This window comes from Ptychodera flava, chromosome 2, assembly GCF_041260155.1.
Source record: "Ptychodera flava strain L36383 chromosome 2, AS_Pfla_20210202, whole genome shotgun sequence".
In the NCBI taxonomy this organism is placed as follows: Eukaryota; Metazoa; Hemichordata; class Enteropneusta; family Ptychoderidae; genus Ptychodera; species Ptychodera flava.
The window spans coordinates 18349559-18421647 of NC_091929.1; the positions used below are offsets into that span (position 1 = coordinate 18349559).

Genomic DNA, 72089 nt, shown 5'->3' on the forward strand with positions numbered 1-72089 from the left:
ATCAGTTCCTATCACAGCAGACATCACTATACATTGATAAAGGTTCTTTGTATGTTACAATAATTTAACGATAAGATGCTCGGTAGTTACATTAAAGACACAGCTGTTAAGATTTAAAAAGTCGACATTATCGGAATAATATTTAAAGTTTACGATTGAAGTATCAAAAAAGGCACCTCATATTGAAATCACGTTGAAAATATTCCGCCAATGAGCATGCAAAGGCTGTGTCATTATAGGGATACCCTTAAGTGATATGTTGAAAACTATGAGTTAACGGTTAGAATAAACATACCAAGTAAATTATGCTATTTATTGTCGCGACTAACAGGTTTGGAATATTGCAAATTAAATCTTTTGTACAACCTTAGTGTCATAGTGTCATAGCTTATTGTGAGAGACTTTTGGTGCAATCAGGATTTGTAAAACAACCGCGATTTTGCAAGGTTATATAATCTGGTTCTACCCTCTTAAACATGATGAACGTGTCAAGTATTCAGCTATCAATCCTGTCTGTTTACTGTGTATTTGTATCATTTACAAATGACTTTCACTTTAAAATCCCCCTCCCCTGATATCCCCTAGGCCTCCACTAGTATTGTGATGCAGCCTTACGTATTCGCTTTGTCTTTGTGATAAATCAGGATATATACCTGTTGAAACTAATCTACTACATCAGGTCTACGACAACAACTGCAATAATGAGAAAAATGTAAAATCAAGTTTCCATGGTGAAGGAATTTGGTATTTTTATATCGTTAACCTTCTAATGGCCGTCTTTCTGATGAGAAAGATTAAGCAACGACCACCTTGACTGCATTATAACTAAAATGTATGTACTGCTTTCATGTAATCAGTGTCACCTTGTCTTCAATACTGTTCAATTGAAACTCAAGGAAAATGCAAAATATTAAAGCAAATAAGGACATGGAATGGAAATTTGATATCCTTGACACTCTAGGGCAAAATTTGTACCATACTATCCATGTGTTTTTTAAAAATCACAGAAAAGCGATAATTTTTGTGTTTATCTTCAAGGTCACTGAAACACAGAAAACGGAGTATTTTTTTACTTAATACTCCTCGGAAACCTGGTAAATAATATTCTTAGATGTACAGCCATACCAGGGCTGAATGAAAAATGAATTGTTTCACATAATTATGTCGATATGGACATTTTTCCGATTTTTTTCATGTTGCTTGTAAAATATAAGCTAGTACAGATGACTTTATTAGACTACATTGATTGGTAAAAAAGGAAACCCATTGGCTTACACATCACTTACTACGGCTGTCAACGTATTTTACACTATGTTTTTGCATATCTCCGAGATTTTGTAAATTAAATGGGTACTTTTTGGTAGAAATATTCTTCCCTATTTCTCAAAATATGGGTGTCGTTTTCGTTGAAAATTCCCAGATGAGGGGTGTTTTGAAATTTTGCGAAACATGCATTGGTGCCAAACCATCCCGTGACTGCCACGGTCGTGTTTGATGTACAGCGTTGTTTTTAAGTCTTCATCTACTGCAGAGTATCCTTTTCTTATTGTCTACAACACAAACTCAATCCGGAGTATTCGGCTTTTTCAGCAAAATTTTTTTCGTGAAAGGCATTATCAGGGTATAAAAGCAAGGAAATTAAAATACTGAGCTCAAAACTTATACTTAATGTTACGACAGTAACCACATACACATCTGTTGAAGCCTAGGCCTGACCTCAACCGACCAGTGCCAGCATGCCTTCTTTTGGTACCTTACTTTTGGTTTATCATGTTAGATGACGACTCCAATATTTTTTAAATTCTCCTCTTCGACCGGCCGTCGGCTTTACAAAGTAAAATGTGAAGCAGCCCTCCAGTTTAGATCAAAATTGTCAAGTTCTCCTATGTGTCACTGAGCAGAACTTACCTTAAGGCAATCGCGATTTACGTCCCAGTTTAATGTTTAAAAAATTGAACTTGTATTTCATCAAATTTTATTGACTTATTTTATCGGTCTAACTTTGATTGCAATTAAATAATAATATTCAGCAAGGGAAAAGAGGATATGACCATATCAACATCAACAGACAAAGTCATATTTTATGTGTGAACGAAATCGACTATGTTCAAGAATGCAGTCAACATATATTATTGCCTGAAAACATGGGTTTATGTGCCCGACAGCAGGTGGCAATCTGCCCGATGCCAGGAGGGCAAATCGTCTCCTGCTGCGAGGGCACATGAACCCGTGTATTCAGGCGATAATATTTTTATTACATGCCTCTTAACAATTAACGCCATATAACATTTAGTTACATGCAGGTCATTTTCAGATAATTTTACCATTGTCGACCAGCATCAAACAGATTTTAATGAAAATCCAAATCGCAGAGCAATCATAAATATTTTACATCTAGCATTAAGCGACTACTTTGACGTCGAAAACGTCGAGGGGCTTCACTGGACCGAGTAACCACGGAAACCGGTCAGTACATTGTTCACTGGCCCGGATGTTCCTATTCCAATCAATGCACTGATTTGCACTGACATCGAGGCAGTAATATAGGATAAATTACATATTGTCAAAAACACCTGCGAGTGTTCAGTTAACGTAGAACGCCAATTTCCGGTAAACAACATTAATCCATGAAAGTAGAGTAATCATCATTATCCTCTTTCATTAAAAATTCATTAGTCCACCGAAAAAAACCCAAACAAACAAACGGGGAGTTATGTAGCGAAGTCACTGTAATTGTTGATGTTAGGTACAGGAAACTTAAATTTAAAAAAAACAACTTCTAATTGGGAATATTATTGAAGATGTTCTGAAAAAGAGCAACTAAGGGCGATCTTAAGGTAATATGCACCTCGAAAGTGAAAGACTTAAACTTTTGCTCTAACTTTCCTCAAGGAATCTTTCAATCATTCTCTTTCAAAATCAAGAATAAAAATAGGGGGTCACCGTACAAATTTTGGTACTAGAGAAACAAATTACCCAAGATTTACCGATATTAGAAATTCAAAATGGCCGCCATCCCTGTGTTAACTCTATGGCGAAAAATAAAAATTTTCAAATTTCGAAAAACTAAGCCGGTCAAAAGTTTTCTTTCACCAAGAGCTTTAAAATGAACCCCCACATGTGGTATATCAGAAGAGAACTGTAAAAGTTTGAGAGTCCGAATGTCTGTCCCCGAGGTGCGTTCTACCTTAAGACATTGTGGTTTACATCAAAATTACATCAGGAGTTAACGTCCAAAGGAATCATGTAAGTTTTGATATGTTACAGCTAGGCATATGCGAGCATCTTAGCTGCTGTACCTTAGCTCGAGGTTTTGCCTGGGCATGCGGGTCGTACTATATGGCTAAATTGATTGTATTTTATTTATTTTGTTCCGTTTAACTGATACACGTACACAGATTTTTAATTCCCGAATGCACAAGGTCGGTGTCGCTCAACTTTGCATTGCATAGCAAATATCAACGTGTGTTTTGCTGATGAATAGACCCTTTCTTTAATGTCACCGGACTATTCCTTGCGCCTGCGTAATTATATGCACGTCGCCAGTTTGACCTATTTCCGCATGCAGTCAAAGTCCTCCCTCTGGAACGTTCGTCGTCTCTCTACGTAGAGTTAGTGTCCCGCTCTATATTTCCGGGCGATTTTTGCCATTTCAAAGAAAAAGGCCTCTACGTGAAAGTCATCACACTAATTTTGTAATTTTTCTGTTGTATTAGCTTGCAAAAACGTTTCTAAATTCTAACAAAGTCGAAGTGGTCGATCGTGTGATATGCATTGTGTCTGCTTCACTTCGATACCCATATGACGGCCCTGATTGTGTGGAGGGACCGTGCCTGATGTTATACTACTACTAGGGTACTTTGACAAGACCAAATGCTTTAAAGTATGACAAAACTCAGATATTACGTTTACATATCACAAATTTCACTTTGATTGAACTTTTGTAATAAGTTAGGCTATCAAACAGCACAACAACAGTTAGTCTGGCTGGACCTGGCCCCTTGCCGGTAACACAATGACTCATTGACAGTTCTCAATGATATTTCACAGCGGTTTTCTTTCCCTGTCATCAGTTAATATTAAATAAAAAAATGTCCAACGTACAGAAGTTTTGGCTTAACTTTAACGGTCTGAAAATTCTTTTCTCAGGGGTGAGCAAATTATGTTTTGAGTCACAAGCCCCGCAGCGAAAATATTTACTAATAGCCGGCCCGCCAGTGACTCGTTAAATTTTGTGAAGTCAATTTTTTAACTGCCTGCTCTCAAACTGCAAAATGTGAGGGAAAAATTGTGTTTTGCATGAGGATTTTTGCCTAAGTTAAAGAAACTCCTGAACCCAAAAATATGGCAAGACACCAATCAGTTCTTTTTAGCGTAGTGCATGGCCGTTCTTACGTGCATACATGATATGACTGTACTGTGATACTTTTGTGATTCCAACTACTTCCATGTGATATTTCGGTGACCTCAACGACCCTCTGCAATAGAAGCATTTTGTCTCTTGATACCCATGTATTAATTTTGGAAATAGATGAAATTACAACAAAAAATCACACAAAATAGCATCGCATACACGATGTTTCAAATTGGTGTCCATCCCGATGTCATATCCGCCATAGTTGTCAATGCCAGTCCAGCTAACTCAAAGGCCGATCATTTTCTCTCTTGACACGAGCGATTTCATCGCTCACAGCATGGTCCAAATGAATTTTTTTTTATTTCGAAGAGTTATACTGATGACTACAACGAATTTAACAGCAACATTGTCTTTATTTTGATCTTTGAAAGATCAGATTTTTTCATGCTGCAATTTACCCATTCCGGATAATCCATATCATGACAGTTGATTTTTTACGTAGATGCGTGACATTTTCGTGCATAATTTTGTTGTATTTGAGATAAATGTCAAGCTGTAATTTCTGATAACTACGTTTTTATCCCAGAATTGCATGATTTCTTTAATTTTGAACCTTAGAGAAGAATGTTGAGTCAGGCTTGGCATGGAGGTAGACTCCATTTCTCGCTCCATGCACTCGCTTTGCTTCTGTAGTTTGATGCTGATTGAATTTGCTGCTCTCCAAATTTACAAAAGCTTTCAGTTGCTTTACTGTCTGCTTCCAGAGCCAGTACGTTCGGCATGTATTCTCATCGATCGCCATAGCTGCGGGTCCATAGCTAGCTGTGATGTTTTCGAGTGGGATTTCTGCTTTTACGGACTGTTTTTGACTTTTACGTTTTTGACCCCGCGTAAAAGTCAAAACTAGCCCGTAAAAGGCAGAAATCCCGCCCAAAACACCACAGCTATGGACCCACAGCTACGTCACCATAGCGAGGACGTTGGCAGCTGAACTAGGTCAAATTGCCATGCAAACGATATGCTAATTTAACTTCCTGTTAAATGAGGAAAAGGTATATTGTGTGTGGGTGTGTGTGTGTGTGTGAATGTGACGTCATTCCTTTGGAATATGGCGTCGCACATAGAGTGAGTGCACATAGAGTTAAACTGCCCTAATTTGGATAAACAGCGAGACATCTTTGAGCGGGTAGGTAAAAATAGTATTACAAGGTGAACTGGCAAGGGGAAAGGAAGGCTAGGTTTCCTGAAAAACGTTCCAGGTGCCCGAATAGAATCCCGTTCGCCCACCTGTGCGCTTTCTAAACAGTTGAACCTGCAGCTCTCATTTTCCGTCCGACCCACGTATCCAAGCAAAGCCTTATACAGTACTGCAGCTCTACCGTCCGACCTACATACCCTGGCAAATCCTCGATCGACAGCAATGCAGCTAGAGAGCTCGCACCTCTACTCATCTGCTCCAATGGTGATCGCTTTATCCTACCTTGTTTGTTTGGTCGGTTCTTTGTCATCTCTACATTTTTGCGGAAATGCAACGATATTTTAACTTTGCTTGTTTGTTTATTCCACTTCAAAATTCGTTCTTCATTTTCTACAGTCTCCGAGATTCTATCCTAGTATCCTAAATCTGTATTTTTGCCAACTTCAATGATTCTATATATGGAGTGTAGACGGAGACCAAAAGACAAAGTCGTGATATTTGACAGCAAAGATCCTTGCATTCTGGCAAAACGCCAGGCCTCCTTACTCGCTCGGCGTTAGTTTGAACAAACTGCGCATGCACCAGATGTCATTTGTTGTTTGGCAGGTACCGTACTAGGAATTGGTACCAGGTACCTAGCAACTTTGTCGATGCTGAAGTTATTTTCGTTTTCGTATTCGTATTGGAGTCACTGACAGAAAAATAATGCCTGTTTAGTGATAGCCTAGGTTTCGGCTAAAAGAAGACAATTTATTTTAATTATTAGAGATTTAAAGTGTCACTACAATATTTCTTTGTACCTAAATATACGTATAGTTCAATAAGTATTCAAATATCTATGTCAATCCCGCCGTAAGTGTTGAGATAGAAAATACCCTTGCTTTAATTTTAGGAGAGAATTTAAAACGTTCGATGCATATCATGTTAGCTTTTGTGTAAATATTATTCATTTTTGTATACGTACTCATTTTTTTTTGTTAATTTTATATTTTTCTCTTGTGTTTTTAATATTCGTTTCCTTATTATTTGTTCCGTCTAAGGCCCATGTGATTTGATCAATCATTTTGTTGAACACATGGCCAAGTACTCCCTTAAACGATGGAGAAAATATCACTGAAAAGAAGCACGCAATCAAAAATTTCGAACTTCAAAATTCGGTTTAAAATAAAATGTTTTGATAAAACAAGAAAAACACGTACAGTTCATTTAAAAGCTTGCATACTAAAATTTACGCCAATCAAAAGTAATTCGGTAAGTGTAAGTACGCATTTAATATCATCACAAAACTTCGACTTCCATAAAAATAACCGCAATGTCGCTGAAGCACGAATGACGGTGATTGAAAGTGCGTTGGATGGTGTTAGAGTTTAAATTGATTTGCGCTATTTCAAATAAGAGATATGTTTGCGTCAGACCTTTAAAGTCATTAGGGATTTTGGCGCATTGTCATCCGATTTCAATCAGCCGACGTAAAAAATGATTAAGCATATTAGGGTTTTCACTATATTTATCAACTGGTTGTTGGTGTAGTCCTGAATGAAGATCGTCGGCAAAGGTTGTGATGAAAGCTTGCAATAATATCGGGTTTGTGGTCAGCATCTTCCAGTAACGAAATAAGCGACTCGGTTTTTGTATGTACTTTGTGTACTGAGAGGGGCAGGAAGATTGGCTGACATAAAAAGCACAAAATGTCTGTCATTGAAGTCAATATTTGTTTCGTAAGCAAACAACAGAGAAAACTGAAAAATTTTTGGAGATGTTGAGTAGCAAAAAGGAAGTAAAAACCACCTCATATCAATGAATAATGCTGGAAGTAACAAATGCAGAATAAGAAAAAAATCTGTTAGGAAACCTCATAGTTGATAATACAGTTGTGTATGGGTTGTTGAAATTATTTCATCCTTGGATTTGGTGGTTGGTGTGGGTTTACGCTATTGCTTGTTTTGAGTTTGTTGGTGGCAATTGTATGGGTTAGATTGTGGCTCAAAGTTAAAGGCCTGTGTTGGCACCAAATTTACCCACCAGATTATAATTTCAATGGAAAACAAAAGGCTTTCACACCTCCATAATCCTCTTACAGACTAGAACAAAGACGAGATCGCACAAGAGGGATCGCAAAAAGTGCCTTTAAGGCACACAACTTTATACCTTTTTCTTTTCCAAACCTACATAACTCTAAGATAACTAGATAACCAATGCTATGTGCCCTCACGCGCTTCCAAAGGGTTCTATTTCAGGAATCGCTCAGGGTTTTGTTGTCAAGTACATAAAGTCCTACATTTTCGTGTACGTTGCTACGTTACAAATACCCTACATACTAGCGAAGTGACACCTTGAGTTACCCTTATATTACAGTGTTTACGTTACCTCGGCGCGGTGACGACAGTGCTTGTGCTACAAGCACTGCTGCTTAGCTATGAGTGGCAGGTCTGTTTGACACCGGCAAAGGCCGCCCACCCACAGGCATATGTGGACTGGTTACTTTTAGTGTAGAGTTAAGCTACATTCAAACGTTCTTATACGTAGACTATCCACAAAGGTATAAAACGGACTTCTCCTGCCTGCAAATAAAACTGCCCATTCGAGTCGAAACATTTAACAACAATCCTGCATTCAGTTACCTCGTTCGATGCGGAAGGCTCTCTGCTGTCAAAAAAATGCTCATGTCAAGATAAATGAAAACTTTTGAAGAACATTTTTTGTTTGTGTGTTTTAAAAATAGTGATTTGATTGACAACTTTGCGGAATTTTCACCTTCATTCGGTTGCATGTGAAGGTTTTCCTAAAGCACGGGACATTTTCTTTCTCATCGACCCATGTGGTGTTGTATTTCCAGAAGAAACATTGCCCAATGATTAGGGATTTTTTCACGAAAAATTGAACCATTCGGACGGCACATACCCGTACACCTTTTCCATGGAACTATCTCAAGGGAATTATACTCAGTGACTCTAAAATGAATACGATTGCGAATATGAAAATGAATAAGAATACGAGAAAAATTGTAAGCACACATTCGATGGCGTCTGTCTGTCTGTCTGTCTGCCTTTCTGTCTGCATGTATGTATGTATGTACGTATGTATGTATGTATGTATGTATGACCGTGAATATCAAAAACTCGTGAACCGCTGCACTTTTTAGCTTGGTATTTGCTGTGGATGCATCAAGGTCTATAGTCGGGATTTTGCTCAAATGAAGTTTGCATTGCCTAAATTATGCAAATGAGATGGTCAAAAATTACTAACTCAAGAACCGCTGTTTTGATTGCTTTGAAAATTAGTATGCAAGTACCTTAGATGGTCCTTACTCAGTTTTTATAATATCGTGAAGATATCATGAATTTTGTAGTTTTGCTAAATTTTTAGGCATTTTTCCTCATTTTAAGTAACAATTCTTCTTCTCTGAAACCGCTCGTCCAATTTCCCTCAAATTTTGCTTGAATGTTTGCAAGGGTGTTAGTCTTCTAATTTGTTTTAAGTACGACACAATTGGGCATAATTACTGTTTTGAACAATTTTTATCATTTATCGTCAAAAAGTCTTTAAAATATTTTTTCTTTAAAATCGCTGGACAGACAGCTTTTATATTTAGTATGCAGATGACAAGGGATGACAATAGTTGGATATATGTGGAAATTGCCCTGGTATATGCAAATTTGTATTTTAAAGACAATTTTGTCATTTTTGATCAAGAAAACTCGTTCTCAAAAACGACTTTGTCTGATAGCTTTTTATTTTGGTATAAAAGTCACAAGGGACGTAATTAGATAAATATATAGAGATATATATTAGATAAATATTAGATAAATATTCTATTAAAAATATTTGGAAACCCCCTAAATTAGTCTATGACCTTAAATAACCTATACCAAACAAGGATATGTTGTTAGTGAGTTTTGAAGGCTGTAAACACAATGTTGTCATATTCGGTATTAATTTGTAGTAAACGTTGACCAAGAAATCAAAGCTGAGGTTAATTTGCAGACCAATTTTTCCAACTTTTCCATGCACGTCACACAAAAACTGATAAGAAATTTGGATCCAGGATAATTCCTGATGTCATAATCACCCCTATAGTGGAAGGCATTTCACTAAATGTAACTAACGTAAGTGCTGTATACAGTCGAATGATAGCATTGATAGCATGAATTAAAAAAATCCCCAGGGCTGTAAATAGTTGACACGTTTTACATTTCTTGCCATTTGGCGGTTGTAGCTCTTTATGTGAACATGGTCAATACCAAGGGATGGATCTAGAAGATTGAAGAGGTAAAATTAGTTTTTTACCTGATCCCTTTTACATTTTTCCCCACGCTCCCACCTTTTCTTTTTGTCAAGCCTTCTCTGGCTGATTTATTGTTTTATTGACATCTGCCTATGTACAACACGATCGGAAGTAAATTGGGATAATTGGATGAGAGAAATTATAACGAAAGTTTGATGACGTCGAAATTTTTACAGCTTAAATTTTACAAAATGGTAGAAAACTGTAAAAATTAAAATATTATTTTCATCGAACAAAACAACAAAATCACGTCAATTATTGTTTATCCCTTAAATCGTATTCATTTCTATGAAAAGGTGGTATTTTTAAGTAAATGTCATAAAAAAACGAGACAAAATGCATAAAATTTATCTAATTAATGACTTTGAGTCGGGGCACTTTTAAAATGTCCCTTAGTAAACACTAAATGTAGTCAGGGCACTTTGAAATGACCCTGACTAAACAAACCGTAAATCCATCGAAAAACTTCATTTTGGTTGGGGAAAAGTAACAAATCGAGTTTAAAACTAGTATTTCAGTATCAAAGAAAGTATAGACAAGTTCGCATATTTTCATTCAAATATAAATATTGTTCATAAGTATTGAACAAGATTGCATTAGATACAGTCATGCGATGATTCTTACTCATGACATGAGCACAACATCGCAAATTTTGAATAAAATTTTAAAGATGTTAGTAAATATGGTGTAATATTAAACAAATTCCTTAAATTTTTGAGAAATTGTGCCAATCCAATTATCCCAATTTAGTTTCAATCGTGTTGTACGTAGAATCTGCTCGTCCCATTGCTATAGAAATTGACATGCATGTTCCTAAAGTTGACCTCCAGCATCTAAGTTGCTGACGTTATTTGCTTTTATCATTCTTGTTTTTCTGCTTTAAATGTGTATTGAATGGACCAATTCAAGTCGAATGTGAGCACAGTGTCCTTGACGGTTATTTTTTACTTTTCTTGTACGAATTTGACTTTTTTGTGTTTACCAGTTCTTGTGTGTTGTCTATATGTGCTGCACTGTTTGTGTTTGTCATATCGAGGTTATCACTTTGGTACTACTAGGTGCAACTAGAATAACATGTACTTACCACCAGTTCTGTAACACTGTGGGGGTTCTGTTTGCAGTAAAATTTTTCCATTCGTATTCGTAAGGTGAAGGACGAAATGACAAGTTTGAATCCGCTGCGAAAGCTGTATTTCAGCTTGGATTCAAAGTTAAAACCTGCAGAGGTGAAAAAGTTGAAAGACTTACTAGAACCAGACCAGCTTCAGAAGAATGAGGTTGAACAATTGAATGATGCCACGGACATTTTCATAAAACTGGAGGACAAGGGTCTCATATCACTTGGTAATCTCAAACTTCTCAAGGATCTTTTTTCAACAATTCAACGTCTTCCTCTTGTTGAGGAGGTGGACGGCTTTCTGAGGGATAATAGACCAAGCCGTCTAGAGTCACAATCCACAGACACCACATCGAGTGTTCAAACAACAGGTAGGTGTAATGTTAGACAACTGTTAGTTTCTGAAGTGCCTGTGTTATACTTGTATTATACTGAATATGATGTCCGCCATTTTGTTTTTTAATGAGTATTCCCATGTAAGATCAATTACTGCATATCTTCTACCTATTGTAAGACCTGTCAGGAATCTCCGTTTTCCTTATTGATATCTATTCTTTGTTTCATTCACCCCCTAGCTAAGTATTAATAAACCTATCACATCGTGACATAAATAATCGTGACAGCTCATAACTGCGTAGAGTTTCTTCGACGGTACATTCGAGGAAAAAAAACCATTTTTCCTCAATATAAAATGGTTGCAACGAAATCATGACAAATTCGAGAGTTATAGAATTGAATTTTCACTATTATTGCCGGGGAATCCTAGGGGTCATCAGAAAATTTCAAAACTGCAGTTTTTCAATTTCAGATGACCCTTCCCCTGTACTCATACATTACAATGCCGATTTACTCGAGCATTATAAGCGTATCTTACTCCTGAAATGGGCTGCTTGCGTGCTTGGTTAAAGATGCGCAGTTCTTGAAAAATATTGTACAAAATTACCCGTTGTCCTTTGTGGCGCGACCCACACCACTAGGGAATCAATATTCTCACATTCCTTGCCACTGGGAGCTTTAATCGATGGTGTGGGAAAAAATCGATCCCACACTCTCAGAAATCTTCCCACACTCTGCAGTATATATTACACGAGCTCTGATTGGAAAATAATCAGCCTTCGTTGCACGCGCAACATATTTTCCAATGGCATGACACACGGATCAGAACTACAAAGTGAGCATGTCAGAATACGATGGCAGACGACAGCGTTGTCACGATTTTATTTTTACACAATGTTGTACGTTGTTGTTGACAGACTAACAAAAGACGGCCGAATTTACCAAATAACTGATGAAAATAAGGAAGCCTTCAGTAATTACAGGGGGGTTTGCTTGGGGAGTTAGGGGAGGGTCACTTTTTAGAAAACTGTCCAAGGGGAAGTGCACTTTTTATAAACCTATCTTACGGGAGGGTCACTTTGGACAGAAGATGATTTACGACAAAACCTTTGAATGTCAATTTGATAATTCCTGAATAGAAAATTGCCGACAAGATACATCGATTCTCCTTAATTCATACACATTATCGTCAAGCTTCACAAGCAAAGAAGATGCAGTGGTATCCTGCATTAAACACCTTGAACAGTTCAAACCGATGAAAGTCATGAGACAAACAGATATGGTACAGATGGCAAAATGTATATCAGTTATCAAATGTCTATAAATGCACAGATATTGTAAGTTTTATGTTTAATATCGGCAAAAAATTAATCATACTTGTCTCTTTGACTACTTTGTATAGCAAATGAACATTTTGGTGAAATTCCAAAATCCAATTTCTTGCACACACATCAATTTGTAAGCACCCTAGTCTAATTGAGTACATTAATATGGATAACGAAGAGTACATAAATACACAGATTTACCTGTTTTTGTATCAGAAAAAAAAATAGTTTCATCATAACATATAGTGAATCAACATTTCTGTTTAATTCGATAATCTAATTTCTTGCACTCACATCCATTTGTAACTACCATAGTATAATCAAGTGCATTAATATGAATTATCCTGCATACATAAATACACATATTTACCTATTTTTGTATTCGAAAAACAAATCCACAGTTTTGTCATAGACTACCGTATATAGTGAATCATCATTTCGGTGAAATTCCTGAATCCAATTTCTTGCATACACATCCATTCGTAACCACATTAGTATAATCAAGTATATTCATATAAATATTCAAGCGTACATAAATACTCATATTTACCTATTTTTGTATTGGAAAAAAAATATTCATAGTTTTGTCATAGACTACCATATATAGTAAATCAACATTTTCAATGAAATCCAAAAATCCAATTTCTTGTACATACATGCACGTTTTACTTCCCATTTCAAGCAAATTACATTATTTCAGATATCATCAAACAGATAAAGGTTGTTATATGGGGAAAATTGTGAATACTTTTCCTGATAGACTCCCAGCATGTATTATGATTTGATATTTTTGGGTGAAGCACTTTATCAGGCACATCTAACCACCTTATACTTGCGCAAAATGTGGTGACCCTCCCGCAAATGCAAGACCCTTCACAAATGCCTGTGTGATAAAGTGCAACCCTCCCTCTCACAACGCCTTCCCTCCTCCTGTAATTTTGTCTGTATCTTATACTCAATGCATTAAACGAAGGGACTGAACGTAAATTCCTCTTTTATTTCCTATATAATGAACATTCATCACCTACCACTCCACTACATTGCAACTCTCTGAACATATCAGTTCTACTTTCCTATTAATATCTCAACTACAATTGTTCCCCATTTTAATCACATTTCTCTCCATTATCATCATCATTGTCCTAATCATCATCGTTATCCTCATCATATTGTCCTAATCATCATCATTATCCTCATCATCATCATTATCCTCATCATCACCATTGTCCTCATCACAATCATTGTCCTCATCATCGTCATTGTGCCTCATCATCATTGACCTCCTATCGTCATTTCTCATAATCATCATTGTCCTCATAATCATCATTGTCCTCATAATCATAATTGTCCTCATCATCATCATTTTCCTCATCATCGTCATTGTCCTCATCATCATCATCGTCCTCATCATCGTTATTGTCCTTTTCATCGTCATTGTCCTCGTAATCATCATTGTCTTCATCATCATTGTTGTACTCATCATCGTCATTGTCCTTCTTATCGTATTGTCCTCTTTATCGTCATTTGTCCTAATCATCATCATTGTCCTCATCATCGTCATTGTCCTCATCTTCATCATTGTCCTCCTCATCGTCATTGTCCTGCTCATCGTCATTGCCCTCATCATCGCCATTGTCCTCCTCGCCAACATGTTCACATTTTTCTTTACTGCTGTAATCATTACTTTTATCATCATCATCATCATCATCATCATCATCATTATCAGTATAAGTGACTTTCATATCTATATTTTAAGTTTTGCTTCTTTTGTTACAAAATGTAACTTAAAAATGTGGTTTTTTTTAAATATCTGAGATCTCTTTTTAAATGATGCTAGACTCTCAATGTTAATATCATCAACATCTACTGGCATAGTTGTAAACCCAGGATTAATATTTCGCAGAACTTCTTTGTTATTCTCTGAATGTAATTATGGATATATGGCGATATGGACTAAAATAATGTTTTGCGATAGATTTTAATTTATAACCTTGTTTTTACTAATCACACTCTTATTATTGAATTATAAGATGCTGTACTGTTTATCTTAGAGTCACAGCATAAGTTTCAATGTTTGCCGGAAAAAGTATTAATTTTTATTCTTCGAGTATCTCTTGTTTGTGAACCAGTTTGTGTATCAAAGATTAAAAGCTGTGGAAACCATACCAGGGCAAAGATACCTGTAGATCTGTATTTTTTGTCATTTGTAAAATTGGTTATCTCATCATTGTGTCTTTTGTACATCCTGTCAAACTCTACAAAATGCTACATCCGTAATAAATTGTATAATTATTCGAGGCTTTACGGAACTCGAGAATGTATTTTTGAAACTGGAGTGGGGTCACACATTTTCCAGCCTTACGTTTGGGGAGGGTCATGATTTTTTTGGAGAAAATGTCAGGGGAGGGTCAAGATTTTTTTAGCACCGTCGTTCCAAATCCCCGGCCCTCCCCATGCTAATTGGGGCAGTCCCTAATTGTTATGGAAATTAGCTATACTGGTTTAAGTTATTCCTAGGGAGAAAACTGCAGTGTTTGAGTGGAGGGTCAGGTTTCAGAATGCCGGACAAGGGGTCACATTTTAGACTCAAGGATGAGAGAGGGTCACATTTTACAGTACAGGTGCGCGCGGAATTCCCCTGGCCCACCCTCTGAAATTACTGAAGGCTCCCTAAACCCCTTGAAACATATCGCCAATTTTTTCTGTTGGACATCTCGTCCAAAGCAGAAGTTTAAGTATAGGGAGTGGACCTCGCCACGGGGTTCGCGTTAGTGGCAACGACGGAATACTATAGATGACCACGAAGTATGATAGTCGCTGATACAGTTAAACATTCAATGTTTCCAGTATGAAGTTACGCATTTTGTGGTCATGTGTGAAAATAATCCCACACTCCAAGGCTCGTGTGAGACAAAATATCCAAAACGAGTGTGAGAAATCTGACCACAGGTCCTCATGGGAGTGAGATTCCATTTATCAAAACTCTGTATCAAATGTTAATCCATGGCTTCAATAGATGAGGCATCTGCCCTCTCAAATTCAAATTACATGTAATGAGAAAGACTAACCGAAAAAAATGGATGGCGTAACTGTCATGATTGTACAATAATGATTGAAATTTAAGAATCATACACAGAATAACAAAGATCATGTCTACCAATCAATGAGCTGAGTTCAAGTGTGTATTAGGATATCTATCAAGTTGAAATGCTATATTTTCCTCTGAGCTCCCTCCATGCTCTCTCTTTCTCCTCTTTGTTTTTTTTTTCTATAATGAAGGTCACCACGCAATCTTTCTTCCCCCTTCACAAACATGGTACGGCTAGGGTTTGTACAACCTTTTCCCATAGAAAGAACATACCAAAGAAAAGTATAAAAGAAAAGTATGCATTCGACGATAAGCTAGAGAGTAATCGCTAGGAATTAAACCCTGGAAGATACCTAGGCTATAGCTGAAATAACTCCCTAAAATGAACTATGTGTACATCAGTTCGACTTGTAGATCAGATAGGGGATGGTTTGCAGTCTTGCTTCCCTGATATCGAGCTAGCAAAATACCTTAAGTTTGTATTTTTTCAGTCATTTCAACGATACATTGTTTTTATTACAAAACAATAGATACCCAAGACTCGCTTCATTGCGGTATTACAGCCAGCTGTGAACGGAGTTCAGCTGCAGTACACAGAGAGATAACAAGACCAATGCAAGATCCTAAAGGTGAAACTACAAGCGTGCAACAGCACATAGACGACCACAGTTTACATCGAGCACAGGACGAACACATCGCACAGCAAATACAGCACCTTCAAGAAGAACAGGAGGAAGTAGCGGATAGTACAGGTACACAAAACTGTTTCAATCCAGATTTTCTAGTTTTTTTATTTTTGAGTTTGACATACTTTGAGTTAGTATAAGGCAAATGTACTTCACAAATCATCGTGCCTAGCGTAACCTTATTGAAGATAAATCAAACTTCATCTACAAAGTATGCAAATGAACCACTTACTTGTTCACAAAGATATTCTTAAGTCTGTGTTGGTATTGTCAGTTTCCTGCGCCCTATACATTCAGAAAGCATATGCATGACTACAATGACAAGATAATCAAATATTTTACATCACATACAAATTGATAAAATCATTATTGCCTGTCTTAAGGGAAACCTTTAAAGGGATCATTAAATCAGTTTTGATTCAAGTTAAGCATTTAACGTTTTGGTCATATGTAAATGAAAATCGTAAGTTTGAAGCTATACTATTGACAACCCTAACATTTCCACTTGCAATTTACTGTATTGACAGGTTCACCACCGAGTAAACGCCGTAAGTGTTCCAGCAGTCCTATTGAAATACAAGAGCAAACATATCCAGGTTAGTCAAAATGTTGCATAGCAAGATTCATTCATTTTTCGTACGTTTGACAACGATCCAAGACACAAATATTATATTAAAATGGAAATTTCTGTTATGCAAAGGTATGGCATTGTTGGTTAAATTTTCTTATCTGTAAGTTAAATGTACCTTTTCTGCTAACTTTCACTTTTTCTTTAGTTAGTTTGAAACTTGTATATGATGTTACTTTTCACTCTCTTAATTGTTTTTTAATATTGAACATGCATTATTTCCAATGTTGTTAACAAAGAAAAGTGGTCTCATTTAAGCTACTGTATAAACTATGATCTATAGAATATATTACAATGGATATCTGTCTGGCGTCCGCTTTCAGTCTGTATGTTCGTGTGTATGCATGACATTGTATGATAATCAATTTATGTACGTACGTACTCATGTATGTTCGAATGTATGTATGTATGTATGTATGTATGTATGTATGTATGTATGTATGTATGTATGTATGTATGTATGTATGTATGTATGTATGTATGTATGTATGTATGTATGTATGTATGTATGTATGTATGTATGTATGTATGTATGTATGTATGTATGTATGTATGTATGTACGTATGTATGTGTATATGTACGTATGTATGTATGTATGTATGTATGTATGTATGTATGTATGTATGTATGTATGTATGTATGTATGTATGTATGTATGTATGTATGTATGTATGTATGTATGTATGTATGTATGTATGTACCTATCCACTCAAATTACTTAACAAACTTCATATTTGATGTGTACATGCGTCATATATAATATATATATATATATATATATATATATATATATATATATTGTTTGAAATATTATATATATATATATATATGTATATATACACTTTTCATTCACCACTGTACTTTTCATTCACCACTGTATGTATATATATATATATATATATATATATTATATATATATATATATATATATATATATATATATATATATAATATATATATATATATATATATATATATATATATATATATATATATATATATGGCAGAAATCAAAAATCTCCTTCTTCATAATCCCTGGTGAGACAGTTGTAATATATGTTTGAGAGGCCCTAGTGCTGACCTAATGCAGATTTGTTTAAAGGGTGATGAATATGCAAATTTATAGGGCAATGTTTTGTGACTTTCGGATGTAAACTACGTGTGCAGTAAATTTCAAAGTTGGTACACTGATAACCTAACTAGCGGCCAACAAATCTCTACTTTGATATTGAACGTAACACATGTTCACGGATACTCTATTAAAAACTTTGTTGGAAGAATTTGTGTATTTATTATCATCATTAGAGATGATTTTGTGTAAAACAATAAAAGCCAAATAGTTCGTTCCAATTTTTTTTGTTACAATTTAAAAAAATCTTTGATCCATGAAAAATGTTTAATAAGTTTTCATTTACCCTCACTAGGCGAAGATGTTAATGACACTGGAGATACGGATAACTTGGAATTCAGTATTGATGAACCACAATGGGAGACTTTCGAGCGAAGGAAGTATCAAATGGAATTGGTAGAGCCTGTTTTCGAAGGCAAAAACACCATCATCTGTGCTCCTACTGGAAGTGGTAAAACGATCACTGCCCTGTATATCATGCAGCGCCACCTAACGAAAGGATTTACAGGTATTGTTGTTTTACACCTCATGACCAAGTGCAATCATTAGGGGCACAAGCCCATAGGGGCTTGGGCCCCTATTGTTTTTACAGGAATTCAGCTTTCTTCCTTCTTCTCTTCTTCTACTTCCCCCGCAATTCTTTGCTCACCTAGATCTCAGAAACCGCTGAGCGCAGCAACTTCAAACTTGCAGAGCTAATAGAGTCGAATGAGTACTCGTGCACCTGGGTCTACAAAATTTGATTGGTCACATGACCTGGCTGCAATCTTGGATTGAAATATTTTAATCTGCCTAATTTGCATAATATTTGACCAATCCAAAAACGTTTAGCAGCTTTTGTAAAGCATTGTAGTAAGATGCTATGTGCTAAATTTTAGGGTCATTGACCTTGCCGTTTTTTTAGAAGAAGATTTTTAAGTGATTAAATTGATATTTTTCCATAACTTATGAATTATGCAAAATCAATGTATCTCAGGAACTACAGGGGCTACAGGTTTGGTTCTTAGTTCATAGGGAAAAGTATGGGACAAATTATTTTCGCAATTTTTGGATGACCTTTGACCTACTTTCACATATGACGGCTCATATTCAAAAAGCATTGCACCAAATGACTTGCAATTTAACACATAGCTAAAACTCAAAGGCAAAATTATTTACTTTGTTACCATGCCAACTGGTCACATGAGCCAGCAGTTATCTTGAATTGAAACATTTAAATTCATCTCATTTGCATAAGATTTAATCAATCAAGGTACAGTTAACAACATTTGTAGGTCATAGGTCAAGGATCCTGATTGAAAAATTTCAAGGGCACAAGCCATTTTGATCAAGAGAAGAAGATTTTTAAAGTAATATTTTTCACATTTTTCAATGTGCTATACCTATGCTAAGCTATGGCAATGGCTTATTCTGACAATGTAAGAGTCCGGGAGGGTTATTATGCAATATAACATTGGACCTCTGACCTTTGACCCTGACAAAATACTGTACCTCATTAATTTTGCATTTATCTAATAATAGGGTTCCTAATGGAGCTAGAGGTCTAATTTTCAGTACATAGGGATAACTGTGCACTACAATTTGTTTAGCAAAACAACACATGACCACGATGACCTTTGAGCTCAAATATACATATATGTCCATTGCTCAGTAACCACATGTGCTACCCGCTTTATATTTGGTATGATACGAAACACCCTATATCTCATTTATTATGCACACATATAATTCTAGGCTGACGAATAAAGATAGAGGTCTGATTTTTGGTACATCGGGATAACTATTGAATAAATTTTGCAAAATGTCACATGATCCCGATGACCTTTGACCACATATATGACCATAACTCATTAACCACAAGTGCTACACCCTTTATATTTGGTATGATGGGAGAGCTTATGGCAGCATATCCTGTACCTCAATATATATGTGCATATCTAACTCTAGGCTTACCAATTGATATCGGGATCTGATTTTTGGTACATAGCAATAACTGTGGTATACAAATTTTTGACAAAATTTGACATGACCTAAATGACCTTCGACCTCAAATATACACATAGGTATCTCCATAACTCTAAAGACAAAATTACTACATCCTTCATATTTGGTATTATGGAAGACCTTGTGGTGCCATATCCTATGGCTCATCACTTGTGCGCATATCTAATTCTGGGCTAGCCAATACGCTAGATGTCTGAGTTTGGTACACAGGTATAAATTTGGGAAAACAATCTTTTTGCCACAATATCCAACAGGCCCACACTACCTTTCATCATCAATATGCCTGTAAATGCCTATAAATAATACATGCGGATAATTATGGTTGGAATTTTTTTGACAAAATGTCATTTGACCTCGGTGACCTCTGACCTCATATATGCATATATGCCTATAAATAAGTAACCACTGGTTGTAAACCCTTCATAGTCAGTAGTGAGGGATGTTATTGCCCCAAAACCTGTACTTCATTAATTATGTGCATTTCTCGTTTTGCACTAGCCAATAAAGCTACAGGTCTGATTTTTGGTATACATGGATAAAGTTTGGAACATGTTTTTGTCATAATCCTTAAGAGACCCACACGACCTTTGACCTCGATTCATAAATGTTCCTAAAATTCAGTAACCAAAAGTGCGACAAACTTTTAATTTCATTGTTTGTAGTACCCATCAGCATTGGAGTGTTATCATTGCGTGTTATCATTCAAGTGTTATCATAATCGTTCTGGTACCTTTTGCCAGTGTTTGCAAGTGCTTGGGCCCCGCCAACGCTGCTTGGAGCTTAAATTGTTTTTGTTTCTCTCATAAATGCACATATTCTTGAAAATATTCATGTGTTAGAGTTATGTCCTGTCATCGGTGTGAGAAGAATTGATATGCCACTGACTTCCCATGTATTAATTATTACCGTTAATGTTCTTGCAATAATAGTAGACATATTAATTAAGTTATTATAGAAGTATCTCATGCATTATATGGAAGAAGCACTCGATCTCATCTGTGCCATTCACATGTTCTGAAGCAATTTTACTATTCCTCGTCACATAACCAATTTCTCTCTTCACAGCATATGCGTGTGAAGTTTGAATTGTTCCTGACTTTTGAACTGTTTGGGTAAGCAAAATAAATTCTTATGTCAGTCGTGTTCTTGTTTTTTCTTTTATCATTAAGCAAACACACCTAACAGAATAGTGTTCCTTGTGAATCAAAGACCACTGGTTGAACAACAGGGAATGTGTTTAAGAAGTACCTCATTCCAATGAATTACAGGGTAATCCAGTTGACAGGAGATACCACTACCATCCCCATGGCAGAGGTGTTGAAGATGGTTATGACGTCATGGTGTTGACGGCCCAGATTTTGGTGAATGCCCTGAAAGACAACATCATCAGTTCCCTGTCTGTTTTCACTATGCTAATATTTGATGAATGCCATCACACACAGGTGTGTAACCGAAGATCATGGTAGCCTCGAAAAAAATAATTCATTATCTATCTTTGTTTTGATCATAAAATTACCATACATTAACTGGTTGAAATGTTTTTAGCTAACGTGTTCACACACGTGAGTTAATGTCATAGCGATGTCTGTCTGTCTGTCTGTCTGTCTGTGTGTGTGTCTGTCTGTCTGTCTGTCTGTCTGTTTACACGATAACTCAAAAATGCCTGAAAATATTCAAGTCAGATTTAGTAGAGAGGTAGCATATGCTTATTGAAAGAACTGATTAGATTTTGGTAAGTGTGGCTTGCATATTAATGAAGTTATGACATATCATTTTTTCGAATAATGGTTCCTATGAAGACAGAAATGGCAGTGTCGACATATATCAAGAAATACTGAACAAAAATTCATAAAACGTTTCAGCGACGACAATCTCAAATAATTATGATGATACTGTAAGTGTCATATAAATTATCTGCTCGTTTGCATATTTAATGAACTTTTGTAATCAGTGTTATAGCTTTGACATTCCTGCAGCACATTTAATGATACATGCAACAAATATTAATCATATATATATATATATATATATATATATATATATATATATATTATATATATATATATATATATATATATATATATATATATATATATAATTGTACTGAGCAGTGTTAAGTTAACAAACAGCTCATTCGCATATTAAATAAAGTTTTGTAATTAGTAATTTTTTTTCTGAGAGTACTGCGAGAAAGTTGGTGACACCTGCTACATATAATTCTGTGAGGCGTTCTTCTATTAATGAAACCTGTTGTAAAACACGTGAGCACATTCAGTTCATATCTGTTCATTCTTGACGTAATGACCGTGTCACCATGAGTCGTAGACGAGTGTTGACATTGTCATTACGTCATGAGTATTTTCCTCCGCCGAACAAAGAAAAATATTTGGGCATAGTATACTTTTAACATAAACAAGCAAAGGATTCGGGTTTTTGTGCAAAGTGCAAGAAGTTTTCCATAACGATTCCATGTTTAAGTTTTTGAACTACTTCTGGAATAATATCAATACGCTGTGGGTGAGTTGTCAATCTTTCTTGTCGTCCGTTGAGTGAAGGACGAACACGGCGTTTTTGTTCGTGTACGGAGCAAATGCAAGGCGACCTCTCAGACTGCCTTCTGCAAAGGAACTTTCAAAGATAACATATGAATTTACCTCAGACAAATAAGCTTTTTTTCGAGAACAAAAATCGACTAATTCTTAACAATGGTAAACTACAAATTTGTCAGCTTTATGCTTGCTACTATAATTTGTTTTACATTCTCCTGTACTTTTAAGGGAAGTTAAGATTTTTCTGAAATCATTTGTGGAAAGTGTGATACTGAGATATTATCTAGCATTTTTTCTAAAAGGAAAATCTACAAACGCATTTGATATTGCAGGAAGTAATGTCCAATAAATCTTACTGCAACCGTAAAAGCTGCTGGTACAATACATGTAACCATAATCTTGCATTTAACACACACAGAAATTGGAACCATACAATCGCATCATGGCAAGGTACAGAGATATGAAGATAGATCACCCCAAACAACCAAGGCCTCAGGTAGCTATTAATTTAAGTGTTTTATGCAAAGCCATGACCACTGTACATTCTGAACAATCCATATCAGAAATTATAACCAATAAAACTGTTAATTAAAGCAAAGAATATATCTTCAAAGGGGACTTGCCAATTCAAGCAGAAATACAAGAAAATATTTTGTTATTCACATTTATAATTTGACAACAGACCTGGTACTAAAAGCTTTTTGAATAATATACTCAAAGGTGGTGTCAAATACAATATTTCAAGATATAAATGTGCAAGATTACTCTTTTCTTCAAATGAATGTGACAAAAAATGCTCACTTATCAGGTTTTCTTTTTGCTTTGGAATTAATGACATGTATCATTATTGTCGACATGTCTTTGAAAACATACTTTTTTGCTTACATCTGATGATCATTTATAGAGGAATGTTTCAGAACTCTATGCTGAAAGGAAATTGCGATATTTCTGTCCCAATCACCTGTATTTGTCGTTTGTGACAGAGATTCGTCATGAAGTATATCAGCTGGACAAAGAGCAAATGTTACTCTATTAGGTGTATTTTTAAAAAGTGGAGATGAAAACACATAATGCCTTACATCATGGTTTTTTGTTAACGCACTTTAACACATGCAAGTACAAAGAAATCGATAATACTCTTGCATTGTCACACACCTTAAGACTGTATGTTGATTGTGTTCTGATAAAAATTATTATATTGCAGCTCAAAAAGTAAAACCGCTCGTTGCTATAAAAACATACATCTTTGATGGTGCATATAAGCAGCATGAAAAAATGTTTGCATGTGTATGTGTGGGTGAGTTGGTCAATACTTATGAACTGTTTGATCTTGATGTGTCCATTTGTGCAATAAGATTCAATGGTATCGCAACCATATAAAATCAGTGATTGATATAATATTAATCTGACACATACTTATTTACAGTAGAAATATTTCAATTGTTATTTGGAAAAAAAAATCTTATGTACAATTTTGCATCTCTCTATAGATAAGTTAATACTTCCATCCACATTTCACTATATTTAGGTTCCCTGGTCTATTGAAAACTGTTGGGATGTACCAAAGTGTGGCAGTAAAAGGGGTAACAACACTAATATTCTAATATTATCTCACATGGTCATAGATAATAGGCTTGACAGCTTCCCTTGGCGTAGGCAAAAGTAGAACACAGCAATAAGCAGTGGAGCATATTATGAAGATCTGTGCCAATCTTGATGCTGATAATATATCAACTGTTGTGAAGAACAAAAACGAACTGCAGCAATATGTTCCTGTACCGGATGAAGGTGAATACATGCAACATTAGTTGTGAGCACATGTCAACTTTATTTGTAAGAAATAAAATTTCACTCTTTACTGAAATATGTACCTAAATCATACTGGGTCACTTCCCGGGCCCCTTCGCCATCAACAAGTTTGATAAACACGTATGCCCATGTAGTCAAATTATGTTTATTACCAAAGTCTCGAAGCTCTTTGTCCTAAAATGAATCGCAGAGTATATATACAACGCTGCATACTTGTGTCCCTGAGGCAGTTGCCAAAGCTTTAAGTGACTCTGTGCATTGCCTGGGAAAAGCTATTCACCCTTTCGACTTGATTCATCATAAGCCATTTTTATGACCATTGCTTCCATATCAAATGCAGCAAAATAGTCAATTCACCCATGATTGTGATGTTTCAGAAATACTTTTATAAACAATTAAAGCAAACGAGTAATTCCATTTAATAATTTGCAGCTATCGATATTGCTTACCCAATTAGATTTGATTTTCTCTGTGTTTATCTTCAGAATTACTCAGTGTTCAAGGCAGAGTTGAAGACCAGTTCGTCAAAATAGTCAGTGGAATTATGTCAAAACTTGAAACTATTAGCTTTCCTCAGAAGGTAAAATGCCAATTCCTTTCATTTACCTTAATGATGTATGTATGCTGTTAATATGACATTACTTCACTAGGCTGCTTCATCTCAATTTGGTTCATTTGAATGTGCTTTTCTCTGTAGCCCAATGACTATTATTTTCCTTCATCAGAGTACATTGTATGTAGGTTTTTGTAACAGTCACAGTCTAGTCAACCCATATGACTTGTGAAGCATGCCGTTAAATCGAAAGCCCCAGCTACTGTATTGTATTTGCCTAGAGATCTGAGGGAAGGTGATGAACCTTGCATGTGTTCTATGTAGACATGATCTCTATTAATACTGTTAAGTTTACATTGCCAGTATGAATTTATTTCAGCACTTGTGAACAAGTATCCAGTTGAGCTGGAGGGAACCTATGGACCCAAGTGTCAGAGAACATATGATTTAATGGGTGTTTCTCTGCTACAGTATTTTTGTTTGAATTATGTCAGTATTTGTTGACTTAACCACGTGAAGAAATTTGTTGATCTCTAACCTCTTGACTAGCTAAGCTGTGTGCATTCAGTTCTTCGCCCTTCTATTCCAATGATCAGAAATAAGCTTGAAGTCCTATTGTTCTAAGAGAAGTCTTACAAAGGCCTAGTGTTGCCTTTCAACGCACAAGAGGGTTATATCTAGTTGACATGAACTTTGACTGGAAACTAAATTTGCTGGCTGACTTGATGCTTGCCACATTTGTTACTGAAGTCATGAAATCAACCGTTATACATTTAGTATTCAAATTTTCACAGCTGCAAAAGAAATCGATCAAAAAGCTCTGAAACCCCCAAACGAACGAGGAACACCAGCCTATGAGGAATGGGTGGTCAATCTTGGAAAAGAAAGCGTTGTTGCGCTTTCGGTGGACAGGATGAGACGGATGTTTAAGACATGCACAGATCATCTAAGGGTAAGTGATAAGAATTGGTTTTTATGTATATCTTATATTCTAGCTTTGGTGAGAATGGTGTTCCTGAAGCAGCTTCAGATCTTGATGATGTCATATGAAAAGCATGTTACACTGTTTTGCAAAAGTCATGCTGTATATACATCTATCATATATTGAATTCAGTGGAAAGTGTAATTTAAAAATAATTTGAACGGTTATAAGATGCAGGCCATTAAAACACAATTGTTCTGTGTTCATTCGGGGGTATTTATCTATCAAAAGGATCCCTGTCTATTATTTTTTGTGTAAGCTAAGCTAAATTATGCAGTATTTAGAGGTTATTACCCAATATCGCCGGTTCCTGTGTCGTATCAGCATGAGTGTCATTTGTGCTGCGTCAGACACGAGACGAAGTCGAGTGTCTGACGCAGTACAAATGACACGAATGCTGATACGACACAAGGAACAGGCGATATTGGGTAATAACAGATTTATCATATACCCATGCCCATAATTTTAGGGAATTTTTACTAATAGAACGAAAAACCTTTAATTTTGAGGCTTTACTTTATTACGCCTTGCGCATAAATATCAGAATGTTTATGTGAACAGGCTTCATTCATAAAGTATAGGAGGAAGATGTCAACATCACGCGCGACATCGCTGCAAGTCGTCCATATCTCAATGAAACCCAAGAAGAAAGACATCGGGATACAAATATCGTCATACAGAAGGAACATTTTAAGGTGCAATATGCTAATATACAACTGTAACCGATCAAAAACGGCTCAGCTTTAAATCTATCCTGATTTCGATCGGATCGATCGTCGTACGGCACGGAGCTCGGGCGGAGAGGGGGCGCCATTTTGTTAGTTTACCTTTAGAGTTGCCATATCAACAGTCGTCGCGCGCGCGACGTCGCTGTCACGCCACGCGCTCACTACCTGTTCGGTGGAGACCGTGCACAGTGCCGGCGCCGTGCGAACAGCAGAATGTTTGCTAGAACTTGACCAAAAAAATATCATGGGAAAACATTTCAAGACTCAACGTGGTATTTCCGTATTTTGCAACCAGAAATACCCGTGTTCATCGAAGCCCTTCAAGTTTTTACGTCGGCGACATCGCTTCGCAGGTGGGGAGCGGCAGCCATTATGTTGTTTACGTTGTTTACCAACAAACTGCTAATGTAGTTCGGGAAAACTCTAAAACTGATGACGTTTATCGTGCATATCTCGACGTTTACCGTGAAATATCACGGCTGATATTTTACGTTGAACGTCACTAGGATGTAGCAATATGGGCATGGTATATGATAAAATCAGAGTATTACACGTCAACATGAATGTAATTATATATTTTATGTTTTGAAATTTGCTCCAGTGTATATAATTCAGTATTTGAGATGCATATCTACAAAGGATTAGCTATGAGAAATCAAACACATTTTCCTAAATTGCTTTTTACTGAAGCTGTAAACTTGGTAAGGGCTTAAAAGCTACTATGCAACACTGTTGCCCTAATAATATGTATATTTATAACAACGAGTACATACAGTTTTAACAAATTCTGTAGATGTTTATTGAAAGTAGTAGAACTACATGCGTGGTGTATTTCTGCCATAAAATAATTTTCTGGCTAATAGGCATTTCCTTTATATTCAGAAATATAATGATTCACTGTTTGTTAACAAAGACGCTCGGACTAAGGATGCTTTGCAGTGTCTGAACAAATACTTTGACAACCTGGAGACCAGAAGACAAGGTTTTGATAAACTTGATGAAGACCTCTTTCAATATTTAAAGGTAAAAAATCAGATACTATCAAGGGAAACCGTCGTCGGAATTGCGCCTGTGCGAGTGTCTTCTTTAAAAACATTGTACCGAAGTCTGATTGTGAAAGAGATCATGTATTCGTGAGTGACTTCAGTGCATGATCTTATCCAAGTCTCCCTGTTTACTGGGATTTGAACTACATTGTCACACAATGTAAGAGCTAAAGGATAAACACCATTTGACTTATTACAAGTTCATGAAGTCATGACATGTATTTTTCACCCTTTTTGTTTCAATGATTTGGCCCCAAACATTATAAGCTTATTCATTGGTGAGCGGTTCTATACACAGCTCACAGACATATTTGGGTAATACAATAGATATCTAGATGCACCTCATCATCACAACTGCAATATTTATATTATACGATGTAGATTATGGCAAACATCTTTTAACTATCATCAATAACCATTGTACCTTGGATACAGTGTTTACATTACTCGATTGGGTCTCAAGCGACCTTTGAGTGCAGTTCCAACAAATATCTCCAATAAGGATAAAATAGTTTTACTTGTAAATATTTTGCGTTAGTCTAGTGACAAATATTTTTCCTGGTCTCGTACGTTTTCCTGCAGCTATCCCTTTTGGATCTTACGTGTGTGTGTGTGTGTGTGTGTGTGTGTGTGTGTGTGTGTGTGTGTGTGTGTGTGTAGGTGTGTGTGTGTGTGTGTGTGTGTGTGTGTTGTGTGTGCGACAGTTGAAAAGGAGAACATGCAAAGTGAATCTTTCAGTGATTTATCTGGGACTCATCAAAGCGTATTAATCAGAAAAGCATGCAGCATGAATATATTGATTGTTTTGACAAAATCCTTTTGTTACTACAATATATAGTGAAACTAAACTCTCTATTTTTCAGTCGTTTTAACTAAAGGAGGAAACACTCTCTGTTTTTCAATCATCTGAATTATAATTTTTCATCATTTCAGAGAATCAAAATGACTTAGAAAAAGTTGCAGGTGACGCAAGATACAGAAACCCTGTGCTGGAAAAACTTGGTGACCTTATCCTTAAAGCCTACGAGGAAGAGCCGGATTCGCGTTGCATTGTTCTCACCAAAACCAGGGCTTCATGCTATGCCTTGAAGAGTTGGATTGAAGAAAACTGCAGGATTTGAAGGATGAATCCTGGGTATTGGTTGGAGGAGGTGGAAGCGGAGAAAATCCTGGTAAAGTGTCCATTTTCATTAGTTTGCTAATGCCATTTTCTCCGTTAAACTTAATTTTACTGGTGTTGATATATGCGTTTGTCGGTATTCCCTAATTTTTTAATCGTACAATTACCCTGGAAACAAGTAGCATCTGCTGGAACGTTAGCCGTGAATCACTGACGGGGTTCCTGAACAAACTGTAAACGAGTATTTTCATCTTATACCCTTATGTCTGTGAGCTGTGTATAGAACCGCTCACCAATGAATATAATTGGGGGAGCCAAATCATTGAAATAAATAAGGTGTAAAGTACATGTCACGACTTCATGCACTTGTAATAAGTCAAATGATGTTTATCCCTTAGCTCTTACATTGTGTGTGACAATGTAGTTCAAATCCCTGTAAACAGGGAAACTTGGATTAGATCATGCGCTGAAGTCACTCCCGAATACATGATCTCTTTTACCATCAGACGTTGGTACTTTCCTATTAATCTCAGTAGATCAAAGGGTGGATCTATTCGTCCTCATTTCCCCAAATTCTCCGTAAACAGGTCAACAATCATCATCGTTAACAATGGGCCTTGGCAAACCCATAGTGATGAAAGGGTTAAAAGACAAACTGTCAACTCTGAGATGAAATCTTCTCGCACGTTCCTTTTTAGGGATGACTGAGTCACAACAGAGAAATCTTTTAGAGATGTTCAAAGAATGCAATCATCGTATCATCATCTGTATACGTGTTGGTCAAGAAGGTATCGACATCCAGCTTTGTAACTTGGTCTTTCGCTACAATTATGCCAACAATGAAATAGGCTAAAGGTAAAATATATTACTATTAATTATTTCCTTGGAAAAATGCTATCTTTCCTTTTGTTTTCAATTATTTCTTCATTAACTTTGTGTCAGCATAATACTAAGCCTCCCCAGCAAATTTTTGTCCACTGTCTTTAATAAAAAGTAGTGTAATTTTCAAATCGCTGATATAAATAAGCAGTATTTTAGATACTTGCACTCAACTTTAAGGATTTTCAGTAATCTATTTTCTATTATATATATTATATACAAACACACCACACACACACACACACCACACACGCATATATATACATATATATATATAATATATATATATATATATATATATATTATATATATATATATATATATAATTCAGGGTAACGTTTTCTGAGAATGTGAAGCCTTTAAATCATCACTGCTTCTCATGTTATCTTCGTAATCGTGCTATTGAAAAAAACAGGAAGAAGTAGAGTCAATTCTGGAAAAACTTTCCTGGTAGCAGTAACGGAAACTGGTGTCATGAAACGAAAACAGCTTAATATGACATGCGAGAAAACATGATGTATAAAGCCATCCAAGAAATCCGGAGGATGAGCGAAAGATCCTTCGCGAATAGGATCAACGACCTTCAAGCTATAGATCAAGTGGAGCGTCGGGGACTTGAAGAAGCAAAATCAGCTGCAATCGCCAAACGTCGAAAAGAAGCGCCCAAAGAAGCTGTCGAGTTCAAGTGTAAAAGATGCAGCACCTTTGCATGCCTGTCGACAGACTTACGCGTGTTCAAGGATTCACACCGCATTCTCATAGACGAGGCCTTCGAAGAGAGAATTAAGGTCTTGCCACACAAAAAACCAAAGCAAATAGACGAAATGTACAAACACAGTAAGGTACACTGCAAGAATTGCATGCAGGACTGGGGCATCATTGCCACAATGCAGGCTGTTGACTACCCAATTTTAAAAATCGACAAACTTTTCCTGGTCATGCCTAATGGGAAACGAACGCAGTGCCGCCATTGGAAGGACACGCAATTCAATGTTGAGCAGTTCAGCGAAAAAGATTTACAAAAGAAAACCAATGTAGAGGATTCTGCTAGCCAAAAATAAATTTTCCTTAACATCGTCTTGTGTCTCTTGATTAAATGATCTATTCATAAATTGTCAAACAGCGCTGCATCATACTTGTCACACTTTTTCCCGGCTTTTGGCATAGACAATATTGACATATTTTCAACCATTTTTCAATATTTTGCAGCATTTTTGACTGATTACTGAAGTGTGCATTTAAATTTGACATGTTACATCACACTTTGTTGTATCATGATTGCTGATGAATACACCCAAGACTCGCTGACAATTTCTTAATATAATTTTTCTCATGTGCCGGCCTCCGACAAAATAATTAAATTAGATGACATATTTTTGATGAGCAATATTATGTTCAATGCATTCATATTTTGTACATTAAAAATGTTTCCTCCAGAGAAACCAAGGAATTTTAATTTAGTAGCTTAACCCTTTCATGACAATAGTTTGGCCCACTAGAATTGTTACCAAAGGTTATTGTGGCTTTGTTTACGTGGAATTAAGATAACCCTTTCAACCCGATTTCCTGTACGCAGATCAACACTCTCTATTGAAAGCAATGGAATTATCTTAAGGATTTTTTCAAGAAAGAGGGATTAGGATACTGCAAGTTTTGGCAACCACACTGGCTAAACGTTTGGCATCTTTAATAAATTATATTTTGAATGAAAGATTAATTCGTCAAAGAGTCATATTACATCATTGGAAGCACGTGGTGAAGTATAATGTTATCTCTAAAAGCTATGTTATCTTAGTAACAAATGGATTGTATGAGAAGACTGTCAAGTAATGAGTTCCATACTGTGACAATTTTGATAGGACGCAAGAAAGCTCATTAACTTGTCACCTGATTTGCATGATACTTTATTTTCTGTAAGTAGGCCATGTAACAATCTAAATTCACAAAATTTAGGACTCTTCCAAGGTATAATAATTAGATTTCTTATACGTAAATATTGGTGAGTATGACATGCTTAAAACTAGTTCATTTGATGTTTAATGAATCTGTAATTAGTTCATATATCAATACTTCAATAAACTGAAATTGTTGTATTTCATAAATAACATCGGTGTATGTAGATTCAGATAGGCCCAAAATTTGATGAGTGTAACATTGTTTATTTGCATATTTAATAGTTTAAATTCACATTCGGTACATGTACACATATAGATAAGAGAGCTGATTTGGTAAGCTTGCGGCATCTGTCTGTCCTTCCGTACGTCCGTCTCTCCGTCTGTCTGCCTGTCTGTCTGTATATATGTGTATATGTATGTATGTATGTATGTATGTATGTATGTATGTATGTATGTATGTATGTATGTATGTATCTATGTATCTATGTATCTATGTATCTATGTATCTATGTATCTATGTAGCCTATCTATGTAGCCTATCTATGTATCTAATGTATCTATGTATGTATGTATCTATGTATGTATGTATCTATGTATGTATGAGGGCATGCTAGGGGATATTAACGATCGACATCGTGTTTAAGTCTGATTGCACTAGCGAACAATAAGAGAAGGGCTCATTAGAGGCTGCGCTCTCATGCATGTGCCCACTAGGCGGGCGCCGACTAATGTATTTCCGTCTGTCATAAAATTATAACACAAACAAAGTAGTGTGATGTTAATTAGTACAAGATTTAAATGTGACAATATCCGCGCTTGTTTTATAGATAGCTAGAAATGTGTACGTTATGATTTCGCTTGTTATCTTATTAAAATATTTTCAAGCCGTGTGATTTGTTTTGTACTACTATGACAATCATTTCTACCAATAGAGGTGAAGGTTGTTTTCTTTGTTTTATAGCTAAAATAAATATTGGTCGGTTTGTAGCAGGGTTATTTGTCAGACACTAGATAAAATCGTCATATTTGAATTTTGCATCTATTCTGTATCCGTGATGTTGTGTAAAACATTACCATATACCTTCATTTACGTGCCTGTGTAAAGCTATGGGAGAAAGCGCCTCAGATCCATGCATTTTTTACGTATCACGCCCCGGCCCGGTGCCCAAATATGGGCAATCGCGTGCATTTTCAACTATCTCGATTCTGGTTAGTACGCGCGTTGCTATCCGCAAACGTTCCATATGTACACAAAGCCAGCGCGAGATTTGGAAAACGTCTGCTCGCTCAGATCGTAGTTGCGCGGAGCCGCGCCGGTGACATCGTCTTTCATTTCTAAATTCTAGTGAAATCCTGTGTGTACTAAGTTCGTGCCAGTTCAGTATAAATTACAATAAAATGACATCACGCTTTAATCCTTCTTACACCTCGATTTCAGCCCTGATCTCTATTGGTCACATAATAGTACGCATTTGCTTTGCGCGTTCTGGAAATCTGCAGGTAAACAAATGACGTCATTATGTATGTCAATCCGCGACGGGAAGCGGCCATCGTATTTATGAAAAACTGACACAAATTGCGATGAATTTTGATATCGCACGCATTTTTATCTCCTAAACAATGTTGAATATTATAAAAATACATATTTATCATTCCATAAGGTATATGATAACACCTTTACGGCCCTGATACGGCTTTTGCGGCCCTTGGTCGTACGGCGTACAGGCCCTCGCATGCTTCGGCTCTTCCGCCGTAGAACCTCGGGCCGCAAAAGCCGTATCAGGGCGTAAAGACTAATATGCCCCGGCCTTAGGAAAATTGTACACATCATAGTCACTTACATTTATTTTAAATGATTTATCAACAGCAGCAATATTGATGTGAGATGAAATACCTTCAGAATTTGTGTGAAAACCGACTTTAGTTAAGCTTACACACTGACCCTAAAACTAACGCAATATGCCATTGCATTTATTGTATTGCATAGACTTAGGATGCTACATACAATTTAATTTGCATTTTAGTGTAAACCTCTACAAGAGAAACTGCTCATCTGAATTACCAGAAGTTTTCTGTGTAGGTAGATATAAACAATATGATTGTCTATATTCAATCCCTATACACCTAAACACATGGCAAACATGGCATCATACTTATGCCATTTGTGCATGGTCAAACAGGGACACTTTCACTTTCATTACAATGCAAGGTATGGTATACATTTAACAAGTGTTTGAAAGTCTCGTGAGATTGTAATAGTTGCCATGACTGATATATTGAATGTAACTCTCAATGGGGTAGGCACGCTTGTCTTCACAACCACCATCACTGTTGAACCTTCAAGTAAAGCGTAGATGGAGTTATCTTAGAATTCACAGGACTATGTCATTCAACCCTTTAAACTTTTGTCAGATATGAAGTGTGTACGTCAGAATCACATGCCAAAGTCCCACTTGGTGGACTCTCGGCAAGTGTGGCCGGTAGGTTCTGACGGGCCTGGTGCATTCACCTTGCGTAGTGAATGCTCATTGACATGTCATTGTGCAGACCTACTTACACCTTCATCGGGTCATTTCGAACAAGTTGTCTTGCCCCTACGATAATCCCTACTCAACAAAATCCTGACATTGTGATATTAATGCTCATACCTCCAAAGCAGACGGCTCAGAATATACCGACAGTGTTTCACATGTCCCACCAGGCTCTGTTCACACACTGATATCGTTTGTAAGAGTTTTATCATTGTTAGTTTTTACATTTAACGATTCTTAAGTTCTACTAAGCGATAAAATTTTTTTCTTTTACTTTTCTGCACTCTTCTTTATCTCGGAGCAAAACCTTCCCGAGAGACTTCAAGGTATGTGATTTGACCTAATGTGAACCGATGACATCTTAACTTATCACTCACCAGTGAGATAATTTACACTGGAAAACTGCCTGTAGAGTTTGTACGGTCTGTGCAGGAGGTCTACTCTAGAGGTGAAAGATACCATAAACATCACAGTGCCAAGTATTTGCTTTCTAAACGTTTTCTTTCGGATCAAAACTCAAACATTCGTTGGAGAAGACGGTAATCAAGATATTAGTATGTGTGAAATATTCGCATAATGGAATATATGTATCTGGCCGGACAAAATTCAGCAGCCACGGTTGACATGATTACACTAAAACCTTACCTCTAGGGCCTTTTTAGCCCCAAAATCTATGTATTATACTATAAATCTGATTTTTAGCAGGCTGTAGAAAATTCATGTTAAAAATTTGAACAGAATAGAAAAAGTGAGTCGCATACATGTTTCATGCTAAATACTTGAACTCTATATGAAGTCCCATAGAAGTTTGCTTTGCCTCCATCAAGCCGCTATTATTAAAACCACCCTATTATAGAATATATAGTTTTTCCTTCGTGCCATCGAATTTTGTCCCAAATTGACACAGTTTCTCCCTCGTTACCCTGTGAAATCATGATATTATAGAAACGGTGTGGTAATATCAGTTTTCTGCAAGTACACAAATTACCCTTATTGGAATGTCAATTGAATAAACAGTACTTTATTAAATCTACTATAAATATTTGTATTTGTACTTGAATCTGATTGATATAGGAACGTCATAGTCAATGCTACCAGCATGAACAGAATTAATTTGACGTAACACAAGAAATACTTAACATTAACGATATTATTAACATATACTAGTGCGTGTAATTAAGGCATATTCAAGATATGAAAATAACGATTATATTTATAACATTCTACAGATGTACTGAACGACAACTACAAAGGAAAACTTTACATCATTGTTATAAAGTCTAAAGTGGCAAACCAAATGTGAAACTCAGACAAAATGTAAATAACAACTTTATGTAAAATGTAACGTGATATAATCTACTCCTAATAATTTTAAACTTTAAATGATTGACATGTTTTCCCTTATTTTGCTAAATTGCTCTACTTGCTTTAGGTCTATGGTTTTAGTAATGTCTTGACTGCATAAATTGAAGGCGTAAAGTTTGATGCGTCGATATCAGTGTGATTATCCTATACAGTAGAGATAAGGAGGCTAATTAGTTACTGACTAGCGCGTACATCCGGGCAAGATACAGACACCTAGCCATCGGTTGACTAGTCTGTTACATTGCATTCTAGGTGTTAAGTTCCAACAAATTTATTTGGAAAATAATGATAGAAAGAAATGTTTTTGATAAGCAGTAACTTTTACGCGTCATCAAAGACTACATCTTTAAGGGTGTTATACAAACAGTTTTACATCTGATTGAAAGAATGGCTTTCTAAAAGGCAATATTTTCTCTATTCTGGCGGAAAATAAATAAGAATTGCAAATACTATGATAAAACCTTGATCAGATTAAATTTCGGCTGAAATTGCAACGTATCGTATATTACAATAAATACATTCAGATACTTTATAAAATAAGAGAGTCATTTCATCCGAGTTTCTAGTTTTTGTACAGTTGCAATCCTGACATTCTCGCTTTGTATTTGTGTTAAATCAGGATGTATACCTGTTAAAACTATTTGACCACATCATCAGTACGGCAACAACTGCAATGATGAATATTATGTAAAATCGAGTTTCTGTAGTGAATGAATTTAATATTTTTAAACTGTAAATCTTCTAATGGCTGTTCATGGTGTTGGGAAGATTAAGCAACGACTCTCTCGTCTCTCTCATAATTAGAATGCATGTTCTGTGTCAATTCAGTCATTATCACCACGGTTTTCATTCTGTTCATGCAACCACAAGGAAAACTGCGAACTATTCAAACGAAAGAAGACATGATGTGTAATTTGATGTACAGATTATTTCTTTTTTCTTCGTGACTACACAGCATTCTTTCCTTATTGCCCAACACGTTATTCACTTTTGTTACCACAATTTAAACCGTAAGATGGCAACGTCTTGGGGTAAAAATCAAGAAAATTATAAAAACGAGCCCAAAACGTGTACTCAATGTGACGACAGTAAGAGTGAGGGCGCTCTTTCTGTCGGAAATGCAGATAGCTACATGTCCCCCCTTTGCCAGACTGAATGACTGTTATTATCCAGTGATGGGACGACAAAATATCCCAGGTGAGGAAGATAGCAGCCAATCTACAAGACCTCACCTGGCCGGCGGAATGAGAAACTGGGGAATCCTATCTTGTCAGGGGGACATGTAGCTATCTGCATTCCGACAGAAAGAGCGCCCTCTCTGTAGCTACATCAAAAGGCTCCTTTGTTTTCATACAGTTCAGCCAGGGTCTTCCCGGTGACCCCTTCTAAGATTCGGTAATCTTAGATAGTTACTACTCCTGTTTGGTCTGACCTCAAGTGAGCCCTCTCTGTTCTGTATCAGGAAACTGCTTTCTGCTCTGTATGTGATGAACAGCATTCCATACTAATTTTCACTTGTAGCCGGTTTCAAAAATTTAACCATGGCCTCACATTAGGGATGTTTGTGCCTAGAAGCATCGCCTGAAAAACTGCTGCCAGGGAAACAGTAGTAAGGGCCGTTCATTTCGTCCCTTTCTATAGTTTCTCTGCTTATCGTGCCCCCTTCATCAAAAGCAAACGTGTCATATCCACTTTTGCCTACTACAGCCTTACACTGTGCTGTTGTTGCCCCAGTGATATGACCTTCTGCTATTGGACTGTATAATAATCGCAATCATACCAATCCATAATCCAATAACACTAGGTCAGAGTCTGTAAGACAATAGTCGTAAACATATACACAAAATAGCACAGACGGTACACATACAAAGTCACATTCATGAAAGAAAGACACATGGACCCTGGCCAAAAGACCAAGAAGCATTTGCTGTATGTGTGTTGTATGTTAACCTCACCTAAATGCCGTCCTGTTCACCTCCAGTGAACGTGATTACAGCCTAAGTTCTATCTGACTGTTCAGTTTCCGCTGCCGTAGCCGTCACTCATATGTCTGCACGTGACCTCAGTCAACACTTCGTCTTGTTTCATGAATCCCTCTAAAACCTTAAGGTTTTCATCCAGTGTTACTCTGTACCATTTATTCGCCACAGTCAGATTATCATCCTGAAACCAGCCACCAATGCTTCACTTTTTCTTTCTGGCCCCAGTGCCATGAATCGGGTTCGTACAGGGCTTTACGCAGCGGGTATATCTTGCCAGGAGAAGTATCAGCCGGCCCGGGTAATAGTACACTGCCGAGGGGTTCTTGATTTAACGGTGCCTGCCGGCGAATTGTAACCACCTCGGCCATACATTACCATCAACTTTGCTACTACTATCCGATAATTGTCCATGGACAAAAACCTTTACGGCTGTATAATTCTGTTAGAAATGTACACTGGTCACATCACATTCGTCGCATATTGTCGGATCTGTTTGTTTTATTGCTAAGATTTGAAGTGTGATAATTTGTTATGTCATCCTTTTCCATGTAGGTGCAAATAAATTAGGCACCTGCCTCAGACTGCCAAGATACCTGTGTAATCTGAATGTTTGTTACTTGTTAGTTATTAAGGCATATTTACACATGGGAGAGTCCGCTACATAAGATGAAACAGAGTTTATCTTTCAGAAAGAAGCAGTTTTTGCCTCTGCGCATTGCAATGACTGTATTAGTGAATGTTTAACATGTAAAAAACGTTTTATTTTACTATTGAACGACAAAGTAATGGTTCAAATGTTAATTCTAGAAAATTGGCTAAGCATTGGGTTGGCTGACAGCTGGTATTCGACTGAACTTCAATTCGCCGTTACTATAGTGTTATCAAATATTGACGAAGTCTTGATACGTATGTGGAGGAGGGGGACACAACTAATTTGACTGGGGAGGGTAACAGGTTTCAAGACATAGTGACTTTTTCATTAGATTTTGGTACATTGACTTATTTGATGTACGCCTGTTTTGAGTCACTATCTTATAAAGGCAATCTTCACAGGGCTATTCATGACTTTCACGTGACATTAGCTATTACAGTTTTAGTGGCTTCGTCACAACTAATTACCATTGCTTTTTACCATCGAAACACTTAGACATACATCCACCTTAATGGCATAAATGTTTGGTTTTGTTTTTAATTTTACCATAGTTCCTGATGTGATGAACTGTTCAGACTGTCAGTAGTACTAAACGTTTTTCACTAATATTTACCTAAACTGTATTAACATAAGCTTAGTCATTTTTTTCAGATTTCAAATTCATGAAAACACTTTTTAAATTAGTACGCACCTGTAGAGTGAAATATTTTAACAATTGTTCTTTCCAATCAAGAATAAATATCACGGGCCACTGCGCAAAGTTTGGTACCAAAGACATTAATTACGTGAACACGGTTGGAACTAATTTGGGATTAGTGGATGATGAAGTAATGTCGATTGAATCTACAAATGTAATCCCATCTGCTTTTCTTGTTACATTACACACTTGTTTTTATGATTACTTTGCAATATTACAACATTCAGCTATACGGAACATAAAAGTTTTGAGAAATTTGAAAAATATGAAAATCCAATTATCCCAAAATAGTTCCAATCGTGTTCCTGACATTTACCGATATTTGAAGTTAAAACTGGCCGCCGTGGCCGGTTAAACTCTTTGAGGAAAATGAAATCGAAGACATGGAAAGTCATTCTTAATCCAAGGGTTTTTGAATGACACATAAAATTAGTAATGAGTAAATGTATTGTGAAAATTTGATAGTCGAATATCTGCCCCAGAGGTCCATTCTACTTCGACATACCAGACTAGCCACTCTGCTGGACATTGTTGTTACAGTCAATGGATGAAGTACAGCAAAGCGCAGCAGTTTGTTGGAAAACCAGTGTTTTCACTGCTTCTTTTCAGTTGACAATTTCTAGCAGGTCAATGGAATTAGCTCGATGAGAGTTACCATAAAGGATACTACTACACAGGGAAGCCGCAAGTTGAAGTGAATGAAGTTTATTGATTCACAGCCGAATGGGATCAACGAAAAGTCTGCCGAGACCAGGGAACACCTCGACTAAAAAAAAAGTCTGAGCCCCTTCCCCCTAAAAAATCTGAGGTCTAAAGTCTAAAGTCTATAGCCTCAAAAAGCCTCAAAAAGCCCCAAAAGCTTTTGAGAGTCTCTGAAAGTCCCCTTATGCATACCAAAACTTCAAATCATATAGACAAATTTGAAGGCGTATCAAAACATGCAAAATACATGCTATGAAAGGAAGTAATCGCACATCGTTGAAAACTATGGAAACTACTTGATTGGGTAAAAATTAAAATCCTGAATACTTGATTGTGAGAATGTTTTAAAGATAAATACAATTTTTCTGCTGACTCGGCATAGCAACCGACACTTTGTTGTATTTACAATATACTTGTGAAGAAATGCCGACTTCTAAAATGGTAGTCACTAATTTTCATGGTCAAGTTTTGTGGAACCAGAATCTGATTATATATTTATAAGCTATTCGTTCATTCCAAAGTTATTCAACTGCAAAACAATACAATGTCATGACAAACAAGTTGTCAATTTTACAGAACATAATAGTGACACTACAGAACAATGATAACAAGGCTATATAATGTTATTACAATGTTTTAAATATAAGGGTAATGTTATATCCCAAAAAATCAAAACTTCACAACATATCAATACTATTATACGACATAATGGCAAGACTATATCACGTAATGAAAAGATGCACAGCACAGCATAACACTCACACTTCACTACATACTATTAAAAGTGCACAACTTGACACTACGTCGGCGTTATTTACCAGCTCGTTGTGTATTTATGGCAAATGATATAACAACAAAAATTCGCAATTTCTCCTGCAATTATGACATAGCAGCAATAAAAAAGCACCTTGTCTGATTGAAAGCTTTACAAGGTCCATTATTCCGAAGGATACAATTTGTGATCGAAGGCTACATTTTTGTTTGCTTTAGCATTTTCTGCCTTTTCTGATTGTTTTCGAAACAAATCCTTAACGTTTAGAGATGTAAGTAACTTTGAAGAACACATAATTCATATTTTGATTGGGTGTGATCAACCACTCTTTAGTAATAGCATTGACCTAAGGGCATACTAGTCAGTGCATAATTATTGTTTATATGTAGTTGACATGGTGTGATGGTTTCCCATAAAGCATTCGAAACGCATAAATAACAATAATAAAGAAACCCACCCAATAAACAGACTCCAAAACATTGCGTGAAACGAATAAGCAAGTCCATCAGAGACGGCGTCGCTCGATACCAATCGCACCAAGTCTGGTTCTTTTGATCCGGTCCTTCCCGTTTACGTTTAGCAATGTCTTGATATTTTGGAGCCATTTTTCGGTGAGCCATTTCGAAAACCCTCTCTTCGGACTTAATGATTCCCTTCTCGATGTCACTTTGTTCCTTAACAAAGTCATAGTACTCCTGGTCTTCAAGTCGTCTATTTTCAATGCCTTCTATTTTTCTGAGCAAGGTTCTAAGCTGCCTGGCGGCTTCCGAGTGTTTGCTTGTTCTTTTTGCTGGATCATGGTCAGTACGTCGAAGGGTTTCAATGAGGCTACTAAAGACACCAGCCGTTACAGTAATTATGGCGGCTATCATGTTAAGCACGTCTGTTTGTTACATGCTAGAGGTGCTGACGAAATTTTCAGGGCGTCCAAAATCATACCGCCGCTACTAATGGAGCCGATAGCAGTGACAAAGGTATGCACATAAGTGAGTCGACGATCGAAGGTTTCGTAGTAATCTGCGCTGAGGTAGTGCGCCCAGGCGTGAAAAGCGACTGAAAGTGCTAGCTCTTCGTCCCGACTTACTTTCTCATTTTCGGTTGTTGCCATGTTCATACGAAGAAAGGAGCAGAAACTCTATTTATCATCTTGCTCTTCCTTGACTGCCTGACGCCGACAGACATCCGCGTCCGTAGGTTTCCTGTTAAATACCCGAGTATAAATCTGTAACATCTCTGATTGGACCGGATACATACATAGCAATGACGCATTCCCCTGAAACGACGCTATCCTCTGTGATCTACGAGCAAGGGTAGAATGACCTCTAGACTTGTAAGGCATATGGCTGTCAGTTATTACTGGCCGACCATTTGACACCAGAAAAATATATTAAAAATAAAGTTGGTCAAAAAAGCCTGAACCGTTGATTGAGGTATATTGTTACAGAAATATTTAGCAGCAATATAATTGCTGCACTCCCAAACCATTCACAGGACTAGACCACGAAATATGTTGTAGAATTCTATCAAACATAATTTTGTCAGTGTTCCCCGACAAAAGTGAAATCTTCAGGGTCATAGCCTCATTGTAACAACATCTCATAAATATGCAAAGAGTGCATCCTTGATATTCCAACATGGAGGAAACACAAGTCAGACATAACGTATGTAATTATATGCCAAGTATTACTTTGTGCAGCAATTGCTGCTAAACATTTCTCTAACATACATCAATCCACAGCAGTGCAGCAATAGCTTTGAACGCTAACAAAGCGATAGCAGAGTCTGCAACGTATTCGTTACGGTTTGTTTCAATAACAGTTTTATGACAGGATGTCGGTTAAATAGCCAAAGGCATACGTCGGTTAACAGCTTCAATGTTTTTAATATTTTACTGGTGCAAGGCATACTGATCTGTTCTTCCAATCAACAGTGGTGTTTATATGCTGCTCAATGGGAAACAAACGCGATATCTGAAACTAGAGCCAATTTTAACGAGAGTATGGGTCACGAGAAAACGGTGAAAATCGGGTGAAAGTTTAGTCTGGAATTACTTTGATATATCAGTTTCAGTCTACGTCTCACATTTGTTTCAAATATATGGGGATGTAATACAGGCTAAGTGGGCGGGATTGATATGTGAATATCCTTTTAGGAATAGAACAACAAACTACAGTTCACATTAATATAAACCGTAAACAATCATTCAAAGTGTCAGCTACTGCCCCTTTGAATATCTTGTCTGCAAGAAATAAAACTTCGCAATTTTTTTTGCAGCGCGCACTACTCATTGTCAGTTTCTGGGGCCCAGTTGTCGTTCACACTTGAAATTGTCGTAAATTTTGACGATTTTTAGGGAATCGTTGATAATATAATTGAAATAACAGACTCCGCGCTGACCATTAACGTTTATTTATGGGCGCGGGCGAGAGGAAAGCCAAATTAACGGGCTCGGCAAGCCTCGCCCATTAATTTTTGGCTTTCCTCTCGCCCTTGACCATAAATAAACGTTAATGGTCAGCGCGTCGTCCGTTATTTCTATATTAAAACGATCGACAATATCCCATTCGACTCTTAATTGGGAATAGCTAAATCCTTGAAGACTGTTAATTTAGTTCGATATGCCTTCTATTGTTCCATGTCTACATTTATGAAGTCACCTTTTAGTAAAAAGACACACAAGTTGATATGATATATTATATTTACCATGCCATGCCCGTCGCATTTCGATTGGTCGAGCCGAACCAAGTGACTGCCCACAAATACACAGTAATGGTTTGTTTTGATGCTCCTGAATATGAATAATATCGTAAACAGTGGCCCGGATTCATATTAAAATTGGAGTTTGGTCAAAGATACCAAGTTGTATTTTTTCCTTGAAACGGTGCCAAACAAAACAGAACACTTAATTTAAAGATCATAATCAACCATAAAATGAGAAGGAGCAATGGTTGGCCAAGTTTAAACGCTTTTTTCAAACAATCTCCTGATTTGCAAAATTTTTGCAGCGCGAGCACTACTCACTAGCAGGTTCTGGGGCCCCGTTGTCGTTCGCACGGGGAATTTTTCGTAAATTTTGACGGTTTTCGGGTTTGATGATAATATAATTGAAATAACGGACGACGCGCTGACCATTAACTTTATTTATGGATGCGGGCGAGAGGAAAGCCAAATTAACGGGCTCTGTAAGCCTCGCCCGTTAATTTTTGGCTTTCCTCTCGCCTTAATGGTCAGCGCGTCGTCCGTTATTTCTATAAATAGCGATGATCCCCGCTACAGTCGGGTATACACTCGATTTTGGTACAATACGACGACAAATAACACGAGCGGCGGGGATTATTGCCTAATTTTAGTTCAGTACACTTAAGATTAACCTTCAGTCGATTTTTGTCTTTTCCAGTGGCCCGGATTCATATTAAAATTGGAGTTTGATCAAAGATACCAAGTTGTATTTTTCCTGGAAACGGTGCCAAACACAACAGAGCACTTAATTTCAAAGATGAGGAAATTCGGCACCATGGACGTTTTACTGCTTTGAACACGTATTCTATATGTTTTTCAATAATTTTTTTATGACAGGATGTCTGTACAATGGCGAAAGGCATACGTCGGTTAACAACTTTTTAAAATAAAGTTGTTAATACATTTACTAGTGCCATGTAAGCTTATCTTTCATTCCAATCAGTCGTGTTTTCGCTGCTCAATGTGAAACAAACTCAAGTCTGAAACTAATTTTAACGACTGTACTTTTTACGAAAAACTGATAAAAGAGGGTGACAGTTTAGTGTGGATTCTTAATAAATCAGTTTCAGTCTGAGTCTTAAACTTGTTTCGAAGATATACGGACTGAGTTGACGATGAACAAGAAACTGTAGTTAACTTTGAAAATACAAACCGTAATTAGTCATTCAAAGTTATAGCTACTGTCCTTTTAAATAGTTTGCCTACAAGATACGAACTCATACAGATAATGACGTGACACTTATTTGTTTCTTTAAGTATATGTTCCAATGCCCGGGCCTCATTGCACACGTAAAATTCATTTCCTTTTGTTTGGTACACTGAACAAAATGTGTATTAAAATGTTAACATCTTCTTCACGAATATTTATGTCTTTGTTTGTTCTGTCAAATTACTGATATCACTTTTGAATGCATAAATATGAACGGCATATTAATCAAAACGAAGTATTTATTTCACTAACAATACATCCAGACATGAGACAGATTCAAGTTCATGATTACGCATACAAAGTATTTTTCCAGTCTCATCAATATAAAGTTTAGTTTTTCCGAAGCGCTGCTGCCGAAGTACAAGTGAGCCTTTTTTGTGGCCTTGACATACAAAGAATAGTCACAGCAATCAGCAAATTGCAGTGGCTAGGAAGAGTATATCTGATTGGTAGATTGTAGTTATTTACTGTAACAGAAAGAGTCTGAAACTAGGGCACTTTTCTACCTGATTAACTGTTTGGGAATAATTCAATAGAGCCTGCGTCCCCATGCATATGGCCACTAGGTGGCGCCTGACTAAAATTAAAACAGTAGGGATGCAAAAAACATCAAGAGTTTTACACCATACACTTGTTTCATCACGATTTGAGGATTCATATCTCATGTAAATGATCATACTGTTTTATTCGGCATAACTTTAGGTTCAACTTTTGAATGGCCTATTTATATCTCTAAATTAATATCGAGTAGTCAAACCTAGAAGGAATAAAGTTCACATCAAAATTTATCAGAGGACTGGCTCAGAATGGTGCAGTAGGCCAGTGAGTGAAATTGGTTCGTTTGTTTATCGGAAAGAACTTGTTTAAGTGAACTCAAGTGCCAACACAAAGCAGCATGATACACAAGAGGCAATACTACAATATTCTACTGGCTTAATGATACATGTTAATATGGACCTCTTTTTTCGCAAAACTCGTGTAACTCGTGTAATGTTTTTAAACTTAGAAAATTATGCAAAGAAAATTTAATTTATTGAATTAAGTTATTATTTCGAGACAACGGCTGATGCTACTTTTTTGTTATCATTGGGTCATGTGCCATATTTGTATTTATGTGTGTTTGAAATATGCAGTTTCTTTGCGACCTTGGGCCTTGTCATTTTTTTGGATTGTGTGGTAAAAGCATTCATCATATAGAAAAGCGTGCGTACAGTCGTATCCCTGACTTAAGATAGACATTGGTATTGAAAACTAATACGGTTTATGTACAGTTACAATTATAAGAACTTCATGTGACGGAACGGATAAATGTCCAAATGATGCAAACGAAATTGAGTTGACAATAAACACATCATTACGAAATAATTTTTCTGAATGCAAGAAGAAAATTTTATTCGGATTTACAGAGCTGTATAGTGTTTCTTCACACATTGTCGCATTGTACTGGATTGACAAGAATGAAGAATAATACGAATTGTACCGTGCTTCTTATGCAGGGTGCTATTGAACAGCATTATGTCTAATCCTGCTTAGAAGGGTGCCTATGCATTCCACACTTACATTTTGTTTCTCAAAAAGATTCATTCACACTGCCAAATTCTCATCCTCACAAAATCTAATTAGAAAAATGACTCTTCTTAAATAATTCTATCACTGCTATCACATACTGTGCAAGTAGATATGAACAATATGATTGTAGACATGCAGTCTTCATACTCCTTTAAACATGAATAATATGGCATCATAACTGTGCCATTGATGAATGGTCAAAGGGAGTTGACGTTAATCTGTCAACTTCATCATTACTGCTTTCCAAACGATAACTTTCATGCTGTAAACAAATTGAGTCTTTTCCTCCTCGTTCAGGCAGGGTGCTCCTTCTGTATTGTCCTTAACAGTATATGCGCATAATCATTTGTACAAGATTTAAATATTACAATTTCGGCTTCTTCTTTTAAAATATATGAAAACGTTTACATATTTCGCAAAAAGCGGTGACTCTTCCCGATCAATGCATTGTATAAATGACACCGTATAAAAACCCGTGCCTCTGAACACAAATGTTTAACACCAGCTAGAAATGTGTGCGTTCATCTGACGGTTATCTAATCAAAACGATTTTCAAGCCATATGATTTGTCTGATTATACTCTCGTGTTAGTCATTTCTACCAACAGAGGTGGAGTTTGTCTCATTTTTTTGTGATTAACTAAAGTAAATATTTTTCTGTCTGTAGCAGGGTTTTAGTACTTAGATAGCAGATCAAATCAACATATTTTGATTTTCGCATCTATTGTGTATCAGTGATATGGTATTAAAACATTATACTTTGATCCTTAGGGAAAGTAGTACACATCAAAGTCACTTACATTTTATTTTAACGGATTAATCAACAGCAGCAATATAAATGTGAGATGAAATGCCTCAAAACTTTGTTTGAAACCTGGCTTAATCCGCTCTAATTCAATATGTCATTGTGTACCAGTGAACAGACTAAATGAATTTAGGATTCCATATACAATTTAATTTGCATTTTCTGAAGCTTCTGGAAGAGCAACTGTTCATCCGAATTATCAAAAGTTTTCATTAGATACTGTGCAAGTAGATATGAACAATATGATTGTCGACATGTTGCCTTCATACTCCTTTAAACATGGATAACATGGCATCATAATTGTGTCATTGATGCGAGGTCAAACAAGAGCACTTTAACTTCATTACAATGAAAAATATAGTATACATTCAACCAGCGTTTGAAAGTCCGAGTCTTTTCTTCGCAATAATCATTACGGTGGTTTTTTCAAGTAAAGCGTAGATGGTGTTTTCTCTGAATTCATAGGACTATTTCGGACTCTTTAAATATTTTAGGTCATGAAGTGTATACGTCCAACTCATATGTCTATGTGCACCTTAATCAGGATTTTCTATAACTAGCTGTCTTTCCTCCGAAAATAATCCCTACGCAACAAATTCCTTACATTTTGATATTAATGTTCATACCTTCAGCGCAGATCACTCAGAATACACCAATTGAAAATGTTTTACATGTTCGCCCACTCGCTGTTCGCACAGTGCTGTGATTTTGTCAAGTTAATAATTATAAGTTCTACTGACTGAAAAAAATAATTTCTATGTTTATAACATGAAGTCATTAGAATGCCATTTAATCTAATCATCAATTCAAGTGCTTTCACAGTTGAATTGTAGGGTTTTCACTGGTGCATCACAGCGCCCTCTACAGGTTTGTTTCGGATATCGATCTATTCTTTGCATGGAATGAGGCAGCATAATATGATTGAAAGTAGAGCTGATGTTGATCATAACTCGCTGTGTATGTCAGTCTCAATATATTTGTACCATTAAGCTTACTTACCATGCAAGTTTAACTGTTCTATATGGACGATTAAGGCAGACAGAATTGTCCTAAGAATAGACAGATAAGTAAAGTCAGATGCATAATACTCCCTTAAACGCTTTACTGTTGTGTGAGATTTGGACGCAAATAAAAGACAAAATGTCAAAATTTATTCTAGAAGTATATGTAGAGATTGTTGATTATGAGGTTAAAGAGTACTGTGCAATAAAAAGAGAATTTCATCAATCACTTGATGCAGAAATGAAAGAAGCATAATGTTGCTTTTTCTCTGCAAAAAGTAGTATGATGGTTTATTTACTGACTGGCTAAAATAAAGGTCATTCCCATATATTAAAATTATGATTTACTATAAAAAAATATTGATTCCTTCGTTTAACTTTTTAAGGATACTCTGCTGCTACGTACATCTCTGATCTGTGTTCAACAAATCCAACAGAGTGTGTAGGCATTATATATGTATCTGACTTCTTTAGCGAAATGTAGCGATACCGTACTCATGTCTGTAGCTTGTCTACTAAAGGATACACAAGAATGAAAAGACAGATAGGATGGTTTCAATCGGCTTCGAACTCACAACGTACGGAGTTGCCTAGCGGATAAGCACAGACAAAACCGCTCGGCCAAATCCCAAATCTCAAAAAAGATTGATTCAATAACCCAGCTAAGTTGTTACAATTTTTCTGACTGCGACCCCTCCACACGCTGTAGAGTTCGTGAAGTACTCACGCTCGTACGCTCACTATCATACATCGCACACAAACTTTATCGAAGCGAAGCAATGAATACATCGCTTTAACTGGTCGAACGACGTCCTGGGGGACAATTATGTTTAACAAATTATGGTTTTCACTTCGATTTTACTTAAATCCTGCAAGAAAGCAGTTTTACCGTGGCTTAAATTATTAGGATCTCTGCACAAAAACTGTACTCCGTTTACTCAAAATAAACCTTGCAGATTTAGCAAATCATTAGAATAAACGTAGGTTTGAAATCTTCAGATTTTTCAGATATTCGTTTAGATACAGTTGTTTCAAGATGTCTGCGTCAAACTCAAATACACCGGAAATATATAGAAGTTGTCCCGCTTCTTTAAATATGAATTAGCGTAAAGTTAGTACGACTTGAGATAGAGTGAGGGCACCAAAAAGATTACTTGATTGGTATATAGTTCTCCAATAACCGATATTGTAGTAATGTTACTGTCGCAAGTGCCCCAGGGGATGAACAAATTAGAAGAGCAGGGGCAGACATGGTTATCGTGACTTGGAATGTTTATAATTACTTACTCGGTAGAATACAAGATATACTGTAAATTTCCTCGAAGATTATTGTGAGAACACATTGCAATACTAGTCTACCATTCACGTTACAGTTGTCTGAACTTTAACTCGTAAATAAGACAAGATCATAACATTCAGCTAGTGAACTGAAAGGTTCATAGGAAGGTTTTCCATCTTTTATTCTGGTCAAATAGTAACTTTTCAGAAGATGATTAACGCCGAAAAAATATCACGGCGATACCTACTTATCATCAATGTAATGCTGTTGACATGGGTGTTCATCGTCTTCAAAACTGTTTTTACTTGTAAACTACGCGATGAAAACATACTAAGAATGTTCTGGCAACGAGGGGGGGGGGCGCTTTTTCCCATTAGATTTTCTTAAACTCAAATAGAGATGCACGATATATATCCCTTTCTTAAATCAACACTTGTCTTATGAACAGGGAAAATATTATCTGACAGCACCGGACAGTTGCATGGCGCGGCTTTTAAAGAAAAAACTTGTTTTCGTTGACAAAAAGAAACAGCTTATTGAATGTCGCATTTAATATCTCTGACTTTTATTTACTTTTCTACACTTTTCTTTATCTCGGAGCAAAGCCTTCCCGGGAAACTTCGGGGTATGTGATCTGAGCTATAAAAGGTGATTATTAAGTGATTAAGTAGTGTTAAACGATGACATCTTAACTTATCACTCACCACTGAGATAACTTACATTGGAAAACTGCCTGTAAAGTTTGCCCGATCTGTGTTAGTGGTCCATACTGGAGGTGAAAATCACAGTGCCAAGTTTTTGCCGTGGATCGGCGTTTTCTTCGGGCACAAAACAATATAATTTGTTAGATTAGATATACTTTATTGTCCATAAAAACATGGAAAATTGTCTTTAAACATCAGGACCGCTATAAAACACCAAATACGGACAACACCATACAAAACAATACAATAGTTACAAACAAACACAACACTATATTAAAAGTTCCATTTAAAATGGTGTTTGCTCTGGTTCTCCTGATGGAATCAGACATATTCATATTTAGAACAGCAACTGCTGACGGTATAAATGACTTCTTAAAAGATTCTTCCTAGCCCTGGGCACAAGTAGACGGCGTCACGAAGGCAGATATTGAAACTTGTCATTCAATGGGTGAGATTTATCACCAAGAATGGATAAACCTTTCCTACGAAGAGCATAAGTATACAGTTCTCCAAGATCTTTTAACTTTGTCACGACAAGTCGACTACATATGTTTACAACTTTCGTTAGTCACATACTCTCTTTAACAGAAATATGACCAAACCATGTGACAATGTTATAAGTTAGAATACTTTCAATACAGCAACGGTACACAAAAACAAGGAAGTGACTGCTAACATTGAAACTCTTTAGCTTCCTCAGAATAAATATTCGTTGGTGAGCTTTCTTATAAATTTTGTCTGTATTATCTTTGAAACTTAACTTCTGGTCTACTATGGACCCTAGATATGGAAATGATGATACTATTTCAACCTGTTGGTTGTCAATGGTAACAGATTCTACTTTTTCTAGCTGTCTGCCATTATTAAGAACCAACTCTTTCGTTTTTTTGATATTTAAGGTAAGAAAACTGTGTTTGAACCATGAACACAAGCGATTAATTTCACGAAAGTAGCGTGACAAGGATACTTCGCCTTTTAATCTGGCACCTGGTGCCATGTCATCAGCAAACTTAAGCAAAGTCAACAAATTATCCGATAACATGATTTCGTTCGTGTAAATTGAAAAGAGTACAGGCGAGAGGACGCAACCTTGTGGCGCACCAGTATTCAACGTAATAGTTCATCGGACATTGCACCATTTAAATTTACACGTTGAGGTCGATCGCTTAAAAACTGCCTTATCGAGAGAATGATAGAATGATTAACGCCTAAATCCAATAGTCTTTTTATCAAAAGGTGTGGTTGTATTGTATTAAACGCGGAGGAAAAATCCATGAAAAGAATGCGTACATAATTGGCTGGATGCTCAAGATGGTCAGCGATTAGATTTACTAACATTAGACTAGCGTCCTCTACCCCTCTTCTGGGCTTGTAGGCAAATTGTAATGGATCCAAGCGATCAGCCACAGATGCCGTCAACTTGTTACTAACCAACCTTTCCATACATTTAGCAAGTATCGAGGTCAAGGCCACAGGTCGATAGTCATTTAGTTGTTTTGGGTGTGGTTTTTTTGGGACAGGGATCACAGTGGATAATTTCCACGATCGGGGTACAAAGTGGGTGTTCAAAAACAGTTGAAATAAACGAGTAAATACGTGACTTAACTGATAGGCACATGTTTTGAGAACTCTACCCTTCAGACCATCTGGACCAGAGGCTTTAGAAGGGTTGAGTTTCAGAAAAGAATTGACGACCTCTTCCTCTTTAACTTTAATTGGCGAAGGAATGAGAAGTTGACATGTCATTTCGCATTCTTTTTTAAAATCATGTACATCAAACCTTGCATAAAACTGATTTAATTTGTTTGCAAAACCTGTCGGATCATCAGTACATATTCTGTTTTTCTTACGGTGTTTACCCATCATCATATTAAGACCTTTCCATGCATCTTTTTCCTTTCCAATTCGTAGATTTTTCTCAACTTTATCTTTATAATTAATTTTAGCTTGTCGAACCTCACTCCTAAACTCTTTCATTACCTCTTTAACCTTAAGTTTCCATCTTTAAACGCTTTTTTTTCTTCTCAATGAATTGGCTCCGTAGGTCCTTACTGACCCACGGTTTATTATAAGGAAACATTCTCACACGTTTTGTTTCAATCAAAGAGTCTTCACAAAATTGAATGTACGAAGCAATAGTATTCGTTAGTTCCTCTTTGTCTGCACAACTTTCGAAAAACACAAGAGGGCGTGCTTGTAATCAAAATATGATTATTAGGTGTGTAATATTGTATTTGCGTATTGACATACGTGTATTAGGCCGGGCAAAGTTCAGCAGCCTCGGTTGGCATGACTACATTATAAGCTTGCCTCTAGAGCCTACCTTTAGCCCCAGAACTACTTATTATAATATAAATGCCGCTGTTGTTGAGACCACAATGTAATAGAATTATCGCGTTAATTCTTCCTACCATCGAATGTTGTCTTAAAGTAACAGTGTTCTTATTTCCTTACCCTGTGAAACGATATTAGACAAGCAGAGGGGTAAAATCAATTTCCTGCAATCCGTTCACTTAATAGTACTTCATTAAATTTACTGAAAATAATAGCATTTAAACTTTAATCTGATGGATATATGAGAGTCATGGTCAATACTACCAACATGAACGGAATTTCTTTGACGTAACACAAGAAATACTTAACATTAACGATTTATTGACATATAGTAGTGCGTTTAATTGAGATATATTAATGATATGAAAATAACGATTATATTTATAACATTATACAAATGTTTTGAACGACAACTACAAAGGGAAACCTGCATTGTTATGGAAGCTTAAGTGGCAGACCAAATTTGAAACTAGCACAAGATATAAATAACAATTTCATGCCGAATGTAAGGGGTAAAATGTCTAGGAAATTCAAATACCGAGCCTACAATGTGTATTTGATGTGACGATAGTAACAACGCACAAATCTGGTACAGAGGATCACCGACCAGTGCAAGCACGCCCTCTTGTGGTATAGTGGTAGATGAAGATTCACAGAAGTTGTTAAAGCTCCTCTTGAACAAATTGAAGTGTGAATCATTCATCCAGAATGGAACAAAACATTCTTTCACTTTCACTTTCATTCGATTCATGTTACTGTTCACTGTTAGGAAAAATTAATTTGTAAACTTCATGACTTATTCCATTGGCCAAACGTAGATTGCACTAAGATAATATGCTAACAATAAATTGTCTTAAAAGATTTATTTTACATGGCGTGACAAATATGTTATCAAATACGCTTCCGTAAATATCAACAGGCTTTTAGGGATTTATGGTTAAGTCGTTATAGCTTTTGCATGCGCGAGCATCTCTACAAATCTGCTCCAATGGTGACCGATTTGCCTACTTAAAGCTTGCTTGTTTTTTTCGATGTCAACTGAACATTTCGTAAAATGCAATTTATTTTTACTTTTTCTGTGTCACTTCGAATTGTATTCCTAACCACAGAGTAACATACACAGAGTGGCAACAGCTATTGTTTAAGGCGTGAAGCGGTTACGTAAGCAATCCATGTTTGCCTCGCCTCACGAAGCTCTTGGCTCTCTTTTCCGAAGAGTGCCGACCATGCACCCTTCGGTAATTTTCGGATTTTTACCAATTGTTAAGCGAAAGTATGTTCGACAAAGTTTGTGTTGTTGTTGTCGTGTGGTGCTGATCGGAATTGATGTGCTGGCAAAAACGGGAGTGTTTTGAGCTTCAGGAAAGTGGGTTTTACCGTTTTAAAAATTCCTCTCATATTTTTATGAATATATAATGAGTGTGTTTGAACCCAATTTGAAAGTCTTTTATCGATACTGTCTGGTTTTACTCAATGGTTTACGGTCAGTCATACCGTCTTTTACACGTGCGTCAAGAAAGGACATGTTTATGAAACTGCTGGCGTGTTATGTTTTGATTGGCGTGAAGCAGTGTTTCTGGCCTGAGAGCTCACAAAGTAACTATGGTTGCTACGCGACTGGCAGTACGATGCCATCTCGTCGTATGTTTCGCATAATCTCGTGTAATTATCAACCACAAACAAAGCCTCCAAAAAGTTTAACACCTTTGAAGCTCATTTTAATATGAAAAGCCAATAGTCTGCCGAGACGACCATGGAACAAAAGGCATGCAAGTGTTGCCACTCTGTCTACTCTGTAGTCCTAACTTACAATAGTGTGCATGATTCTTGCATCTTGGCAAAATGCCACGCCTGCGTACTCGCTCGGCGTATGTACCGGTATCAACAAACTGCGCATGTTATATACTCCTGACGTGATTTATTGTATATCAGGTACCTGGCAGCTTTGTTACCTGGTACATTTAGTATTCTATTTGCTTACCATTTGTTCTGTGACGCAGTTGGTTTTTGTCTGTCAGCGATAAAATGGTGACAAATTTTCCGTCCGAATTTATAAGGTGAAGGACAAAATGCCGAGACTGAATCCGCTGCGAAAGCTGTATGTCAGCTTGAATTCAAAGTTAAATGCTGAGGAGGTGAAAACGTTGAAATACTTACTAGTGCCGGACCATCTCCAGAAGAACGAAGTTGAACAATTGCATAATGCCATGGATATCTTCTCAAAGCTAGAGGAAAAGGGTCACATATCACTTGACGATCTTGAACTTCTTAAGGAACTGTTTCAACAAATTCAGCGTTTGCCTCTTGTTGATGAGGTGGACAAGTTTTTGAGAGAAAATCGACGAAGCCGTCCAGAGTCGCAACTAGCGGACACCACATCGAGTATTCAAATAACAGGTAGGTGTAATCTCAGATATTCGGTTCTACTGAGTAAGATGTCCGCCATTTGGTAAGTTTTTTCTACTGGGTATTCCCATGTAACATTATGATATGCACAGGTGTTCGTCTAAGGAAAACATTATATTAGCTAGTTAAATTACATACAGACAGATATCAATGGCACAGGTGTTCGTCTAAGGAAAACATTATATTAGCTAGTTAAATTACATACAGACAGATATCAATGATACATGTACGTTGTACATTAATGATGATACCAGGTTAAAACAATATTGAAAGTCATTTTACATTTTCATGTCAGCTAATTTATAATTTGTATATCTAATGGCAATGCACTTTCACAGTATGGCATGTATAGCTTGAAGGACTTGACCAAGGGTAATTACACTAGCTATATAAAGTAGTGAGCCAATGACAGCACTCAAAGGAATTGAATACTTTTATTTCAGCTAATTACATATTTGTGTACGTAATGATCTTCGGAATTAATCTGTGATAAATGTTGTTCATTGTGTTGATCACAACAGTTTCAATGAAGTTGTAAACATGTGGTAAAAGTTTAAATCACGGACAAATGCAATATATACTGAAACAAGTGAGAATTGTAAGTTCACATCTGGTTATTTCTTGTCCGTAATTTTTTCATGCCTTTAATTATTTTTTTATACCTGCATGTTTTTATTTTATACCCGTATTTTCATTTTATGCCTGTAATTTTCATTTTTAGTTTGTGACCTTTGAACCTAAAACTACAAATCACTTTCAGCCAGGGTCAAAGACTACTTTTCGCCCAAAATTAGCTTGAACTCATCCCTATCTACCGTACATTCTGCACTCAACTGCCCTCAGAATCGACAGTATTTTATTCACTTAACGCCAAAAACTGATGTTTTCAGCAATGTTCTACTTTCACAATGGCCTCCATAGGTCCTATACCGGCTGTTATCATCACTCATTTTCAGCAAATATCTGATCTCAGGCATGAAGTTAAAGTAATACTATCGATTCTGAGCATTTTTGATAGTTCATGTAAATAAGGATACGTTGTTTGACACCTGTTGCCATGCAAGAGACATACAAGATAACAGCACATAATGAAAAATATGCATTCATTACTGAGATTGATAGTTATCACCTTGGATAATTGTGAAATAAATCATCAAAACCGACTATATCAGTTCGACTTATATATATATATAGCCAGTGAAGTACCTTTGGTCTGCCGAAATCGCAAAAATGCATGTATTTTTGAATAAGCAACGTTTCAAATCACTTTGCTAGGGTCTTTATATAACGTTTTGTAGTTGTGAGTTGAATCACTGTAATAGTACTAGTAATAATTACTATACCAAAAAGAATGTATATACTTGTTGAATTAACCTGGCCCTGGATTCATTCAAATCATGAAATCAAAGATATATAGTTTGCCTTTTTGACAATAATTCATTTTACTTTCAACAGAGATAGTGAAAGCATATAGAAAGAAACAAAAGTACAGAGATTTCATCATTCTGTGATCAAAAGAAAATTTTTATGTGAAGTTTTAAACAAATTTCTCGATTGTATGGATTTTTTATCTTCATGTGAATTTCATTTCAATGCTTAGCAATGGCATTATTAAACACAGTAAATCAACATCCAAAGGCAAAGACAGATGATATGTTCATAAAATATCATCTATATGTAAAATGTATTTTGAGTCATTTATGATTGTTTATGATGATATATTATTTGGTTTTTATTGCACACAACATATACTCAGCACTCGGGACATGGCGATGTTTCAGCAAGTAGTGAAAGGAGTACAGCTGCAGTACACAGAGAGGTGACTAGAGCAATGCAAGATCCTGATGATGAAACTATAAGTGTGCAACACCACATAGACAACCACAATATACGTCGTGCACTGTACGAACAAACCGTACAGCAAGAACGCCGTCTTCAAGAAGTACAGGAGCAAGTTCCAGATAGTACAGGTATAAAATTTTGAAATTCAGATTTTCTATGTTTGATTGTTGACTGTGATTTACTTCAAATTGATGTATGGCCTTGACATGTTGTCTCGCTTTGTGTGACCTTCAAGAAGAAGAAGAAGAAGAAGAAGAAGAAGATTTTTTACGAAGATATTCGGAAGTCAGTGCCGGTATTGAAAGTTTCGAATGTCCTATAAATTCAGAAAAGCACATGCTCTTGCAAGATATGACAATCAAATATTTTACAACATCTCATTTAATAAAATCATGTTTGCCTGTTTCAAGGGAGGCCCTTTAACAAAATATCTTTGATGTGCTTTTTTTTGCAAGATTAATGCAAGTTTAAGTGCGAATTGATTTTTTGTCATATATAAAACACAATATGTAAATTTGAACTTAAACCATACTATTGAAAACCATTATAATTGCATTTGCAGTACAATTATCTGTATTTGTATTGCTTTTTCAAATCGACAGGTTCGCCACCAAGTAAACGCCGTAAATGTTCTAGCAATCCTACTGAAATACAAGAGCAACAATATCCAGGTTAGTCAATATCTTGTGTAGTAAGTTTCATTTATTTTTCGTACTTTTGACAATGATCCAAAATGTACAAATATACTAGTGGATTACATCTGTTTCATAATAAAATGGAAATGTCTTTTATATAAATGCCTGGCATTGTTTATAGAGTTGCAAGTCCCATTTAAGTTTATTTGTAAATTCATTTTTAGACCATTTCTGCTGTCCTTCTCCTTTTCTCGATGGAATCAGTTTGAAACTTGTATAACATGTTATCTGTTCACTCTCGTGATTCTCATTACATTCAAAATGTCTTATGTTCCAATGTTGTCAACAAAGAAAAGTGGTCCGAATTCCCGCTACTCGATATATACCGGTTAAGGATGGGTATCTGTCTAGCGTCCTCTGAGAGTGTTTTTCTCTATGTATGTTTGCATGCATGTAGGCGTGCACGTATATATGTATCTATATATATGTGTCTATCTATATATCTATATATATGTATCTATATGTATGTATCTATATGCATTTATGTATGTATGTATGTATGTATGTATGTATGTATGTATGTATGTATGTATGTATGTATGTATGTATGTATGTATTAGGGATGGACCATTAGACCTTGGGAGGGGGGGGTGGTCACAATGAAATTGTGAAAATTTTTTTTTTACTATTGTAAATTTCTGAAATTTTTTTTTTCCAATTGAGATTAGCTGTGCAAATTTTTTTTTTCAGAGTAAATTTTCAGATTTATAATTTTTTTTCGTTCATCGCTGTCTGAAGATAAAGAGGGCAAACATGTGGTGCCAAGCACCACAAGCGGCCACGCAAGCGGTCACTGGGAAGAGGTCAGGAGAGGGGTATCCCCTGCTGCCGTTGGAGCTTTTGAAAAATAGAGATTAAAAATGGTGTTATTTGGTGGCACTTGGGGAGTATTTTTGCCGGGGGAGGTCAGGAGGGGGGTGTCCCCCTCCTGCTGTTGGAGCTTTTGAAAAATAGAGATAAAAATGGTGTTATTTGGTAGCACTTTGGGAGCATTTTTTTCGGATTACACATCTTCCTCTGAAACATGGTCTTCTTGCCCTCAGTAGCTTCCTATAGTTTTGAAAATTGACTATTTTGGTTTCCTGGCTTCCCATTCTACTGCGTGGTGAAATGCCTACATTCACCCCACCAAACATCATGCATATCTCATGATTTACAATTGATTTTGACAAGCTCAGAAGCTAAAATAAGCTAAATAATATAGTGAAATTTGCATATTTGTGTTTTTAGAGCAATTGTTGCCCTTTTTTGATCAAGACATCTATTTCTCTGTAGCAGCATGTCCAAATTGATTGGATGTGTATAGATGTGTTGAAATTTCAATATTTGTCTTTTTGGGCAATTTATGCCATTCATGGTCAAAAAATCTATTCTCTGAAAGGGCTTGTCCAATTTCTTTGAAATTTGCTACACAAAAACGATTAACCATGCAGATTTATTCAGTATTTGCTATCGAGAAACTTTCAAAGTTCAACCCTTTTGTGTTTTTGTGTTGGGATTTGTTGGATAGATGGCATTCTACGTAGTGTATTGTTGAATGTTAAAACATGTGTTGCTGTTGTTATTTGAGGCTGTTTTTTGAGAAAAAAGAATTGGAAATGCCTTTTTAAAATCAAAATAATACATAATGACTTGATATGTTGTTTTATCATTATTGACGTGTTTCTACTTGTTCACCCATTCTTGCATTCATCATTGCAATAAAATGCTGAGAAAAAAAATGAAACTGATGTGGCCTGCATCTGTTTTCCTTGATCTTAAAAGGCAAATACAACTTTCTGTCTTGACAACCATACCATAGTTTCAATGTTTTACCTAGTGTACCTGCTTGGTTTCTACGCAGGAAATAAGTAGAAAACAGGCTCTATAATTTCATAATTTTCAAGTGATCAGAATACAAAAGTCCTGAAAAGATAAGATAATCACAACTTCCAGTATAAGGGATACAGTCACTCTAAATGTATAAATTAAAATTAAAAATGTGCCGGGAGGATGTATTAAAAATACAGAAAGTTGCTTACTGTCCGTAAAACCTAAAAAAATTCAAAATTTTAAAGACTTTTGCAGATTTTTTTTTACGCCTTTGTCTTCTTATTTATTTTTTTTTATTTTGCAAACTAGTTTGAAGATTTTTTTTTTCCTAACTTTCGGCTCTGAAATTTTTTTTTCTGTTTTTGACCACCCCCAAGATCTAATGGTCCGTCCCTTAGCATCTAATGTAGCCAAGAATTCACAATTTGTAAACTCTCTCATGATCATCATTTTGTGTGCTTTTCAGCAGGTGCCATTGACCTAGCCAGAGTTTGATTAACTCAATTCTGTTTTGACTGATAAATCAAAAAGTCCACTGATGCGTTTAAAAATGAATAAATTTACGAATTTGCCTTGGGAATATAGCTATACAAACTACTAATAACAGGTGTTGTTGAACATCTGCGAGCAGCACATCTCATTAAATTGTGACTTTAACATTTTTGATCATTAGACGTGGGACTTGAACATTTCTCAGGGTATTGAGGAGGAATATGAAAATAAAAGATTCCAGTTGCGATTCCTCCATCACCCCAGGATGTCTTTTTAGCAAAAATATAAACCTGCTAGTTGCAATTAAATCCTGAAAATGCTAAAAAAACTGTGAAGAAATCCAAAGTGTTTTACAGAAGTAAATGCTGTGCCAACAACAAATTAATATAAAACAATACTTGAATACATAGTAAGGCACTAACAACATGTGACAACATTACAGGTGGATGGTATAATGTAGGATTATGGTGGGTGCAAGTTTGAAAGTGAACAAGCTGTAGGACATGGAAATGGTAGTTATCAGGGGTTTATTATTGTTAACGCAGTGCAAATGTACTTACTGTATGCATCTAGTCAATATTTCATATCATTGAAACATTTTTTGCAAGTTGGAGAAAGCAGAATCTGTGTCATTCATTGCATGTGTGATAGATTTAATGAACACGGATAAATTGACATTGCACTGCTGAATTTCTTTGAATGCTATAACAGCACTAGCTTCACCAGATGATATCACACATACAGACAGACATACACACAGTGGTAAAGGCATTTGGCATGAAATAAGAGGTTAATTGTAAGGTGTTCCCACATATGAATTTACATGAGCAGGGAAACCAATGAGACATGCGGTTGGGTGGCATTGGCGGAAGATGGAATATGGAATATTGAATGAGTAACCTGGTGCCCAACCATGTAATTTGAAAAATTTTGAAAACACTCACTACTGTGTTTGCTGTACGTTAGCCAAGGAGTGTTGGCCGTCAGTCATCTCCCTATTGTTGAGGTCACTGATGTATTTAAAACATAAAACAAAAACCCTGCCGCAGGCGCGTCGGATCGCAACTTTTCTCAGCTGTCAACAAGACTTGTCAGCTGAAAACATGAATCCACCAAATACGCTGTACTCCCAGCCCACCTTCCCAAACAATTCACCACACAATTTCTTTACTGTGTTCTACAACGTGCGTTTGCAAACAGCTTTTTTCTCCAAGTCCTCGCAGTCACAGTCCCTCCAATGTGATTCACTTGTTTACCTTCGTCCGGTACTTTAACCCCTTTATGGCTGAACACAACTTCACCAATACAAAGGGTCTGAATTTAAAGAGAGGGAGATCAACCTTGCCAGAGTTGAAGGATTTGATTTTGCAAGAAATCTTACTCAGTGGTGAAAAAAAAGTTTTGTTTCAGCAACCAGAGTATACAGTCTAGGGGCTACATGGCAACATTTTGAATTGCGTGAAGAGGCATCGCTTCCAGTTGTTTCTCCCCTGTCGACGCATGTTTGCGTACATCCACAGTCCCAAGTGATTCGATACATGGTGAAGGCCTGTGTACGTATTGGTAAAGCTAGCTGTGGTGTTTTGAGATGGGTTTCCTCCTTTTACGGACTGATTTTGACTTTTACAACTTAGCTCTGGGAAGCTCCATAGATAAACGTCCAAATTTGCTCTTATGCAACCTACGCGCAAGTTTGCTTGCCAACGTTTCAAAAAGTCTTAAAGATCCAAATAACAAATTGCCAACATCATTGACAGCTTGGTTATTAGGGACTTACTACAGTTGTACAACCAGAATCCAAAGAAAATCCAACAAAATACCACCCTTTTCCAGTTTTTAGGACATTACCAGGACACCATTATCTTTTCAGACATAAAACTTTAAGACGAGACTCAATGAGCATGTCACTACAGTCACTATGTACAGTAGCCTTCCCCAAGTAGCAAGCCAGCAAAGTAGCAAACTATCAATGACCGTGCGTAAATCCTGTTTATCGTTCTGTAATTTTACAAAGGTGGGTGGTATAACTGGCTGCCGCTTGACAGGGTTGAATGTTTGACCAATTTCAAAGAATATGGTTCCGTGAAAGTTTGGGGTTAAAATTGGAGGCATGGTTGAACAGAGTCGCTTTGCCCGGCAAAACTTACCTTTTTCACGCCATACTATTTTAAGTGTGGCAGGTCGATGTTTTCATTTGAACAGTTGAGTGCAGCTGCTGTCAGGACTGATGGGTCTTTGTTTTCACTACACTTTCCATATTCCGTATTGCGCAAATTCCACCCAATGCAGGAGAGATATTTAACTACCGGTAGATCAGAAGTAGACTCTGCACAGTCGCTGTGCCTTCTTTCGTGCGCGCCCACGATGGACCTGCATTCAAAGACTATGTTGTGCAGCTGTGAGCACGCGCTGCCAGACACAGCGACTGTCCGTTTTTTGCAAGGGTATGAATATTCATAAGGGTAGTGACCTCAAAAGAAACGCCTATCAACTGGGCGGAGAGAATATATACTAGTAGCCGGTAGACCTATATACGCAGTATGTTTTTATTTTTCATTTTTCATTTTATTTGGCTATGCTACATGTACTTGTCATTTTTGTTTTGATTAACGGGTGTGTGGAGTTCTATAAAGTACCCGGATCAGGCAGAAATCCGACCGGTCGCTTGCAAGAACGTCCAGACCCTGGGATTCGCGTCGCGTCTCCGAAGGGCGCGCGTGTTCCAACAGGGGAGAACCACAGTCGCCCGTGGACTATTCAGCTCTGGGACTATTCGCTCCATGGAGCGAATAGTCTTGTTTACCTGTTTACTTGTTTACCTTCGTCCGGTACTTTAACCCCTTTATGGCTGAACACAACTTCACCAATACAAAGGGTCTGAATTTAAAGAGAGGGAGATCAACCTTGCCAGAGTTGAAGGATTTGATTTTGCAAGAAATCTTACTCAGTGGTGAAAAAAAAAGTTTTGTTTCAGCAACCAGAGTATACAGTCTAGGGGCTACATGGCAACATTTTGAATTGGGTGAAGGGGTATCGCTTCCAGTTGTTTCTCCCCTGTCGACGCATGTTTGCGTACATCCACAGTCCCAAGTGATTCAATACATGGTGAAGGCCTGTGTACGTATTGGTAAAGCTAGCTGTGGTGTTTTCAGATGGATTTCCGCCTTTTACGGACTGAATTTGACTTTTACAACTTAGCTCTGGGAAGCTCCATAGATAAACGTGGAGCGAATAGTCCCAGAGCTGAATAGTCCACGGGCGACTGTGGTTCTCCCCTGTTGGAACACGCGCGCCCTTCGGAGACGCGACGCGAATCCCAGGGTCTGGACGTTCTTGCAAGCGACCGGTCGGATTTCTGCCTGATCCGGGTACTTTATAGAACTCCACAGTCGCCCGTGGACTATTCAGCTCTGGGACTATTCGCTCCATAGACGAGTGTACAGAGCTTCTGTACACTCGTCTATGGAGCAAATAGTCCCAGAGCTATGGAGCGAATAGTCCCAGAGCTGAATAGTCCACGGGCGACTGTGGGGAGAACACGAATCGCAGGGTCTTTACCACACTAGATCAGAAGGTAATTACAAATCCTCCTAGGCTGTTTTGTGCTTTTCCAGCTGTCTCTCTAAAGACTGAACAGGGTAGAATTCATTTAATACCACCATACACAGACATTATGTTGACTGTACCAAGATGCAACTGTTACTCTGCGTGCTTGCTAATTTTGCCTGAAATGTGAACAAATTTGATGAAGGTCGCCAAGGATCATCTATTTGACATTTCTAAGCATAGGGATAGCAGACTCTACGGAAATGATTTTTTAGCAAAAATGGCAAAAGTTGAATGTCAGTATACTATATATGCAGGGAGCGAGGGTCTTGTACATTATGAGCATATTCAATTCATCAGCCAAAAGAAAATGGTCAAAGGAACTTTGCACTTGTGCCAAAAACTGGTATTTTGTCATTCTGTAGTAATGTCTTGTAGCCATTATGTAGCTTCAGCGGCATTGGCGCTACATTCTATTTTAAACTTTCAGTTAAGTCAGAACAAAAACAACGTGTTTTTCAAATCTTTTTGCTAGAAAGACAAAAAAGTAGAATTTCAGTCGCTACTTATGGCAGAATCTTTAGGATCGTCTCAACAGTGAACTCATCATCATCATCTGATTGCGAGTGAGCATAGCCTATGTGTATAAACATTCGTTTTTTGTAATTTTCGTGTACCCCATTGCACTACCGGTATGTAAACAAAACAACTCAAGTGAAATTTAAAAAAAAACACATTATTTTTGTAAAAGGTTTACGATGAGATTCCTTAACAACCCTACTCTCTTACAAAACTGTGTTTACACAGCGACCACCATCCTTCCTTTTCTCGTGACAGAGTGTAATCAAACGTTCTATTGGGCAAAGCTATGGTATGATAACGCATAATCAGATAACTCATACTGTTCAATAATCAACTCCTCAGAATGCATTCTTTTTTGATCACCATTTGTTCAAAATAAAATGATCTGATACTGTCGACATTACACTAACATCTATATGCATCTTGAGTGATTTTTTTCAAAAGCAAATTAATAGTCAAAGCAGGCAAAATTTGGTAGCTGGTAGCAATCATTTTAGTATAAAACTTATTGTTATGCACTGATGTTAGCCTCTATAAGGACAGGTGACTTCAAAGGTCCATTTCCAGCTTTTTGCACGAGAGTTTTGGATGTTGTTACTCTTCTGTATACCTATTGTAAAGTTAATAAATTTCAAGAATATAGTCTTAGTAGGAATATATACAATAATTGTACATCTATCATCGAGAACAACAGAAATATGCGTACGCTAAATAGCCGTATCAAACGCCTGTTCTGTAACATACACAGTTTTCTGGCGTTCAAATCCTGCGGCTGCATCCGAATGAATAGTTTCAAAGGACCCATTGGATGAGTGCCAGACTGTGTCTGCGTTCTGCTTGTGTGCAGGCTATCTTGAAACACGTCCAAGTTGGTGTTCCACATTTGCGCCATAGCCTAATGGGAATTGCACAAAAGCGGTCAATACATGGCCCATTTGATGCCACGTCATGAATGTAAGATGTATAATAATAAAACAAATGTGGTTATCGTTTAAATATTGCAAAGAGGACATTAGTACACTGTATCCCCCTCCACTTCGCGTCGGGTGATTTGCTGCACCATTGTCCTCATGCATCCTTTGTGGTATAGTCGCAAGGGAGCTGTCGTTAATTACAGTCCTGGGGATCGGGCGAATCTGAGGAGATCACTCAAAATATTGGAAGCTACAAGGGGGGAATGTGGAGAGAAAGAGGAGGGGAGTTACTCAAATTTTTGGTGCAAAATGAATTGAAACACCTCTCAGATGCACCATTTCACACATCAAAATTTTCGATGCGAGAGGGGGTACATCCCTCTCTCATATCGTGCTCTCCCCCTTGGGGTGTTCTAACAATTTCAGTTAGTAAAAATCAAATCGAGCACATCTCTCAGATTGCACAAGACTGCACCATTTCACAAATCAATTTCTCAAACCTTTCCATGCAAGAGAAGGGACACCCCTCTCAGCCTCCTTCTCTCCCCTGTACTTTCAAATTCTGCCCTGTCAGATATCTTAGTGAACCCTGATATCATACCCATCTAAAGTAAACAATACTGTACGGTTGGATACTAGTTACAGAGTAAGCTTTTGTATCTACATTTTGTTGCGTCGACTTTTTGGTTTCACCTTTTTCAACTCTCACGAGAAAACCGATGATAATCTAGCACGGTACACAATGATCTTAAATGTCTTTACTGTTGCTGTATTTTTGTAGGTTTCACAAATACCGGTACATGTATACATTGATATTTAACTTTTCTATGTTTGGATCAGTCAATACTTCCGTGTTATGACGGGGTTATTCAAATGCATCATTGTTGACGCGGAGGGGGGGGGGTACTCAAAATTAAAGTTCCGATGAAATTCCTCCGATCCTCGGGGCGTTAATTGTCAGCTCCCTAATAGCCACATAATATTGAAACATTTAAGTTGCAACATGCGACTTGCCTTTACGCCCAACTATAAAAACTTTGGTCGCCTAGCTTTGCGACAAAAGGTTACAATTTTGAAACGCTGGTCAGTTGTGTAATTCACATGTATTTGTTTTTAACAATTTAATACTCCAATAACTCACTCAAATGTTTTCATACTTTATAACTTGATTAGAGTGAGGAAAAAGAGAATTAACATTCTATTTTGTTTCATGGCCAAGAGAAGGAAGAAATTAAATGCCCAAAAATATCCCGTCAGTTATATTTTTATTGTACGGAGTGATACATCTATCAATGAAAAGCCATGAAAATGTGTACCGTTCTTGATAGAAGACTTTATGTGCGTGTGTATGCTTATCTTGTTTATATATTTGATTATTTGTCATTTCAAATCTATCCTAGGCTTCATACAAGATTTTTATATTCACTTTCATAACATTGAAACATGTATCAACTAACCTGAATAAAACTCAGAGATATATCATGGATCCATGTGTCACTAAGGAAACTTCAACCCCCTGAATGCATGCTCAACAGACAGTAGTGCCATGAAAAGCTGTTGAAAATGTTTAAAGAATGTCTTATATTTTGTTGTGTACAGTTTTTAAAAGCAAATATAAGAGATATCACCTGCTCTTGGGGTTACAGTTTTAGGCATGCCTTGAAAGATATGCTTCATAAACCTCTCCTTTCATGAAATCATTTAAAAGGTATTCAACTTAAGACATCAAAATGACAGCAAACATGTCCATGACAATTTTCAAAGTGTGTCTATAGCTTGCTATTCCTAAAGGAGAAATGACAACTGCTCAAATGGAAAACACACTTGTAAAGGTGATGATTCCATGACATAAAAGTTACATCTCTAACTATTAGTTTGCTTATTCTCAGTGCATTCGCCACATCAAATCATTAGGATAAATTGTTGTTACCTTTCTACTTTGCAGGTATCGTCGAGGAGTGTGAGAAAAGGCTGAAGTTTTATTACAGCAACTTATCCCATATTCTGCCATTTCCTTGGTGGGACGGAACAAACAGATTGAAGCTTGAAAATGTCTACACTGAATTAGAACTACAAACTAAGGAGGGAACTAAGGAGGGAACTGAGAAGGAAACTAAGGAGGAAACTAAGAGAGACTTCCCTACAAGAGAAATCTTCTCACCAAAACATGACAGGGACAGCCACATGAATCCGAAAAGAGTGCTGATTGAGGGTGATCCAGGGTATGGCAAATCAACATTTTGTAAAAAATTGGCCTATGATTGGGCAAAAGGCACTGTAGAGTACCTAAGTTGTTTTAAACTACTTTTTTGTTTTGAATTGAAAGATATGTTAGAATGTGATAGGAGGAATGTTCGAGATGCTATTTTTGACTACTTATCATGGGAAATCAGGGAGGATGAAAAAAGACAGGAACTTTGGCATTTCATTCAAGATAATCAAACAAAAGTTTGTTTTGTCTTCGATGGGCTTGATGAAGTTCAAACCCAAAATCTACCAGAATATTTTAAAGAAATGGTTCGATTAACAAGGCGCCTCCTTCCTTATTGCCCAGTTATTGTAACGTCTCGAAAAATTAGGGACAGTAACTCAAAACAAATGTATGACACACAATTATTGATCAAAGGATTTAGTATTGAGAGAGCAAAGGTCTTTGTCGAGAAGCACATAGAAGAAATAGGTGCAAGAGGGGAACATCTAGCAGATGTTAATTCTTCATACTTCATGAAAGAGGTGGAGATGTCTAGTCACAAACATGTTTTGATCAATTTCATGCAGAGTCCCTTAAATACTTTAATGTTATATGACATATGGATACATGAAAACAAATTGCCCCACACAATTACGGAACTCTATGAAGAAATCATTAATTATATTGTTAGAAGATATAAAGAAAATAATGAGTGTAATGAACATTTTGATATGGAGATTGAGCAAGCTTTTCTTTTATTGGGGGAAAAGTCATACACAAGTTTAAAAAAGCATGATGGAAACAATTATTTCAGTGAAAAAGACATCTCTCCTATTCGTTACATATGTGAGTTAGGATTACTGACTAAACCATTAAAATTACCAGCAAAGTATGGTTTTTATCATTTAACATTCAAGGAATATTTTGCAGCCATGTATGTGGCAGAACTCTTCATGATAGATAGATCCAAATTTGTTGATGCAATTGACTTCTTCAGCAGAACATGTTTGCACTATTATGGCACTTTGTTTGCATTCATAGGGGGTAGGCTACGAGATAATGTGGTTGAAATCTTTAAGGTTTGGGAGGAAAGGCATTTCTCCCCGTTTTTCTTATTTGATCCAAGACAAATTCTATATGAGAGCTGTTGTAGATCAACTGAAGTTTTTGAACATTGTGCTCAGTTCTTACCAAGGTGGCTAACAGTCGACTTCAACACAATGGCTTCCCAGTCTGACAGTAATAGACTTGATGTGAATACTACTGTTTTTCAATGTTCAAATTTAAGATCAGATGAGGTTCACTTCATATTGTCAGCATCAAATGTTGATACAATAGACATGTATAAAAAATGTTATGATGCCCTCCAAAAAATCCAAAAACTTTTGATATCAAAGTTGAATACATTTAGATTTAAATGAATATCAGACAAAACGGAGATATTATGTTCAAAATTTCACATTCCTAGAAAAGGCTAAAAATGATTTTCTTCAGGATCTAAAACAAGTAACAGTTAAGCAGATTACCCTGAATATATCAAATTACAAAAATTCATCCAATCGTTATGTAGAAAACATCATGCAATGCATATTTAGGTTGTCTATCAATAAGCTGACAATTCAAGGATTGCCTCTTTCAAACTTCATTTTCATCAGTAATGTCCATCGGTATCTTTATAATATTAATCCATTGAAGTCTGTTTATATAACATTATGTGATGATTCTCTTAAATCTCGGAAAACAGGTAAACTGGAATAACAGCAAATGTTGGAAAGTTTAAAACTTGCTATAAAATTAATGACAAGAATTTTTATGTTCTTGGTTTGTGTAAATTCCTTTCAGATTTGTTTCTGCTGATAATGAGACAGTGTCTGTAGACATTGACTTTCAGAGTGACTGCACAGATACATCATACAAAACTGTCCTTCCTCAAAGACGTGAATTGGTTGATATTGGAGGCATATTACTGAACTTTAAACAGTCAGGTAGCTTAGGCAAGAAAGACATCTGTTCAAATATTTCAAGCATTGTGGAAGCTTTGTCACTGGTCTCTGCCAATAAGCTTGTCATGGAAGGATTACCTCATAGAAATTTGGACTTTGTTAGAGAGGTACATACTGTACTTCAAAGCAATAAGTTATTGAAGTCTGTTGATATGACATTTTGTGATTACTATCGTGAATATTGGGAAACGAATAAACTGAAAATAACAGCAAATTTTGGAAAGTTTAAAACTTGCTATAAAATTTATGACAAGAATTTTGATATTCTTGGTCTGTATAACTTTCTTTCAGAATTTGCATCTGCTAATAATGAGAGAGTGTCTCTAGATATTAAGATTCATTGTGACGGCACAGATACATCAAACATAACTGTCCTTCTTCAAAGACGTGAATTGGTTCACATTGGACGCATAGTATTGGACTTTAAACAGTCAGATAGCTTAGGCAAGAAAGACATATGTTCAAATATTTCAAGCATTGTTGAAGCTTTGTCACAGGTCTCTGCCAATAAACTTGACATGACAGGATTACCTAATGGAAATTTGGACTTTGTTAGAGAGGTACATACTGCACTTCAAAGCAATAAGTTATTGAAGTCTGTTGATATGACATTCTGTGATGATTCTCTTCTACATTGGAAAACAGTTAAACTGGAAATAACAGCAAATTTTGAAAAGTTTAAAACTTGCTATAAAATTAATGACAAGAATTTTGATATTCTTGGTCTGTATAACTTCCTTTCAGAATTTGCATCTGCTAATAATGAGAGAGTGTCTCTAGATATAGAGATTAAGAGTGACTGCACGGATACATCAGACATAACTGCCCTTCTTCAAAGACTTGAATCGGTTCACATTGGACGCATATTACTGTACTTAGAACAGTCAGGTAGCTCAAGCAGGAAAGACATGTGTTCAAATATTTCAAGCATTGTGGAAGCTTTGTCAATGATGTCTGCCAATGAACTTGTCATAAAAGGATTACCTCATGGAAATTTGGACTTTGTTAGAGAGGTACATACTGTACTTCAAAGCAATAAGTTATTGAAGTCTGTTGATATAACATTCTGTGATGATTCTCTTCCATATTGGAAAACAGGTAAACTGGAAATAACAGCAAATTTTGGAAAGTTTAAAACTTGCTATAAAATTAATGACAAGAATTTTGATATTCTTGGTCTGTGTAATTTCCTTTCAGAATTTGCATCTGCTAATAATGAGAGAGTGTCTCTAGATATTGAGATTCACTGTGACAGCACGGATACATCAGACATAACTGTCCTTCTTCAAAGACTTGAATCTGTTCACATTGGACGCATATTACTGAACTTTGAACAGTCAGGTAGCTTAGGCAAGAAAGACATACCGGTATGTTCAAATATTTCAAGCATTGTTGAAGCTTTGTCACAGGTCTCTGCCAATGAACTTGTCATGAAAGGATTACCTCATGGAAATTTGGACTTTGTTAGAGAGGTACATACTGTACTTCAAAGCAATAAGTTATTGAAGTCTGTTGATATGACATTCTGCAGTGATTCTCTTAAATATTTGGAAACAGGTAAACTGAAAATAACAGCAAATGTTGGAAAGTTTAAAACTTGCTATAAAATTAATGACAAGAATTTTGATATTCTTTATCTGAATAACTTCCTTTCAGAATTTGCATCTGCTAATAATGAGAGAGTGTCTATAGATATTGCGATTCATTGTTTCGGCACAGATACATCAGACATAACTGCCCTTCTTCAAAGATTTGAATCGGTTCACATTGGACGCTATTTCTGTACTTAGCACAGTCAGGTAGCTTAAGCAAGAAAGACATGTGTTCAAATATTTCTAGCATTGTTGAAGCTTTGTCACAGGTCTCTGCCAATGAACTTGACATGACAGGATTACCTAATGGAAATTTGGACTTTGTTAGAGAGGTACATACTGTACTTCAAAGCAATAAGTTATTGAAGTCTGTTGATATGACATTCTGTGATGATTCTCTTGAATATTGGCAAACAGATAAACTGGAAATAACAGCAAATTTTGGAAAGTTTAAAACTTGCTATAAAATTAATGACAAGAATTTTGATATTCTTGGTCTGTATAACTTCCTTTCAGAATTTGCATCTGCTAATAATGAGAGAGTGTCTCTAGATATTGAGATTCACTGTGACAGCACAGATACATCAGACATAACCGTCCTTCTTCAAAGACGTGAATCGGTTCACATTGGACGCATATTACTGAACTTTGAACAGTCAGGTAGCTTAAGCAAGAAAGACATCTGTTCAAATATTTCAAACATTGTGGAAGCTTTGTCACTGGTCTCTGCCAATGAGCTTGTCATGAAAGGATTACCTCATGGAAATTTGGACTTTGTTATAGAGGTACATACTGTACTTCAAAGCAATAAGTTATTGAAGTCTGTTGATATGACATTCGGTAATGATTTTCTTGAATATTTTCTAACAGCAAATTTTGGAAAGTTTAAAACTTTCTTTAAAATTAATGACAAGAATTTTGATGTTCTTGGTCTGTGTAAATTCCTTTCAGAATTTGTATCTGCTAATAATGAGAGAGTATCACTAAACATTGTGATTAATTATAACATCTCTAAAGCTTTAGTGAATTATGACATCCCTGAAATGTTACCAAGATTAAAATCAGTCAATATCGGAGAGATAGTATTGACAATGTTTAATGTTCATGGTGCAGACACGGACACTTTGAGACACGTTCCCACCATTGTTCAAAGTTTGTCACAGGTGTCTGCAAATAAGCTTTTCATTAGAGGGCTACCACTAGGAAGTTTACAGTCTCTCGAAGATGCAATTAAATGTCTTTGGGCCGTTCCTCAATAAAGTCAGTGGAAATGATATTTTGGAATTGGAAAATGAAAGTGATGGGAAGTGATAAAAATTTGTACCGTTTGGACGAGCAATTCCAACTGCTTTCATTTATCAATGAATTAACTAGAGAGAAAAATAAATAACAATAAAGTGTCAAAGGTTTACAATCATAATTTCAAATGTGAATGCAGTGATGTAAATATTCTATCAATCTATAATTTGCTGTCAAAGTATGCAGCAACCAGTGATGAGAAAGTATCAGTAGAAGTATATACAGTGGTTGATTTCGGCAAGAGAAATATTGAAAGTTACATAAATGATACACTTGAGATGATTCATCAGTTTTTGTGGACAAAATGACATTACTAGTCTCTTATAAGACATATGACGAGAAGGATACTTGTAAATTCATTTCATCTGTTGTAAACCGCTTGCCAAAGCTTTCTATTAGTAAGCTTGTAATTAAAGGATTACCTCTACTTGAAAATTTGAAGTTCATGAAAGATGCACATTGCTGCTTGGCTGATGATAATCTGTTGAAGTCAGTTGAATTTACTTTTCTTGAGGATATTGAATTAGATCAAGAGGATAAACTAGAAGTCATAGCGAAGTTTGGAAAGTTCAAAACTTGCTACAGGATGAAAAGTATGAATTTCAATCTTATGAGTCTACATCAGTCTCTAGCAGAATTTGTACCTTTTAATAATGGCA

At 36.5% G+C, this 72089-nt stretch overlaps 1 protein-coding gene across 1 annotated transcript; it reads left to right on the forward strand.

Annotated features, from left to right (window-relative positions):
* The first annotated feature begins 9682 nt into the window (after positions 1–9682).
* On the forward strand, positions 9683–27791 carry LOC139115984 (uncharacterized). The gene is made up of 10 exons (XM_070678468.1): positions 9683–9824; positions 10989–11328; positions 16237–16458; positions 16920–16988; positions 18446–18658; positions 21324–21596; positions 23122–23199; positions 24329–24491; positions 24998–26017; positions 27658–27791. The coding sequence occupies exons 2-6, from the start codon at positions 11001–11003 to the stop codon at positions 21413–21415; spliced, it is 924 nt and encodes a 307-aa protein (XP_070534569.1). The 5' UTR covers positions 9683–9824; positions 10989–11000; the 3' UTR covers positions 21416–21596; positions 23122–23199; positions 24329–24491; positions 24998–26017; positions 27658–27791.
* The last annotated feature ends 44298 nt before the right edge of the window (positions 27792–72089 follow it).

Coding starts and splice junctions, on each gene's coding strand:
- LOC139115984 (XM_070678468.1), top strand. CDS start 11,001: ATGACAAGTTTGAATCCGCTGCGAAAGCTGTATTTCAGCTTGGATTCA. Junction 11,329..16,236: donor ATCGAGTGTTCAAACAACAG/GTAGGTGTAATG, acceptor ACAAAACAATAG/ATACCCAAGACTCGCTTCAT. Junction 18,659..21,323: donor CCTAACGAAAGGATTTACAG/GTATTGTTGTTT, acceptor TTTATCATTAAG/CAAACACACCTAACAGAATA.